The sequence below is a fragment of the Drosophila sechellia genome, chromosome 2L, assembly GCF_004382195.2.
Source record: "Drosophila sechellia strain sech25 chromosome 2L, ASM438219v1, whole genome shotgun sequence".
Taxonomy (NCBI): domain Eukaryota; kingdom Metazoa; phylum Arthropoda; class Insecta; order Diptera; family Drosophilidae; genus Drosophila; species Drosophila sechellia.
In genome coordinates, this window is record NC_045949.1 from 1,388,191 (window position 1) to 1,460,279 (window position 72,089).

General features: G+C 44.7%; 3 protein-coding genes across 3 annotated transcripts; 2 read left to right on the forward strand and 1 right to left on the reverse strand.

Moving 5' to 3' along the window:
• Positions 1-204: 204 nt before the first annotated feature.
• LOC6617377 (roundabout homolog 2) lies at positions 205-39,885 on the reverse strand. The gene is made up of 14 exons (XM_002041666.2): positions 39,624-39,885; positions 17,055-17,245; positions 15,908-16,010; positions 14,520-14,804; positions 14,234-14,374; positions 12,750-12,881; positions 11,647-12,584; positions 11,449-11,568; positions 10,959-11,358; positions 7,526-7,621; positions 7,202-7,448; positions 6,951-7,114; positions 5,000-5,285; positions 205-2,792 (listed from the first exon to the last, which is right to left on the reverse strand). The coding sequence occupies exons 1-14, from the start codon at positions 39,883-39,885 to the stop codon at positions 1,781-1,783; spliced, it is 4,377 nt and encodes a 1,458-aa protein (XP_002041702.2). The 3' UTR covers positions 205-1,780.
• An 8,632-nt stretch (positions 39,886-48,517) lies between these two features.
• On the forward strand, positions 48,518-48,697 carry LOC116800513. Its single transcript, XM_032715939.1, has one exon. The coding sequence runs from the start codon at positions 48,518-48,520 to the stop codon at positions 48,695-48,697; it is 180 nt and encodes a 59-aa protein (XP_032571830.1).
• A 13,709-nt stretch (positions 48,698-62,406) lies between these two features.
• On the forward strand, positions 62,407-63,012 carry LOC116803592. Its single transcript, XM_032727550.1, has one exon. It carries the CDS (start codon positions 62,481-62,483, stop codon positions 62,973-62,975), a length of 495 nt encoding a protein of 164 aa, XP_032583441.1. The 5' UTR covers positions 62,407-62,480; the 3' UTR covers positions 62,976-63,012.
• The last annotated feature ends 9,077 nt before the right edge of the window (positions 63,013-72,089 follow it).

A 72,089-nucleotide genomic window follows, 5' to 3' on the forward strand; every position in this document is an offset into this window, starting at 1 on the left:
CCGGGCATTCAATTGCCTACTTTAGGGGATCCAGATCCTTTTGACCGGCTTATTCAGCCATTTAAGAGCAAAAATAACTATAGGCAGCCGGGAGATATTATTAATAGACAACGCAAGTTTAATTCAATCATTTCGGCTGCTGATTATTTACCCAGCACAAAGTCAACAGAGAACCCAAACAGTAGACAACAGCTTTCGCTCACGTTTTGTTGGTTTTAATTTCATAATTATGGCATTTTTATTTTGCTTCTGTAATTGCTACATTGTAAATACGTATTCGATATCAATAATTACAATTACGCATAGACACACATACAAAACGCACTTAATTTCCATCATTTGGGGTGCGATAAACAACATGCTGAACGAACCTGTGCTTGCTGACGTTCTGAAATCGATGGATATATCTATATATAATTGCCTGCCTTTTCGCGCAGTTCATTAGTGCGAACCGAAGAAGGGAGTAAAAAGGATCTTGCTATTCTTGGCTCAAATTGAAGGATTTTTCATATATGCCTGGGTGGTATTTCTATTACTAAACGGGTTAGATAGGTGTGTATGTATGCGTACGGGTATTTAAACAACAACTAATTAGTGGGGCGTGTGGGCTGCGATGATTATGATTACGGTTTAAATTACTATATGCACAATTTATTCACTTGTCTGTAACTATTCATGTTAAATATTATTCGTTACGTCTACTCATTTGTGTTCACATTTGCATAATTATATTGAATAATTCATTTGATATTATAGAGATATATATGCGTACGTATAATTAACTACAGCTAGTGCATTACAATATGTACACTTACTGGATAAACATTCGTGGCTACTGAATTGATATCTGCCTGGACGCTTAGCCTAATTACGAACCCCTTAAGTAACAAACAAAATGCTGCCCATCGATCTATCTAAGTGGGTGTATACACTATATATGCATACTCTAAAGCTAACGCAGAGTTTTGGCTATCATCGTCTGCATACTTGGAGGAACTTATCATACGTTTTCTTTCATTTACAGTGATCTTTGCTATAGCTACCTTAGTCTAAAGTGTAACGAAAGCAGTTCTTAGTCGGAGATTAGCGCGAGTAGAGATAGATTGAGCCGGAGAGATGGAGAAAGAGTAATATGTCTATCACTAGCATAGGGCCGATGGCTCAGAGTTCAGAGCTCGGCTTTCTTCACATAGAAACGAAACCTTGTAATACTAATCAAACTAAATGTAATCCTCACACGAATCTCGCACTCTGTCAGTCTCAGTCTTGGTCACATTTCTTATTTGTGACAAACGCAGCAGGGAACAAGCAAAGCTCAAGGCAGTCAATTTTTAAGGGTCAAGAAACACATTGCATACAAATAAATCATGAGGGATAAATGATACAAAAAGCATGGTTGATTTACCAGTTGTTCAGATTCAAAATTTTAGATCAAATGTTTTCAAAAACACAAGTATTCAAGTTATTCTTTAAGCTCAACCCTTACAGAAATCAGACCACCACACCATTCGCTTCACCTGTTCCTTGATCCTGCCCAGCTGTTCAATGCGTACCCTTTCTTTCGCACAATCTTTCCTTCAGCACACCCCCCTCCAAATACCCCTCCTTCCTAACCAGGCTACTCAAAGTTCTCCACTCCTCCGTTGTTGAAGCGTTCGCACCAGGCGAGTAGTTCCCTCACTTCCCGAGCGTAGAGCTGTTCCTGGGACTGCAGATCACTCTGGGATTGCGACTGGGATTTGGACTGAGACTGGCCCAAGGATGAACCAGGGAGCAAAGGTCAGACATTGTGGCCAGCTGGCTGGCTGCTGATGCCGCTACCCGAGTTGCTGAGGAGGCTCCGTTCGCTGGCCACGCTTCCCGGAGCGTAGATCAACTCGCTGGGTTCCTTGATGCATTCCTGGCCGTTCTTCCGACTGCTCCGCGTGCTCTGATTCCGCCAGGACTGCAGGTGTCCTTCCGCCGGATGCTGTGGCACCAGGGGAATCAGCTGCTGCTGCTGCTGCGGAGGCTGCTGCTCATCCACCTTGACGTACAGTCGTTCCATGTCGTCCAGATCCCCATCCGCCGTGTGGTACAGCGCGTGCTCGTCCTCGTGCGACATCAGCATGGCCATCGGGGAGGGAGAGCCACCGCAGCCCGAGTCCGCCAGACCGTTGTAGCACATGGAGGAGCCGTCGAGGTCCAGAAGATTCTGCTGGTTCTTGCCCTGATCCGTGTTCAGCACCTTGAAGCGGGCGCTTTCCCTGCCGATGCTGCAGTTGGGCGGCAGCTGCTGCCGCCTCACGCTGGCGAATTGCGAGGATATCGGCGAGGACTGCTTGGCTCCAGGAGCCGCCTCGTAGGTGTGGCAGTTGCTCAGCTTGTTCTCGGTGATGTGGATGTGCCTCTGCTTGTCCTTGGGGTAGTAATACTGCTCGGAGTAGACGGAACGCGGAGGGCCCGTGTTTGTGGGGTATATCTCGCTGGTGGTGGACATCTGCTGGTAGATGTTGCTGGGTGGCAGTTGCTGGTGCTGCTGGAGAGCCTGGTGCTGCTGCTGCGCCTGTTGCTGTTGCTGCTGCTGCTGTTGGTAGTGTGGATGCATGTGGCGCTGGAGGCCATAGCCGGGCACTGGTCGCTGTTGATAACGCGGCTGCTGCTGCTGTTGCTGCTGGTGGGGGCTCAGGATCGAAGAGGTGGCATACGGGGCCGGGGAGGCGTTGCCATGCCGCCCATACTCGCTGGGTGCCTTGCCAAAACTGGACACCTCTGCGTAGTCGGTCGGTATGTTGGAGTACTCGCCCACGTACCTGCAATGAACAGATAAAAACAAACAGAGTTTAAACACAGAGTACTCGGTTATTACTTGGCTTGTTTATTACAATATTCCTCTGACCCACTGGCTCCATGGCCCTGCTTCCGACCACCTCGGTTATAAATTCGTGCAATTTATGGCACGGCGCAAATTTACATTTTCGGTCATGCTGCTGCGCGCTTTTCCGAGCGGGAAATATGAGAATTTAGTTGGATTTCCCATACAGACACTGAGGAACACACACTCACGGCAGAGATCAGGTGGCGAAATAGTGCTGGAGACGGCTATCCTTACATCCATTAAATAAATTACCAGCTTAAAACAAAGGTGAAAATGCCGGACTTCCCCAATGGCAGCCGCCCCAGTTTCCATCCCGCCATTCGACCGCTTCATTCTCGCATTTTTAGCATTATTTTCACATTTAAATACTGAAAGCGGATTAACCTGGCGGGGCCATCGCGAGCCCAGCCCCAAAAAGGGGAAAAACGATTTTAAAACTCTCTGAAAAGCTTGTAAAAATATACGGCGCATTGATGGAGTTGCCATGGCGAAGGGATAAAGCCAGGACTCCACATAGAAGGCTTTTAATGCCCTTAATGAGTGGCGCCGTGGAATGAAAGTTGGTTCTGTAGGCGGAGTAGTAATGAGCTTGTCAAATGTCTGGCTCAACGGGGCAAGAACATTTTAATAATTTTTAAGCGATTAATTATCACAAGGCTATTTGCGAGGGGAACTCAAGTCGAATAATCTCTTCAAAAACTGGTTTTCCTTTCTTCTGAGTAGAGAATTTTTCGCTCTTGGCAGCAGAAAACCACATTTCCCGGCACATATGACTCTCGTTTATTGTTCGATTACTTTTATTGTTATGGCTATCATTTTGTTGCAATTATTATTTTTAATATTTCGGTTAAATTGCACACGGCCACTTGTGAGAAGGTGATGGCCATTTTCAATTCGCGTTTTAATGGCTAATTAAGTGTGCAAAATAATTATAATTATCTGTGCTGCGTATTTATTTACAGTAGTCGCTTGGATAAACAGCCAGACATCGCGTTTTCAAATTAAACATTTTTTCTAGTGTGACTCTTTAGCTTTTGATGGCTGATTGGCATTTAATTGCCATTGCTGGCGCCAGCTGGGATGGCACAAAAAACGCACATTTTTAAACAAATCGGTTTTGAAGGCTAAAGCAAGTCAAATATTTTTTAATTTAGTTGTCTTAAAGTAGTGACTATTAGGTGGCTGATATTAAAGTTCTCCAAATCCGCAGTACTTAACTCATAAATATTCACCACTCGAAATAATTTTTGTTTAATTTGCGGCCAGCATAAAATCAGCCGCAAATAAATAACAATTACAATTCGATGCCAGGAACATTGCGCCAAAACACTTTCGAGTCGAAACAATATTTTCACTGCCCCATTTGATTATTTTCCTGCATTTGCCAGGGGCCAGACAAATAAATTAGATCGCCCTCGACCGAAAGACCGGCTACATGGATTCAACTTTGATTTGCCAGCTACCACAAAACTAATTGAAAATTCGCGGCCAAATTATGCATAGCATATTTTATTCCAGCCCCGAATCCTTATGCCAATTTTTTCGGTAAAGTTAAAGTCGCCTTAAAGCCGATCCTCACAGGCCTCAATAATTACATTGCTCTGTTTTTTCGGTGCGAACTCAACTGGGCTTTGTCGAAAAATCAACATAAATAGCGTGGCCAACATTTCTATTCCTAACTTGATTTTCCCCATGGCCCCGGGGGAACGAAAGAAAAACTCTACCAAAAAGTGAGTTTTTTCGATGGCCTCCCCTTTTTTGTGGATGCTCCTTTTTTCTGGTAGTCGCCGCGGCAGAAAAATGCAATTTCACAGTTTGGTGAATTTTTATTGTCGTCGCTTTGAGCTGCCAGGTCGACGAAACACTCTGCCTTGTAAAGGGTGTTTTTGACTGGACGTAAGGTTGGATCAGTATGCGCTGATTACTAATTTGCTAGATGTATTGCCAAATTTAGTAATTTGGCAACGACTCCTTTCAACCGAATGATCGAATTGCTTTAACCAAAATGGGGGTACACATCTCTTAGCTGATTGCTATCAAGATTTAATAAAGGGCATCCCTAAAACGTTATTGTTTTAACAAAACACCGCCTTTATCTGTCCCTCTTTATAGTCGGATTGGTTTTTTCGGGGTAAAACTTACCGCTGCTGATTGCGTTCGCTGCCGTGTCCTCCATGAATGTCATCGCCGCCGCTGCCACCGCTGCCCGCGCCACCGGAGCCACCGGAAGAGGCGCCACCGCCGGCCGGAGAACCGGGGGCACCGCAGACCGGAGCATAGTCGGCGATGTGATCCTTTTGCATCTCCAGCGAGTCGCCGCCGGGCGAGGGACGCCACACCATTCCGCCGGTGGAGGAGTCCAGCCAGTAGCCGTTTCCATTGCGCGTCGATAGACTCGGCATTTTGAGCACGTCGCTCGTGTGATTGCCTGCAGGTGAGAGGAGAGATGGAGAATGGGGGAAAGGGGCCGTCAGTCAGAGCAATTAAATGTGGTGCAACAAATTGTGAGCCGAATAAATTGCTTTCCGGAAATTAAACAAAAACATACAAAAGAGCCGCCTAGACAATTGGATGTTCCCGCAAAGGATTTCGATGGGATTCTACTGGGATTTTGGTAAACCTTTAGCAATGTTTTCGAAAAAGGTTAAGTTCACTTATTAAAGTTATTTTATACTCTAGCTGACAGCAAAAATCCATTTAAAATTACAAAAAGTTAAAAGTTTCCCGAGATTTAAAAAGCTGGAACGCTTAAAGCCGCGTCTATAAATTGAACACATTAAAATAATATTATCCCCATCCAGTTGGAAAGTTACCTCACACTGCCAGCTGCCAAATCAAATAAATTATTGTCAATTTTCCGCTTGCATTGCCCGCTCACAAAACACAACAAGTGCAACGCGGGTGCCGCATAAAAAATGCAACCAATTAAACTGTCCCCGGGTTATAACTGAGCATCAAGCGAGTGTTTTATAGCCCGCCACCTCTGGTCCGGAGTCCCTCATATTTTGCCTTTTTTCAGTTGGCTGCAGGTGAATATTGTGATCTCCCTCTCTGCAGCTTAGTTTATGGTAAATGGCGCCCATGAATATGCAACTTTTTGTGGCGCTCTGTTTCGGAGCATTTGGATTTTCTGGCTTTCACTTGTCTACGCTATTGTTGAGTGCTGAGTTTCGACTGAAATGCGTGGCGTCACTTCCAGCTTTAAAGATTAAATTTGCTAAAACTGAAATGGGTTTTTATATGTTTCATTACGAAGATCTTGGACCCTAGCCACAGTCGCGCTCTCAACTCATCCTAAACTCATCCAATTCCCCAGTCAACAGACCACTACCTTCCTAATTTCAATTAGACCACAAGTAGCGCCTCAACCCTCGCATTCCCATATCCATGGGATATATACATATGCACACATATATCGCGCTTCTTCCTGTTGGCCGCCTGACCAGCACACACACAACTTGTTGGTTAATAATGCACACAAAACTAAATGCATAATTGCAATGGCAGCCATTAGGGGGTTGAGTACAGGAATTCCCGACTGGTGAACTAGGGGAACTCGCCGTCACGTGCAAAATGTTAATTTCTATTATGTGTGGCATGTGAGTGCGCCGATGTGGCGATGTGGCGATGTGGCGATGTGGCGATGTGCCTGGTGCTCGGGGCTCCTATGCTCGGCCTGCTAAAATATTTATTCGCACCTATTTCGGTTTTTTGCCATGCCGCTCTAGTTGTTGTTGTTGTGTCCAACAATGGGAAATTAGCGTTATTTATATATGCAAATGTGTGTGTGGCGTGTCTGGCAAGGAAGGAAACGAAAACTAGCAGCTCGCAACGGATGCAGAGCCTGAGGGCCCGGAAGATCACAGGCGCCCTGCAACAGAGGCATATGGGTTTTGAAATAGTAGAGTCCTTACACAACAGAAAAAATTGTATTTTTTGTATTTTCAAATTAACGATATTCCAACAAAACTAGTAAGAGTAAACAATATTTTGATAAGGCAATTTTGGAAACAAACACTTGGCACCCATCGTAGGTTTCAATTCCACGCCCACGTTGGGCGCCACAAGTGCGGGTTTCTTTCAATGTACTCACCACGCATGGTATTTAGGGCCGACTGCTTCATCATCATGTGCTTGCGCTTCACAAAGACCATTGCGCCAAAGGACAGCATAAGGACGGCCAGGATGGCGCCCAGGAGTATTATGAACCACGGCTGCGTCAGCACATCGTTAACATTGTCCTGATTGATGGGATAGCTGGAAGCACCAAACCAAAAATATAAATAGAAATTATCCACTCACTGCTGAAACCAAAACCCAAATAGACAAAGGACTCAAACTTACCGCTGATTGATGAACGGATCGAGTCGCTTTGTGATGGGATCCAAACGCAAAGTTGCAGGCACACAATAGGGACCGATTCCAGCGTTATTTCCGGCCGCCACGCCCACGGTGTACATGACGCCTTCGGTGAGGTTGGCCAAAACCAGAGTAGGCGAAGCGGCATCGATGGTGACATTTGTCAAAATGCGCGAGAAATTGTGGGCAGTGTCAATACCTCGGACTATAACATGATAGTTCAAGAGAACGCCTGAAAATACCACAGAATAAGTTCAATTATTTAAAATGTGATACTTATGGGAATGACTTATTTTCTATTGAACTTACCATGCCGATCCTTGAGTTCTGGTGCCTTCCATTTCAGGAAGACCGCGGAGGAGTTGAGCAGCAGAGCCTCCATTCCATATGGCGCTTCAGAGGGAACTGGAAAGGAAACCAATGTCGGGCGGGTTAGATTTGAATTTTGGTTTGGGCTGAGATTGAGGAGCAAAGTTAAATGGCTTTTTGATTGTGGTGCGTGATGTCACCCAGCTGACGTCCGCTCTAATGAGATTTGGTGGCCGTAATTAATTAGCATTTAGTGTGTGGGTTACCAGGGGAAGTTGCTACTGCAACTAGTTCCGGGTGTTGGTTTCAAGGGTTTCCCGACCATTGCACTGCTCAGACACATCCTGCCTGCACATCGAGTGCGTACAGAGGAGGAAACGGTTGAAAAGCAGGAAAAGAATCCTTTCCGTTCTCCCATCTCACTTCACAAGCACACACAGCTCATCTTCATTTGTTTATTTGTTTCCTGCTGTCGCTTTTTACAAGTGGGTACACTGGGCAAAACGAGTTCAACATTTAGTGCGAAAAAGTCTTTGGCGCGCATCCAGGGACTTATATTCTATATTATGTTTTTGTTTGGAGAGAAGTGAAGGTGCAATGACTATATCTTGAAAATCATATTTTCCAGCTTTCCCGAGATAGAAAGATATATATTTACCAGAGTGCAACCCCTCGCGCAATTCTCCAACCCCCTTCGCAGGTTCTGTATCTTTTTGTGTGTGCGGCTGAGTGAAGCAATTTCTTTAAATAAACACACACGTGCAAAATTCTCAACGAGACAAATGTGGGAGCTCGGGAAAACAAAGCGGAGAAAGAGTGAAATCTCTAAATAGGCAACGTCTAGCGGAGTGTGAAGTGGAGTGCAGTCGTTCTTCTGTCTTTTTTGGCTTTGTTGTTACCCAGCTCGCTGAATTTGCCCCTTTCCCTTGGGGACATTGCGACATGCTAAAGTGCTTGTCGAGCTTTTGTCTATGCGGGCGTTTTTTGCTTTACCCCTTTGCTTTCTTCCTGGTGCTTTCTGCTTTTCTCCTTTTCTTCCGCTGATGAGGCACCGCGATGCTTAACACGTATCTGCCATTGTGTGGCATAAATGACCCCCGGGCACACGAGATTCGCCAATTGTCTCAGACTCTGGCAAGCAATTGAAAACTCCAAATTGGCACTGTGATCACTTCGAAATACTGCTGCAACCGAGGACAGCTTATCTAAATGAGGCAGTCCACAGCCTTTGCTCGATTGTCTGTGCGGAATTGTGACTCATCTGGTTTTGGGGGTTAAGTCGATAGTGCAAATGTGACTCAGATTGGGTTGCATGTGACTGATGGATACGTGGACACACCTATTCTCTCATATTCGGTGTCTAACATAACAGGCGAAAGCTCATGGGGCAATATAAACAGTACTTCATATAAAACAATGCTTAAAGCATAAAACATTTGCATGTTGTTGAGTGAAGATGATTTTTCTTTCCTCTATTCTAAAATAGTTTTAGTTTTAATTAAACGGTTTAAAGTTATTATCTAGTACGGCTTTGAAGAGTATTCCCTAGTCATTTTAACCAACTTTAAACACTCTTTAACCTGCCTTTGCTACGCTCTAACATTTACCAGGTGGAGCACACCTTTATTTGCCAACTTCCGACGTGGGTAAAAATGTTTCCTGTCGCGGGAAAAGGGAAATGTTGCCAGGACTCCCAGCCCTCTCTTCCCCCCCTCGCCTAAGCAAACGCACATCAAATTTGCATTGCCAGCACTGCACATTTTTGTGGCCCACTGTGAAAGACCGAGGATACTGGGTACTGAGTGCCTTATACAGCGTATAGCAATAATTGTTGTTTATCTTTACACAATTGCGTTGGCAATTTCTTTGAGTCGAGCCGTTGTTGTTGTCAGCAGGAGTCAGACGAGACGCTCAAGTGAAAATGTGATGCATGCGAAATGAGTTTTGATTTGATGACAGCAGGGAGCAGAAAGGGTTGAGGCTGAGCAGGTGCATCCGAGGACTTTCAGAGAGATTTTGGCTTTTCTGCGCGACGTTGGTGCATTTTATATTGCTGCGGTTTGTTGACTTATTTGCGGCACTGTAAGAGGTCTCCCAGTGTCTCTGGTTTCCACTTTATTTGACTGGCTTTTGTGTTTTAATTATTTTCTTTTCAATTTGTCCCCTCTATGAAGGATCCTTGGCTGACTAAGAACTGTTCACTTTTCGTTGCACTTTCGGTGCTGCCGGAAGTTTTTATATCAGAGCAGCTTTACGGGTGATGGAATGAAGTGATAAACCTGTCTGCAAAGTTTCCTTTTTTCCGTTGAGTTTGCATTTTTCTTGGCCAGCAAGTTTCTGCGCTTGGAACAATCTTATCTGACATATTCCCTGGCTGTCAAAGATATTTTTGGATAGCCTAATTCCCTGGATCAGCTGCAGGCAATCCTTTAACCAACCCCAAAACGTACTCCCCTGGATGTAACACATGTAAATCGCCAGCATCAAGTATTCTGCGCACAAACCGCATTTGATTTGAGACTCTTCTTGATTCCCCAACCGGAAATGTTGTGCTCCACCCTCTGGCAATTGTTTTCCGCGTGGATTTGACATCCCTACCTTGCTGGGATTTCGCCGCTTGGGCGCTTCTAACATTGTTTGGCATTTACGTACGCATGATTTGCTCTTGTCGGTGCTCCGTGATTGACATACTTTCATTATTCGCCCTATAACATGGCCCCCGATAAAAAAGTAACCAATAAACCTACCGAGCTGCCTACGCCCTTTTTTTTGGGCAGTGCGACCCCCGAAAAATAATTTGCGATTATGCGACCCGCATTGAGCGCAGCTGATGTTCGCCAAGGACAAAGGATATCCCCTTCTACGTGCGCAGAGCCGTTTTCCTTTTACCGCTCATATCCTTTTATTGAATTTGGGTAATTGTTGCAATGCAAAAAGTGCCCCGTAACCCGCCTTCTGCATTTGTCACATGAGGCTCAGAGTTTTGGGGTTGTAGTTGCCTTGGCTCAGAACCACGGGGGTTGTTTCTTGTAAAGGTATTTATACGGCTTGTTGGATTGCGCTGGATTCGATGCACATGCTTCATTAGATCGGGCGGGGAAATTCCCAAAAATACAATGCAGACCGTCGATTTCAAATCCTGATTGACAGAAGGAATAAGGAAAGCTGGTAGTGAAAGTATTGAAAGATAGCAATCGCTCAGCTACAATGACTTTTGGAAAGTACTATATCGATAAAGTTATTAATTTCAACAGAAAAAACTAATTGCAAGCTACTGGTTATTTAAGACATCGATTTTCTTCGACTATTTCGATAAATATTGATGACGTCATCCACCGAAAAACAGCGTACGCATTCTAAATATCCCACATCAAAGGAGCTAATAGCATTTGAAAGAACCCTCTGTGAACCCCTTAAAAGTTGCTTAACTCACCATCTTCAAGGGTGCGAGCGATGCGCGAATTCGACGGCTTGCCCTCGACGGATTTGTAAAATGGCACGATGAAAAATTCATACAGCGTGTACTGGACGAGCCCGGTGATGGTGCAGGATGAGGCGCCACCGCCATTGAGAATCGTTAGCATGCGATACTTGGTGTTCAGTGGGGCCGGAGCTCCTCCTCCACTCTGGTTGGTCTCCCCATCACGTTTACCGGCAGCGGCAATATTTGGCTTTGTCGAAATCAATGCCGATGCCGAGGCGGATGCGGATGTGGATGTGGAGCCCAGCAGCGGATTGGTATTGCTAGTAACGGGCGCCGGATTTTTGACTGTTGGATTTGGCAACTGTCGCGCATAGACATAGAAACCCTCGACGTATTTGCCATTGATGATCTGCATGAGAAAGGAGGCAGAGCGAATGAGGTGACGATGAGCAATGGGATGAGGAGCGGCAATGGAGCCGTCTGTGAGTCGATTACATACCTGCCAGGTGAGCTTCATGCTAGTGGAGTCCACCACACTGGCGTTGCTCAGCTCCACAACATCTCCGGACAGCAGACTGGCACGAGCCTCGCTCAGATCCAGACCACTATTGAAGTAGCGCTGGGGATGGAAGAGGGAATCGAAATAAAGTATTAATGATGGAAACATAAGGGTAAACGCATGATTTTCAGAACTCACCGTTCCCACCGTAATGGGTTCCGACATCGGACTGGGCAGTGATAAGCCGTGGGAGTTCTCGGCTCGAATTAGGAAGAAGTAATTCACACCCGGCAGCAGACCCGTTTGGGTAAACGTGGTATTTTGCACCCTGGTGCCCACAGCCACCCAGCCATCCGTTTCGTTTTTGCCAAACATCTCGATTACATAGCCCACCAGACTGGAGCCGCCCACTTTGTTGCTCCTCGTCCAGCTAAGAGTCACCGAATTTTCGCCCTTTTCCACCATTTGCGGTTTTCCTGGCGGCCCTGGGTAGGTGGAAAGCTCTGCGGCTCTGAAGAACTTGATATTCGGATTTGTCGGGGTGTCCAGACGAAGGTAACCACTCCAAGAGGATTTTCCGTTGCGATTGCTGGCCACGCAGGTGTACAAGCCTTCATCCTCGTGGCGCTGAAGATCCGAAATGGTTAAGGCTCCAGCGTCCGAGAGATTCCGCCGCTCGTGCTCCTGCACATCGATGGGTATGCCATCCAGGTACCAAGAGACCTGTGGCACTGGGGTGCCCAGAGTACGGCAAGGCAGAACCACAATTGATTTAACGGGTAATGTTTGATTCACGGGCCCCTGTTCGATAATCGGCGGTGGCAGCTCGAACTGCGTATCCACACTGACCACAGTCCGACTGCTGACGCTGCCCACGGCGTTCAGGGCGTTGCAAGTGACCACCTTTCCGGAATCCTCACGGGCAAATCGAGCTATCGAGAGCACCGAGCGCCCCTCGGGCGTCAGGGTCACTTCCATGCGGCCATCCCGGTAGCCGGGGAGCAGCAGGGAGCTGTTGCCCTCCACCGACCAGTAGAGCGTTGGTCGGGGATGTCCATTCGCTTGGCACTCGAACAGCACTTCATCACCGATCTCCACCAGCTGATTCTTGGGGCGTATCACAAATTTGGGGGGAGCTAAAATGATGAAGAAAAGAAGAATGTTATTACACTTAGAACAACGAGGCTAAGCATTTATTGTTGAATATATGGTGCCCAACGTTTAGGAAAATGAAACTGGCTCCCAATGTTTTTTCAAGTGTACTCGAGGAGCTGGCCGCAGCATTCGGGCAATTAACTTACCGTGAACGGTGAGGATGCCCGTGGCCGTGATGCCGCCCACCGCATTGTCCGCCTCGCAAGTGTACTCGCCCATGTCCTCCAGAGTAACGTCGTCCAGCTTCAGACTGCGGTCCTCAAGTACGTGCACACGACCTGTCGAAAGAATGGAGAAATCGGGGAAATGAATATCATGTGTGTGACGATGTGTGGAGTGGGTGGGCAGTGGGTCCGGCCCAGAACCATTCGAAAGAAAAACAAACTTTCTGGCTGTCTGTCTCTGCTTCTACTTCGTTAGTAGTTCAAGTGGCGGAAAAATGGCCAAGCCGTATCCTCCACAGCCGGAGAGCCAAATAACCGCAGCAAAGTAAGCCAAGACAAGATACGACATAGAATATAACTACCGCCCTCCCAGGAGAAGAGCACCTTTTGTGGTTTTTCCCCGTACAATAAACAGAAAGAAAAGACAAAGGTTTTGGGGCGAGCTGACTCTGCTTTCTTTTTGGTTGGTTGACTGCGAAATAGGTTTTAAATGTGGCTGCTCCTGCTCACAAGCTCACCAGCTCACCTTTTCGCTTTTCTATTTCTAGCCACTGTGCCAATTGTTTGCTTAACAAAAGTTTAGGACAACAACCGAGACAGCCAGAAGAGCTACCATTTCCCTTCCCCCACCTCAGACGGGAATCTTTTCTGCTACTATTTTCTTTGAGGTCTTTAAAGAAGCGTAAACTAGATGGAGAAAATTGCCGGCCAGGCGGAGGATGGGCGGATGGATGTCTCCCTCAGCGAGGGGTTAGTTGCACTGCCCTTCGGGTTGGCAAGCGACTCCGTCTGAAGGACAACATTGCAACAGTCGAGTGTTGTGCAAGCAAAATTGTTGATTGCTGCCAACAGAGATTGGCAATTAACGGAATTAAAAGTTACAGTTGTGTTTGCCCAGCTAGGGCGAAAGAGGGGCGTGGCTAGTAGTTCGAGGGTGGCTACCCTGGGCCAAAACCGCACCACCCAAACCGTGAACCCAAACTAACAACAGCAAAAGGAGTTGAATGGGGAGCAGTGTTGTTACAGAGGTGTTTTCCACACTGCGAAAAATACTGCATACACTGAACAAACACTACCAAGTAAAGCAAAATTTTATATAATCCCAGAGCATTAGGTTATGCTTAAGATCGAACTAGCTAATTTCAATTAATCAACTAGGAGGGGAAAACACCATCTTGGGAAATATCTTCCAGTGCACTCCGTAAACGCAGCCAATTTGCAACACGAAAAGCCACTGGCCAAGGCAACCGCATAAACTAACTTTTTGTTTTGTTTCCTATTTTTCTGTCCACAGTGCTGTGTGTAACGAACCCTCGACTCTACTTGAGCCATGGATAACAAAAAGCTTTAATTTCATTTGAAATTGCGGCCTGTGCATGTGTGAATAACTGCCCCAGTAAGAGAGCCAACATGGCTGCCCGGCCATTTCCGGTTAATTGAAGCTGAATGAAGCCAAAAAAACTTACGCAGTGGCATATTGCCGCCGGAGGCAGTGCGTCGCCACAGGACATCGGGCAGGGGATCGCCTCCGATGCGGCACTGGAAGACCACCGAGCTGCCCACCACCGCCGTCTGGTTCTGGGGTCCTCGGATGAGGAATGGACGTACTGAAACAGAAAAGAAAATAAATATAGTGCGGGAAGAGATATTAGTGAAACGGGCCATAGCAGATCTAGGGCATTCAGCAAGGGATGTAAGTTATTGTATAACCTTGCATATTAAAAAGGGACTCTTAGCCCACAGATTACTCACCATGCACTTTGAGAAAGGCGGTGGCCGACTCCCGGGTGCCAACCACATTCTTGACCACGCACTGGTAGCGTCCGTCGTCCGATTGGCGCGCTTCCTGGATGGCCAGATTGCCGCCGTCGACAATGCGAATCCGCTTGTTCCCGACGAGATTCAGGGTCTGGCCGTTCTTGCGCCACGAGATTTGCGGCTCCGGAGATCCTCGGGGGGCACCGCATTCCATCAGGGCCACCTCGCCTTGGGCCACGCGGGTATTTGCCGGCTCCAAACGGAATTCGTCGCGTAGAACTGGTGGGGAAAGATGGGGAAAATGTCAGTGAGATTGACAAGTGGTACGGGAAAGCGCCCGGAGTAAGAGCTTTGATTGATTCAATATTAATAACTGTCAGGTGTACGAGAGGCGCCGTCCACTTTGCCGGGCTACAGCTATGCTCCTCCATATTTTATAAGCCCGACCCTCCAGACCCGCCTGGCCCACCTGACCCTCCGGCTCCCCCCCGCGATCCTGCTGCTGCTACTACCTCAATATGCCAATAAAAGCTTGGTAATGATAGCCGGACTCAGGGTTTACGGCTTTGAACGAACCCAACTCTCTTTCGCAAACAGCCAACGGAAATATTAATAAGCTATGGCATTTGCAATGCTTATTTTTATTTATTCGCCGGCCAGCCACTTGCATCTTCTGTGCTCGCATTTTTATCGAGCGAAAATGCAAACGGGTTGGAGTATACAAAATGTAAAATGCGAAATGCAAAATGCACTTCAATAAACGCATAATGCGCTCCACTGAGCGCCAAAGGCACTGCAATAAAAACACAGCAGCGCTGGCTTTCCGTTGTGAACTCGGTTATCAGGGAAACGTTAGTAGGGATGGCGCCTGATCAAGTTTATATGGCTTTAAGCCCAGCTGAAATCGGAATCCTTTATGGCTTACCGGATTAATTAATCTTTGCTTCTTCAACAACCTGCAATCCCCGCAGTTCTCATAAGCTTGCTATCGATTACGGGGCAAGAAGATTTCTTCTTATATAAATGCATTTGCTTTTGTTTTACAAGTAAAGTAAAGGGGAATAGAATACTCGTAAAAAGGGGAGGGTAATTTTCAGAAAATTCAACCCTCCAATTAGCTGGATATGTTGGCTTGCTCTAAGGCTCAATCAATCAAGTCGCATTTGATTCGCTTTTGATATGGTTAACTATATTGGCTAAGCACTGTACGAAATACCTGGATAAAAGAAACTCTAGCTACCCAAGTTATTTAAATTAATACGGTAAAGCCATTATTAATTTCAATGAAAAACTCAAAACTGATGTGTATTATCATGTAAATCGTACTCCTGTTAAAACATTCAACCAATTAGTGTTGCCAAAACAGCAGCGCATTTACTTACATGCCACTTGCAACGTTGCATTCCTGGACCGCGCCACTCCAAACTCGTTTTTGGCCTCGCACCAGTAAGTGCCCGCATCGCTCTCTCTACGTGAGTGGATAACCTGCGGGGAATTGAGGGGAAAGAGATTATTAGACACACGAGTTAAGAGATTTAAGTAGTTTTTCGGGCGGCTTAGGCCGGTCCGGGTCACGTGTCAGATCAAAAAGTCTCAAAATCGCTCATCCGAAATCAAATAAAAGGGAAACGTGCCATGGGCCCATTGTCCAGTCTGCGTATACGCAATTTAATTTAATTAAAAAATACATTCAGGCCAGCCCAAGGGGTAGCATCCTTCTCTGGCCTGGCTGGGCCTTAATCACTCGGCCACTTCAATTTTAATTGGCAACAAACCGAGTCTCGTCGGGGGTCGGGGTGACTTACCCCCAAAAAAATACAAATTGTTATGGACAATAATAAAAGTGAATTGCTGAACTTGAGCTTCGCCTCGCGGTTCAACATGAGCATTTGCGCCGAATTACTCGAGTGCTTCTAGGAGGTTGTTGTTTTTTTAAATTTAAATTTAAAATTTAACACAAATTCAAGACCCACTGAGGCATTATTAATCTGCAGAAAAACAATAACAAAAGCTCAGTGAATTTGTTGCATTTAATGAAAATAGCGGCGAAAGAAAGAAAAACGAGTAGGAATTTAATATAAACAGAGTCCGAGGAAATTGCAATGGCAGATGGAGAGACAGACAGACGACACCCCTTTGCCATCGGAGTTTGGGGACTTCGAGGAGTCTCGTTAGCTGAAATGGCGCAATGTGCACGCACGAAATGATATAGGGGTTGCTCGGCTTCTAACCCCAACGAGATCTCTGTTTGTTCATCAGGTTGTTTTCCCTATCAACTAAAGTGCAACCAGACGGAAGCCCATAAAATAATATGGGCAGGCCGAAAAAAGCAGAAACGGCAGAAGACACACGAACTGCTTATGCACAAATGTTGCGTTTCACATGGGACTCGAGGAGTAGGACTCGGCCTGGGAACCCAAATAAAGGAATTCCACGCCTCATCCGCCTCCTTCGCCACCGCCTTCGACAGCTGTAAGGGCCATAATGATAGAGCCGATACGGAATGAGTTGATTGGTTATGATGCGTACCTTCAGAAAGAATAGACCCCCGGCGGGCAGCATTATGCGATGCGAGCCCGTATCCGTCTTCAGTTCGCGACCGTCCTTAAACCACTGAATGGTTGGTGTTGGATTGCCCTCGGCCTGGCAATTAAACGTAAATGGATCATTTTTTGGCACAGTCGTGTCCATGGGATGCTCGATGATGCGTGGATTTTCACCTGGAATGGAAGAGGTGGAAGCGTTCATTAATATCGCATCTTTTATTCCCTGCTCGCGAGATGGATGTGTGCACGGAAACCCTACGCTGAGCAGGCCACTTGAGTGCGTGTTGGATTTCCAAAGGAGCACATGTGGGGGATCATCTCTGGGGATTTCCCGTTCCCTAAACGAAACTCATCTTTGACGGCTAAACAGGTTTTGTCACTTAATGCAGCGGCAATTAAGAGGCCATTAAGTAGACGGTCCAGAGGACCCCTTGGCCCTAAAATCCAGCCAGAAATTATGTTAAGCAGCAACGAAATTTCACTTGAGGCGACTGCTCCTCTCAAATTCAATTAACTTCATGAAAATATTTGCCCGCCCTCGGATTCGCGCACAAAGGACCCGTCCGCCGACTAAACATAAATTTGTGCATGTCGATAAGGACGAAACAAAGAACTCCGCTAGATAAACTTTATTAAAAGCAGCAGAAAGTAACGATAGACGGCGAGAGCAGTTGGATCCGAACCAACATCTGAACAGCTGAAATGTAATTACAAAAGCGCTTAAAGGTGAAAAATGTGTGTGTTAGCCCGGCGGAGGAGGAGTGCGATGAAAATCCCCGGACAGAGGTGGAATGCCTTTGGTTAGTAACATCATTCAGCCGGAAATTAAGTTTTCCAGATTTATTGAAAGCGGATAGTAATGAGAGCTTGCAGCGCAGGAGAGGCACGAGAAACCAGAGCAAACAGGAATAGAGATGGCGAGTATCACTGTTTGCAAAAAGGGAATAAATCACGCACTTTCAGGGTACCATGTGGGTACATTAGTTGGAAGAGGGTTTAAAGCTGGTTAATATTTGCTTGCTAACTAATTCCGAAGACTATTTATTAACCTATCTCTTGTTTCGCTAAGCCCTTCCTTAAGCAGTAACTAGATCTGCTCGCAATTCGACACCCGAGGCGTGACCTTTGAGCCCTGGCACTGCCAGTATGCAAGTCAAATCGCATCGTGACACTGTTATCACTATGGGAAATCACTGAATCAGCACCCAGTGATTCTATTTCAAGCCAGCAGCAGACGAACGATGACATTTGTCAAATGTGTTTCACCGAAAAAAGGGGAAGAGGCTTGGGGAAATGAAAGGACTGCACCTTGAACATTTGTCAATTGCTGTTGTACTTGGCTTTTGATGTTGCTGCCGTTGCGAACGTTGTTGTTGTGATTGCCACCCGGACAGCAGCCTTTTGTTGTACTTTCGCAGTGGCAGGGGGAAGTGGGGAGGTGGTGAGCTTTGAGCCATTGTCTGATTTTGGCCATGTCCAAAAGGGATTGTGCTGCCCCTTTTGTTTGCACGAGCTCGTTGTCATGGCTACATTCTTGTGTGCTAATTTAAATGATGAAATATACTCAAATAGTTCTGTCATGCCAACAACAACGCTCAGCTTATTAAAACGCGCCACACAAAGTATATATGCACGAATTTTTGCAGTTTTTGCTACCAACACCTGCCAGAACTTTCTTCGCGGGCAAACAAAATATTTAATTAAGCAAAAATCTGCTGCTGGTTGAATAAATATTTCAGCATTTTTTTGTTATCCCACCAGAAGCAGACGAAACCACACAGAAAAGCAAAACGAAAGGGAGACAGGACTTCGATAAGCTAGCCAAAAGGAAATGCAAAAATAAAATCAGGTAAAATGTGTAAACTTTCCAGCAAGAATTTTCCACACGCACAGTCTCTGCGGCAGTTGTTAAATAAAGAGTTGAAGTTTTTCATAATAGCATGTAAAAATGCAGAGACTGGGAGAAAATTCGAGCAGCAAAGCTTGGAGCACTACTGCAGAACAATGACAGGCAGATGCACTTGGAGTTTTCCACGAGGACATGACACCAAAAATTCGGAAATATAAAAGATCTTTGCTCGAACAAAAATATGTATTTAAGCATATGTAGATAGACAATCATTAAATTTCAATTAAAAATAAAATTAGTAGTAAGCCAAATTTCCAGCTCGTACCACACAATTACCCATTTTTCCTCAGCACTTAATTACGCTCATTTGGCGTATATGCTCTTCATTTGTTCTGCATCTGTGTGCGTATGTGGGTGAAAGTACAGCAAGTATATGCACATGTGTGTGGGTGGCACGGAAATTTATGCATGCATACACCGTAAGCAAAGAACTCCGGAGAATGTAAAAGAAGTTTTGAGTAAATAAACAGCAACAGAACAGGAACAGAGGCAAAAAGTGCTGCCGGCGATGAAATCATGCAAGCATGCACCTAAGCAAACAATCGCGCTCACATTTGGGGGCCAGAAAGAGACAGGCGCTGTGGCGGGGAGAGAGATGGCGAGATGGGGCGCAGAGAGAGAGAGAGAGAGGGGGATAGGGGTCTGTGTCTGCTGAACTCATAATGCGCCACTAACGTGTTGGGGAGTTTTGCGGGTTGCAGCAGCAAACACCAACCAACAATAACAACAGGAAATGCATTTCGTATATGGGCGCTGTTAAGAAATCGCCTGGCTGCTGTCTGTTATCTTAGCTTATATTGTTGTTGTTGTTGTTTGCTGCCGTTTTTGTCTGTTTGTCCAGCATAAGCATAAAAGAAATGTGTAGCCCGGGAGCAACATGAGAACATAAATTGCGTGTCCCTCGACTTGGAGCTACCCAGAGGTGGGTCATGATTTTGCGGTAATGCCTTGACGAATGGTTACGAATGTTGGTATGTGGGTAGAGTGTGATATTAGAAGCATGCATCCCAAAAATGTTGACTATATCATTTACAGTACCAAATTTATACTACTTCTACGAACTTGTAGCTGATATACCCCAAGAGAGGGTACCAAAGACAAGAAGCATTCACAACTGCAACTACAACTACAACTTGGGCTGCTGTTTGATGCTGTTGCATTTCTGCTAATTTGCTGTTGCCCCGTTGTTTGACTTTGGGCCACTAGGTGCTAAAAGAGACTCCAGACTCCGGGAGTTCTCAAGCATCTTGTGCCAATATGCATAATTATTAGCATGTCAACAACATATACGCAAGCACACCATGAACAAAAATCACAACTTTCCCAACTGACGGCAACATTAAACGTGTAAGCAAGCAGCTGGTCGAAATGCATATGCAAATAACCTGGCCAGTTGCTCCTCACCCACAAGACTTGTAATCAAACAACGAATAGCCGCAATTTAGGGGGTGGGGGGTGATTTGGCCGGCAAACAGGTGGAGTTGTTGGGAGCAACCTGCCGGAAAACCATCATACAAGCTACATGTGTTCAGGTAATTGAAGATGCACAAACGTGTACGTATATTATTGTAAATGCATTTATTGTTTTCCCAGTTAAAGAGCTTTGTAGGAAAACATGTTCTCGACAGGGCAACAATGGATTCTTATATTCCTCTCAAAGACCTGTAAATTCTTTATGATAAATATTATAATGAAACACAAAATGCCACTGAAATGTTGAACGAAGTTTCCAGACTGCTTCATTAATATGCATTTGATGTTCAAAAATCCATTATTGAAACTATTTAAATGTTCTTTAAATACAAGTAAACTTTTGTTCATCCCTCGTCAGAAAGTAAGAGTTTTTTCGCTATTCGGCCCCACAGAATGTCAAACTGTGGCAGCTTGAGTACTGCTGCAACCATTTTCCTTTTTGCGCTTGCCGCTTCTATTTTGCCACATTTTTAAAAATGGGGAAAGCGACAGGTTGGAAAGTCCTTATTGTGAACTGCGACGTCAGGCGAGGAGGGTCTGTTAAAAAATTAACTGAGCGCCAGCTAGTCCTGCTCCTGTTTTAGTGCCATTTTCATTTTCGGTGCTCCCTTTCGACCGTTCACCGAAAAAAATTAGCTTGAAGTCTAACTAAGTTTTCGTAATTTAAAATCTTAGGCCATTTGTACATCTATATATCCACCTACATATCACTTTGAACAGAAAGCTTTTACCAATATATGTAGATACTTATTTTCCTTTTTGAAAAAAGTTGTTTGTGGCATTGTTTTTTTCAGTGTTCCTTCTTTCCCCGATATTGTTGTCGTTGTTCTTATTGTTTTTGCATTGGCTCAACAACAAACTGAACAATAATTTATAAGCTTTTAGTGCAGCGCGACTTCTCGGGCAACAGTAACAACAAAATAGCAACAGCAAAGTTTTTGATTTCCCGCCAGCTGATGGAGGTTGTTGTGTAGCTGCTATTTCAACTTTCTGCTAGCATTTATTTATTTATGCTGAAATGCTTAATTTTTAATGGGCATGCAACTCGCCCAGGCAGCCAACTCGGAAAATGGGGTATCCTTTCCAAAAGCTGAGGAGTTCGTAAGCCTTTTGCACAACTTTGCCACTTAAGCTGTTGTACAAGAAAATGGGAAAACGAGTGGGTGTTGTTTATTTCCGTACATGGGTATTTCGGATTTGTGTTTACCGACTTGCTTTTGTGAAGACTAAAGACGCTTATTATTTTTCCCTCACTTTTACTGCCAAATATTGATGGGGGAAGTCATAAAGTCGGTGTAAAATGGTTTCGGTCTTACCTGGAGATTAAAAAAAACATTAATTTTTAAGTCTTTCTATGTACATATTCATACATTAATTATAAAGTAATTACTTGAACTTTTTTTGTTACAATACGAGTTTAGGGAATTTCCGAGTCGCCACATTTCGCGTTGCGTTCAAATGTCAATGTTTCAGGAAAATTTGTTACTCATTGTTTTCTGTTTACATTTGTTTGCTTTTGTATTTGCGCGCCTTGCGTTTGCTTTTCTGCGTCTTCACCTCCTGGTTATTGTTGTTTTTTGTTTGCTTAGACGGTCGGGAGGGAAAACAGGAGGGAAAACAAGCCGGGGGTTTCAGAAGAACAACAACATCCTGCAGCGGAAGCTGCCCGGTTGCCAATTATTTAAATGCTGGTATTTACCTACCAACACGGCGGATGTGGGCCAACTCGGGAAAGAAAGAAAGAAAGCAGAGTGGGTCGTGGAGGGAGGGCGGACTTCGGCAGCATAAATCATTATCACATTTATGTAATATTCACATCGGGCCAAGAACACTCGAAGGAACGAGATTCTGGTTGGTTCCTGGGCGTGCAAGGAAACCCAGCACCGACGGCCAGAGGAGCAGCCCAATATTTGCCCAAATGGAACCCGGGGCAGCAATAAAAACCGCAATAAACCAACAGGGATTACGGTCCATAATGTGAGGATTTTCAACAAGCTCCGGGAAACTCATACGCTTATGTCCTTGCTCCCTGCTTTTCCCCTCAATGACTTCGACTTCGGCTTTTATTGTTTTCGTTATTACGGCGACAGCAAAAAAGGAACGCTCGAGAAATCAAAAAATCAAATAAATTATTCAAAATGTTGTTTGGGCTATACACGCATATTAATACGCAGAAGGGGAACATATGGCTCAATCCCTGCACCCAGATGAACCCTCAAGGACCTCTGCTCCTCTCCCATCTGGAGTCAATCCCGTTGGGCGCAGCATTTGATTAGGCAAAACAAGAGACGGAAAACCGCAGGCGACTCCCTGCTGAGGACTCTAGACTTGAGATGGCTACAGTGGTTTGAAGACGTTGTAAATGCTTTGAAAGCATATTGAAAATATTATTCAACTCCTCTTGTAAACTGAGAAAACCTTTACAAATGTCAAATTTCCTCAGGCAACTTTCCTGGTTCCTCAGAACCACCGATACTAACCACTGTTCCAGGAGCCATTTGTCTAGTCTGCAGCGTTTTCATCTCCCATTTTCAATGTCAAATTTATGCCAGAGCACGCGGAGTCGAGTCTGGCGGAGTCGCTAATGAGCCAAATCGCCCGAAGGTGCCAGGGAAAATGCTCCAGACCAGACAGTCGTCGGTCTCTCAGATGCTCCATCTTGGCTTTGGTTTTGGTTTGGTCTTGGCGCAGCAGATTGTACGCATATTGTTAATTTGGCGCCACAGGGTACGAATTCCCAGACCTCCGACCCCCCTTCCCGCATCCGAAGGAGCAACTTTTCCATTGTCTGAAGGGGTTTTCCTGGGGTTCTCTGCTTGCTCCATTTTTGTGCGACTTTTGCGCTGTTAATTAAATTCGACATTCGAGTCCCATGTGAGTGTGTGCGTTTTTTCCTGTCGGCGGGAGGGGAAAACCACTTTCCGCCAAGGGGAATTTGGGATACAAGTTTCCTGGCACTCTCTTCGCTTATCAGCAAAATATGCATTTCAGCTAAAAAAGAAACCGCCGCAAAAAGCTCTCCAGTGCGCCGCGGCTCTTATCAATAATTTCATAAATGAAAAACACTGAAATCCTTTTAAAGGTTCCAGCCAGCGTATTTACAATCCAGTCCCAGTCATAAAAATATATGAGAGGTGCTCGCAAAAAGGGACCCATATGGCTGGGAAAGGGGACTATCAATGTCATATTTTTTGCACAGCTTTTTATCAACTCTTTCATATAGTTTATATCTTCGTTTTCTATCTCGGCATCCTTTTTGGCTCCAGTTGTGTGAATGGAAAAGGCTTTCTGAGTGGGCCGCAGTTTGCTTTATTGGGAAACTGCATTGGCCAAGAGAACGTTTAACTGGCTTATGATGTAACCGAAAAAATAAAACTCAACCTTATCCTACCCATACCCATTCATTGTGGAGCCAGCTAAGAGCTATGCTAATCCGAAATCTGCATTATAATATGAGATCATTTGTCAAAAGATGAAGTGATAAAGATGATGTATGGTGAATACTACGCATAATGAAGGTGAGATTGTTGGGATGTTGGGAGATCGCGATTGAGTTACTCTACAGATACAGACTTGAACTTCAAATATGTACTTTATTTACACATATGGAGCTCACTCTAATAAGTCACTCCCTCAAGTTCCGCACTTTTAACCCTGAAAAATATGGAATACAACCCCAGAAAACTACAAGTCATCGCACCCTCGAAAGAATTAACTATAATGCCATCAAGTCTGTCATTATCACCTGTCAAAGTTCATATGATTTCATATCGAAACCAATGTGCCCGACCCATATAGAGTATGTATTGTGACAACTAAATAATAGATGGAAAAACGGCTGCGCAAAACAAAAAAGTTTGAGCCAAAATCCAATTAATCATTTGGCCTAATCTCTTAATTGTATTTTATTTAGATTTTAATTTGCCTATTTCATAAGCCGATTTGAACAATTTCACAGTTCGCATTGTGCGGTAAACGAAACCTGAAACCGAGTTAAAAACCAGAATAAATTCATTTGGGTGATGTAAAAGCACCAAAGTTCATAATTTGTCCAATTTTTCTCGTGGCTTCAAATTAATTACATTTGTCATGCCCATTGACATTTCGACAAGTTTTCTATTAATTATTTTTGATAGATGTTGGAACTGTTAAAAATACAACCCGAAAGCTCTAGGAAATGTGTCAATGGCTTGTCTGATTTATGGCTGCGACACAGTTTCCAAAACCGAAATGCTCCACATTTGATATTGGAATTCCCATCTATCGGTGGCCAGTCAGATAGATCTCTCCAGCAGATCGTTATGAGTTTGTTTTTGCTTACCTAGAAAGAGAAGAAGGAAGGGAAATTTATTAGTGAATCATGAGGTGCATGGAAAATGTTGGAAATGTAGCCCTGTTGATTTCGTGGAAATCTTGAGCCGCAGAGAGGCAAACAGAAACAGAAGCTCCCGAATCCGAAAACCAGTCTCAAACCAGAGCCATAAAACAATTGCACATAAACCTCGTTTATGGGACGGACTGTCGCATGTGCAGCATAAATTATGTTTTGTCGTTTTGACATCCCTGACAGATATGCATCTATGTTATAACCCCCGGATCCGTACCGCCAGCTGCCTGCCTCTCAGTCCTCCTGCTTCCAGTCCAACAAAGAGATCATTATCGAGCAGGGTAAGAGTGAGGGTCGGGTCGACTTGGGGCAGCACAAAAACCAGCAAAAGGCAAGGCAGTCGGAAAAAATGCTCACAGATGTCGTTTATTGAATATCGATTTACGCCGACTTCGTTAGAGAAAAACGCATGTTAAATGTAAATATGAATAAATGAGCTGAAAAACGGCAGCGAATACTCGCATCCGTCCGACTATGATCATAAATAAGCCAGCGATCTGGGGCGAGGGTTCCGACCTTCCGACTCTCCGCCGACTGGAGTGGCCACTAACAAAGCGGACTGGGGCTCTCAATGTCACATGTTGCATGTCCTGCGGCCAGACGAAGGAATCGGGAATCCACAATTCAGGGCCACTCGAAGCGCGAAACTCAACACTGACCAAGGGGCGAGATGGAGGGATGATTAAGACACGAGGTCGAAGAGGAAATACCCTTAGAATGGTATTCCAGTGAAATTTCTAATGGATGGTGTATTGTGATTTCCAGCCCAACGATTTCGTGGTACTTTCTGAACAAAAGGCCTCGATTTCACATACTTGCAGAACCAATAAGTTAATGCTCTGTTCAATAGATGTAAACATACGTGCTTTTGTTTAGAAAAACACTTTCAGCTTTTGGACAATGATCCATAACAATTTAATTGAATTAACAACTTCTATATCTTTTAATGTTGTTCCACTCCTAGGAGATCATATTGTTAATGAATACCCTTTGGTTAGGGTATTCACTTAGCGATGAAATAAAAAGCGAAAAAATAAACAGCCTCATCGGCCCTGGGCGAGATTTCCAAGTCGGATAAGCGGATGGCAGGACAACGGCGAGACTTGAACCAAAAAATGGGAATATATATATATAGCAGGAGAAGAAAGAAGGGTTGCCGTCTCTTGCGATGATTGATTTCATGCCAAAGTTGATTTCAATCAGCAATGTTTATGCAGTTTTTTTGCCCCTCGTCGCTTTTTCTGTCGTCGTCTGCGGACTTCAGTCGCTTGGGGGTTGGCTTTTGACAAGAATTATGACACTAGCCATATTTGGAGACAGCCATTCCGAGGGAGCCAGTGGAAGGGGGCGGTGGGCGGGGCCGATGTCGTTTAATTGCCAAAAGCGCATAATTAAAAGGCGTACGGAGCAGAGCGACAAGAGCGTTCACTGAACCTCCTCCGCCGAATCGGAGGCCCATGCCCCGAGAAAGAGGAAATCAAAAAGCTAATAGGCTTTTTGGCACTGGTCCATTGTCCGAAAACTGAAGTACCAGCAGCTTAAGCGACACAAAACGAAGCCGAAACAACGTTAATCAAGAGCCATGAAATCGCATCGAAAGAGAAAACAACCAGGGACCAAGAAAATGAACAGATTCTAAGCGTTATTATTGGAGTCGTGAAAACAGACTTGATGATGATACAAATTGCTGTTATTAAAGCGCGAGCGAAAGAGATACAAATTGGTTCGGAAGAGGGGGAAGCTGCAAAGATACTTTTTAAATGAAATGAGATGCGTCGCGGGCAGATGCGTGGTTGAGGCGGAACGAAGCGCTGCTTCCATTCCATTCAAGAAGGTATTTCCCCAATTTAAGACTACATTTTAAAAATACATCAACTAAGCCCCAGAAAGTGGCAACTAAAACGAGAAAATTCGCAAACATTTCTCCTCCCGGGGACTAGAATACTCTGCAACCCTTGAGCTAATTTCGGGGCGCAAAAAGCCATTAAAACGAACCCTTATTATCCTCATCTAACGTCCAGCCGAGGGCCGTTGCCCCTGCCCCGGACAAACTGATTTAAGCTTCATTGGCACTGGCACACACAACATTTAATAAGCGTTAAAAGTAAATGTCATTAGAGACCATCCTCTGCTGCTGCTGCTGCTGCTCCTTTGGCGCTGGCAGCGTTCTGCGCTGACACTTGATGAGCTGTCATAACATTAGATCATGAAGGTCTACCGCCCCCATTTTCCCACTCGGCCCCTCATTAGTCTTGGGAGCAACTGTTTACTCAGCTTATTATGATAAACATTAAGAGTGCGGCGCTGGACGGCCGAAACTTTAACGCGCTTTAACATGGCTTTTCCCAAAGAAAAGCGCTCTAATTGATTGATTTATGGGCGCATTGGGTGATTGACTGGCCTTATGCCGAAGTCAAAGGTGTCAGAGAAAGTTTTCTTCTTAAATAAACAGATGAAATATTTATTTGACTTGCTGAAATATTTCCAGCATTTTAGGTCTATTTTTGTTTAATATTCGGAGCAGCTGTCATCGCGCGGGAAATTCGATGCGCTCAATGAAAAGCGACACTTAAGATTGGCTGGGAAATGCATATGCGGGGATAACTCTAGGCTCTGGCCTGACTAATCATGGAATTATGAGCCGATTTGTTACAGAAAACTATTGAGTCTAATGAGTGAGATTGTGGTGGGCTGGAAAAATCTTCCGAGAATGGGAACTTGATTAAGATGTGGGCTCTCATGAGGCCTAAGAAGCGCGGATGATTTCGGAACGGAATAAGCAGTATATATCCCCATATCTAAACGGCTTGCCACTGCAGCTTAAGTCTCTGATTGCCAGTTTGTGTTGCAGTTTTTTCCGCCTCACAATTGACTTCCGCCATAGACACAAATTATAATGTAAATCGATGCAACATGAACATGAAATATAATTGAATTGAAAATGTTGCCACACACGGGAGCAGCAACAACAACTGACAGGCGACAGCGGCAGCAAAGGGCAAAATGCTAATAAATGCAAACAAAAACTCTGCGACTTGCAGCAGCAGCAACTCTAAGCACAAAGCAGCAACATCAGCGGAGACAACGGCAACATGAGGCACGGAGACAACGACAACGTCATGTAACTTGTAACTTGTAGCCGGGCATCAAATATGGCCAATCGAAGGGGAAGAATGTTACCTGGGCGGCAATATATCATCAAAGTGGATTCTGGATACTAGGTACTGGGTACTGGATGGCCTACGGATCATTGGCGATGGGAGGCAGGCATGGACAGAGATACAACCCGCTGCTGCTGCAACATCAAATCAATGCAATTTCCATTTGTAAATGACCAAAATGAGCTGCACAGAGACGAATGTTTGGCTCGTTGGCGGGTTCCCGGGTTGGCAGCATGTTTGCAACATGGACCACCTGGAGGAGCCTCCACTGATAGAGTTCTTAGAGCCCGCCCCTCCCCAAGATCTGACATTCCATTTTCGCTATAATTAATAAACACATGGCAAAACAATTTATCAGTTGCTGCTGGCGCCCGAGTCATAGCAAATCGATTAAGCAATCTCCGGCTAAGCAAAGCAAAAAACCGAAAGGAAAATGAATTAAAAATTGCAAAAAAGAGCAGCAAACTGGCGACTCATGTGAGCGCAGAAATATGAAAAACGACGTCGACTTCGGTGATGCATGTTGCCAAAGGGCAGCAGTAACTCCAAGACTTGCCCCCCCGGCAACTGGGGGGCAGGATGAAAACCGCCAAGAAACCGAGAAAACTTGTCTGCTCTTTCGGGCAGATTTGTTTGCTTTTGCTTTACTTCGGCGGCAGCAGAGGGAAAAGCAAAAAATTCAATTTAAAATTATTGCTGCACTTTGCTTGTTGCTTGTTGCACGGCAGCAACATGTGCCTCCTCTTCTGCCTCTGCCGCTGCCCCTGCTGCTGCTGCAGTTGCGGCCCCAAAAACATGTTGATTATTTTAAAAGGCAGCAGGAGAAATGGATTCGCGAGGAGCATGATAATTTGTTGCCAGCAACATGTCCAAAGTTCTGGTACTCCTCTCGCGAGTGGCAGCCTAAAAGTTTAATTTCGCATTTGGCATTGGGCATTTGGCTCATTTGCATTTTACTGTCAAATTAATCCAATTTAACACAAGAACCGCGACTCCACTCCACTCCACTGGGGAATTTCAATCCATTTCAGAGGGCTACGCAAAATGCGGCCTGCCAAAACGAACAACATAATTACCGTTAAGAATTGCGAGTTGCAACATCAGCAGCAGCGGCAGCAGCAACAATAAGAGACATGGCTCGGACAGGCAGCAGAACACAGAACGTTTTGGGCTCCTTAATTGCCATTGGGAGACTCCATTTGGCATGGCCGCGCAGTCCAAGGAGTCCAGCTGCCCAAGTGGCCAAGTGGCCAAGAGCACGACTTTGCGGCCCGAGCTCCGCGCATTAGCAATATGGGAAACGAATCGGGCTGAGTCGCTGTTGCTCTTGACCACCACAGGTAAACGAAGCAGCACAGCAGCGGCAGCAACATTGCGGCATGTGCAACATGTTGCTGCCTGCTCCCTGTTGCACGTATCGATCGCATTCCGCGTTCCTAATTCGCTAGCATTTTACCAAAGCTTATATACCATATTCAGCCGCACCGAGGTGCGGCAAGGGGGGGCCCAAAGGAGCCAAGGCAGCAGATAGCGCGACTTGACTTGACTGTCGCAAATCAGATACAAGAAAAGTGCTCGCGATGGGCGAGGAGTTGCGCCGAGGAGAAGGAAGAAACAATGCCGGACCCTGTGTTTAGCATATGCAGATGGGTACGGGTCTGGCTCTGGATCTCCATCTCAGCACTGAGGAAAATAGTCTACTTTTGCCAACATCTAGGGGATCTAGAGCAGATATAGAATGATTATACAGAGACTAGACGATATAAGATGGACTATAAGATAAGTTGACTTATCTATGGACTGACTATGGATAAGTTGACTAAATTTCTGCGTAAAGCTTTCGCGCAGTGTATAGTTTTGTTGTCTCTTCCCGGTTACGCACGCTGGATTTGCAGCTTAAAATATTTGCATACATTGACCCCCCGAACATACCCTCCTTTCCTTTTCCGCAGGTACGAAATATATTAAATTTAAAACGGACCTCGAAACGAAACGAAAATATGTTAAACGCGTGACTAATGTGAGAACGTTCCACGAGATACATTTGGTTCGTTAGCCTTGGCACTCCGACGCTGATCAATGATCAAAGACCGACTTGAGCAACGGCCACTGCGGAGCCGAAGTTGGCTAATTAGCTATGCAACTATGAGATACACAACACAAGATACCATGTATCTCAAAATGCCCCGGGCTTCATGCGTGCAATTCGCGGCGTTTTGGTTTTTCGGCTTAGCGAAAGAAAGTTTAACTCGATTTACTTCCAATTAGCTGCCATTTTCGGCTATTTGAGTGTGTATCTGTGTGGGCGCCAAATTTGTAGCTAGAAATTGCACAGATACGGATACGAGACCCCAGGAACGAACCCCAAAGAGTCTGTAATTTGACTAAAGACTGAAATTTGAATGATCGCTTTGTCTAAGTGGAGTCTGCGGTCTGGAGTTTGCAGTTTAGCGTTTCATGCTCGGAATCTCGAGGAGGAAGTATCTCTTAGAGAGCATGCGAATAATGCGATTTGGGGCTGGCCGAATGCGTTCGTTTAGCGATCACTTAAGTGCCTGCATACAGAGTTTATGTATCAGCAGCGGTCCGTCTGAACGGCACATTTTCATGAAAACCCAGAGAGAGGAAGTATGTGTTGATCAGTAAGGCTGGCTAAGATGGGAGCTCGTATAATACAGCTAGCATGCCTAGTTTTTATCAAGACAGGTTTCTGAGCTGCCTTTACAAAGCATAGTATTCCATCTGCACAAAAGATCTTAGGACTCTGTCAGCAGGAGTTCCTCAAATATCTTATCCTAAAACAGTTTCCTTTCCAATTTCCTCGGCATATGGTTTTCCCTTCGCCTTTCCAGCCAATCTTCGAGTGAACACTGTGCCCTGGGCCAAATGACACCTGCATCCATGGCTTCACTACCTAAGGCGAAACCTACTTAAGATACTTTAGATACTTGGCCAGCCCACGAGTGCAGTTATCTATCCATCGACTGGATGGGTCGCCTACCTACTCTGCGGATTGGGATTCGAGTTCGGATTCTGTCGCCGTGGAGAACCTTTTCAGCCTCTTTTCTGGGACTATTTGCTTTTCAATGCTGCTTTGATTCGTGTTCTCCTTTTGTTGGGTTCGTTTTTATTGTTTTCCTCTATTTTTTCGGGGAAAATTTATGACTTGCTCATGCGGGGAATGCGTTCCTTGTTTTTCCACCATTGTTTGACTTGGCTCGGCTGGGTTTTCTTTTCTTCGAGCTGTGAGACGACGATGCCGCTGCACCATTGGAATTCTCTACCTACGCAGCAGAGCCCACAGATTTCCACTCCTTGAGCGGCTCGAATTGCCTTTGACCTTGCTTTGCGGACATTTTCCAGGCGAGCGGACAGTGAAATAGATTTTCCCGCCACAATTAGGCAACTTCTTGGTCTCGCATTAAACGAAATTGTAGATGGAAATTGTTGCCGCAGCACTCCAAAAGCGGCGGAGATAATCGTACAAATTGTAGACGGGGAATTGTTAAATTTTATTGCCAAAACTTTTGGCCAACAAAATTTAATTTGCTCAACAGAAGAAACAACATCAAAAGCAGCTGGTTTTGGCCAAGACGAAGGAACAGCCAGAAATATATAATCATAAATACTTTTCGTGGGGGGACTTAGGTGTGCGTTTTGTGTGTGGGTTTCTCTACCTGGTGGGATTAGACCTGCCAATGCGAAATTATACAACTTTTATGTCTGGTCTTTGTTTTCCCTTACTTATTGCTTTTCCAAGTCCTCCTTTTCGTGTGTGCGTTCCTTGTGTGTGGGAGAGCGTGAAAATTCGCTAAGCCAGGTTAAGGCAACTTCTGTTATTGCTTCCCCTACGCATTCCGTGGGTCTTGACCCACCTTGTAGCTGCATCTGTATCCGAATCGGAGCTGTATCTGCACGGCTAATAGAGATATGTCCGGCCTTGTGAGTGCAAAAATGTAATTTATACATTAACCCTTTGGGGCATCGTGTCACACGATTTGCATTGCATGTTGTCACGTCATGCTGTAAACAGTCGGCCAACAGCAACAACTGCAGCAGCCACATCGACAGCAGCAACACAGAATGTCGCGCGCAAGTTTGCACCTTGAATGAGATACTCCCGACTGTCATTCCCCCTTGCAGATACGTGAAGAATGGGGCAAAAAGAAAAGATATTTTCCTGGCCTCTGGCTACTGTGAGTAATTAAGCCGCATGCCTTTTCCCAGTCGACGTCCCTTTGGGGCAGCTTCAAAAAGGGCCAGCCGCCGAGGTCCTCGCCCAATTAAAGCCCTATAAAAATCACTTAAGGGCCGCATTTGACAATCAACTTTAATAATAACACGAAAAGCCGTGCGTGCCCCCTTTACTCACTCAACCTTGACCCGAACCGACGGCAGATATTTTTACAAAACATGGCCAAAGTCAGTGGCGTGGAGTTGGGAGGGGTCAGCGGGGCTGGCGAACAAGTTGCGATAACAACAACAGCAGAAAGGGCGCAAAAAAATTATGAAAAATTAATTTCTGCCCGACGGCAGATTTTCGCTTTTTTCGTGTTTTCTCTGTCGTTTTTACTGTGCGTGTGGGGCAGACAGACAGAAAATTGATGGGGGTTCGAGGGGATCAGGGAGATACATATTGCAATGGGGTTTATGCGTTATGCGCTGGCTGATAAAGGATTTGCTAATAAAAACGAATGGCATAGAGATAAATAAGCGGATGAGTAGGATTCGCTGACGATATGGGAGAATATACATATATATAGAGAGGAAATTATGAATCAATTGATGCTAACTGCATGTGAGTTACCAAAAACGTGCTAAATTGATTCTACATTTTGGCCGCCCTATTATGACTTTAGGATTATGACGTATTCTCGATTTCCCGCCACGCATAAACAAGATTGTCACACATTCCGCAAACGCAAATTCTCCCATCATTGAAAGGGGCATCGTTTTTTACCCCCACTAAGTTGCAACTGCTGCTGCCCATGGACCTAAGCCCTTTTGTGCGGATGTTTTACAATGTGCTCCACTGTGTTGTGTTGTGGTAACGATGACGATTGCTGTCGATTGTGAAACCGACAAGGAGCAGCGGCAGCAGCAGCAGGAGGAGCAACATCACCACCACCAACAACATACAACAGTGGCAACTTTGGCCTGCAGCATGCAGCCTGCGAAACCTTCGATTTGTTGGTCTGTCATCATGCCTCATCATTGTCAGCCGACTCATCCCGGCAGCCCGGCATGTGCAACGTTTTCATCATCATTATTTTATGTTGCAGAGTCCCGAAGGCAGCCCAAAGGCTCCTTCGTTCCCATGTACCCCAGTCCTTCCTCCTTTTTTGTTATGCATTATTGAATTTTTGTTTATAAGACAACGACGTGTTTGGATGTCTGCTGTCGGGCAATTATTATGACTTTTAGCCCCGGCCTGAGAATGTTTACAAAATGCGGTGCAATGCAATGATGTTTATGAACCGACGGGGCTCCCGCAACGATTTCCGTTGAGATCGATCAAATAAAGTTATCACCCGGCCAGCAGCAATTGGCAATTGTCACAGGAACCGAATCACAGCCAATCCGAGTGCCAAACACTGTCAGTCCGGCTGATCCTCGTGTTGATTTCAGCCAGTTTTCCCCACACTCCCCCCAGAGATCGCGGATCCCGAATTCCAGATTGCAGATCGCGGATCGCTGGACGCTGATGCCTATTGACAGCTCACAGCGGTTTATTAATGATCATGCTTCGGCTGCCCAGAGATCGAGATATAGTCTCCGTGGATCTGCTGGATGGCTGGATGTCTGGATGGCTGGATGGCTGGCCCTGCACGCGATGTGCATCAATCTCAGATAAAGAAAGATCACTCAGCTGTCGGGCGATCACTTTAAGATCGCCGATCAGCGATCTGTGCTATGCAAATTCCCAGATCCCTTGGCCTCCCTTCGCTCGCTTGATTAATTGCCGCTGCACTTTTAATTATTTTCAAAAGCCGGATTCCTCGGCTCCCCTCAGGGGTTAATAATTGTACGCAGAACTGCACCAAGGCTGCCTTCCCAGAAATTCAAAACCCATTTCCCACAAGGTGCGTCAGCTAGCCAAATATTTGCTCCCCCGGAGACGAACACACCCGCCGTCTAACCCAGTTCCAAATTCTGATTGCAATGTTTGCCAGTTCTCTGGCATTTACCAAAGCGTAAACAATACCACCAACAAATGTCGGAGAGTTCTGTAACTCGAAACGATCCCAGAGCCCCAGACGACTGTCTGTCTTTCGAGAGTCTTCAAATGTGAATACTGCTAAAATAAAAACAAAGGCGAATCGGAACGGAATCGGCCAGTTGAAGTCGGAATGCCGAGAGGCGACAAGTGAGGCCTTATCTTAAATGCATGCCCCTCAGAAGAAGCGAGGAGTTGGGAAAGTGTCGCCGCACTGGGTGATTGGCATATCGCATTTCCCCATTTGCCGTCGTCGCAAAAGTGCAATAAATTAAGTCGGTGAAAAAGCACAAAATAAAGGAAAACCAAAGCCACGGAGTGCGGAGGGAAAACCAGTAAAATCTTGCGCCGCAGAGCAGGTTGACTGCCCGGTGGACCGTCCTCATCATCAAGTAACCAACTAAAAACCAAATTAATTTTATGACAAACTCGTTGAATGGCAAAAGCTACCAAATCTCCAGACGGACGTGGGCAGGTTACTCGGCCCACTCTGGGTTTATTTTTCAGTTGGCTGCGGAGAACAAAAAAAGGAATTATAAAACACAATCCGATGCGGCGATACCTGAATTAAAAGTGCTTAACTCTGGTGACCAGGCTCTGGTTACCCGAGAAAATTCATGGGAAATTTATGCGTGATTTGTTTGAGAGGTTTACGAGTAGTGGTGCAGAGAAATGAAGATGTTGAATATTTTAAACGTAGTAATCTTGAGTGCCCCATATGTTGTATTTAAATAAATTCAAAATTCAAAACAGGAAAGTATTAAGATCATGTTGTTATCTAACCAAAAGCAATTAGAACCGCTACATAATAACAATAAAATGTTAAAATAATATCTTAGCACTTACTAAGAGAGCTATCTACACATTTAGCTGACCATTTCAATTAGTTGGTGCAATATGGTGTCTCCGTCTATTGCCGCATAATAGACACCAAAGACATGGCCAATAGTAGGACCCCCTTTTCCAGGTAGTATGAATTCCATCTGGTGCATGATCCCTAACTAAATGCTTTCTGCTTTATGGCACTGGCAATGCCACCGCAATATCAATATCAAGTTTATTTTAGCTTTTTAGCATATTTTAGTGTCTTATCAGCGGCCGCCGATGGCAGCAAATGAGCGTGAGTTGGGAGTGAGTAAGTGGTGAGGTGGGGGACTGGCAACATGTTGCTGCTGCAAGAACAAGGCTCCATTGTAGGTTTCGCCTGGGTTGACAGTCATTTAGATTTATGGCTGATTGTCTGCAACGGCAGCGCCTTTTTATAGCCAACTTGCTTTGGCTTTAACTTCACCTTGTTGTTGCCTTATTTGCACGCAGAGTCGGCAATCCAATTTTTGCATGTTTGTTGTCGTGGCCGCTGCTGTTGTTGCAACTTGCTCTTGCTGTTGTTGCTGTAGCCGTTGTCGTCGTACGCAGGTGAGTACAAGCCGCAAATGCAACAACCGCGAAACTTGTTTAGCAACATTGGCCAATTTGCATGTGTCGCACTCGCTGGCAAGACTTTAGACACGGCTCTTGGACTTGGAGTTCCCATTGGAGTCGGAGTCGCAGTCGCCGTCGTAGTAACCGCCAGATATTAGATATTCGCAATGCGATAAACGTCCAGCGATGTTCAATCGAGTCGAGTCCAGTCGCAGTGAATCGAATCGAATCGAGAGTCCCGGCCTCATTGATTTAAATGCCGCGCATCTTAGGTGATTCGAGGATCGCACAGCAAGTCGCCGATTGAGATTAAGCCGTTTGTCAACTTGTCATAATTGCCGGCATTGCGGACTCCACGGCGCCGATCTCCTTGGGCTTGTTAACAAATTATAAAAACTTTTCAAACCCACTCAGAAAGAGGCAAAAATAGAGAGAGAAAAACCCAAACGCCAACGTTGTGGCAACTGACTGCAAACGATGACTCAAGGCGATTCTTTGAAAATTTTTCATAATTTCCTCGCCGCGCGTAGGCAGCTGAAACTTAAGCCCCAGCCCGAACTCCAACCGAACCCCAAATGGCGATTGCTGGCGGCCATGTCTGCCACAGCAGCAACTTGCAACTTGCGACTTGCAGCAGCAGCAGCAACATCATCAAGTGCAAATATGCAAATCTCTGGCGACGACGACTTGCTTAAGGATAAATGACAAAGACAAAGACAAACCTCTTTTCGGGGCAGCAGGAAATTTCAGATTTGTGTAATTAAATACGTATTAGCCGAGCGAAACTTGTTGATCCACCCAGTTAACTCATTTCGCCTAGCTGTAAACGGTTTTTCCTGCAGGCAAAAGATAATAATGGTTGGCTTTTGGCGTTAGCATGAATTTATTATTAAGGATAGTTCTGAAGCTAAGATTTCAATGAATCTCCCAGAGATATGCCTCTCTCCAGTTGGTTTCCCGCACTGCTTTTCCCATAACTTGTGAATCAAATTTCCATGTTGATTGACCCCACCAGAATTGCATATCCTCCTCCAGTTACAGCCCTCCCCGAGCTCCTTTCTCCATAAAAAAACTCCTTTGCACAAAGCATTTCCAATGCAATTTGCGAACCTTTTTCTCACCAAGCTCGACTCAGATTTGCTCCGAGCTAAGCACCACGAACGAATATAAACGGGCTGAAAAAACTTTTCGGAAAATCCAGCAGTAACGCCTTCTCGAAAAACGAATAACCATTTTCCAGGCACTGCATTGCATTGCATGCAAAAATGTGGCCAACAGCAACGGCTTTAAACGCCAACTGGCATAACTGCAACATTTCGGATGCAAGTTTGCATTTTACGCGGCTGCCAGGCTTAATTTTCCTTTATTTTTAATATCGCAGCCGAGCTACCGCAACAAAATGTACATAAAACCCACGGCTATATCAAGTACGGCCAGCACCCAGATATACCCACATATACACACTGTTCGCTGGACTGGACTGGCTGTCAGCCTGGGTCTCCAGATCTCCAGGAAGCAAGAAATAACAAAAATCTTTGCGTAGGCAAAACTTGGCTCCGACTACCCAGCTGACCATGTCCAAGTCGCCTTTCAGACTTCCAGAGTTCCAGACCGATGTCTCTGGGCTCTGCGTTCTGGGTTCTGGCCGTCGTCGTAAGCCTGTTGTTTTAAATAATTAATTATTGTTTGGCTGGCAAATAGTCGACTGGAGATCGAATGCTCTTAGGAAAGGCGTACTGAAGCCACGGTTGGTTGCAATTAGAAGTAAATGCTTTTCCCCAAGGAGTGGCTATGTGTTTTCTAAGGAATTCGATCCAAATTGATTTTATTATTAGAAGTAAAACTACATATTACTGAAAACCTATCACTCCTGAGCCAGTCGGAATTTTCGAATATTCCTAGAAGTACGTCGCTATCCGCAAGACCTTTCGCCAGCCGACTTGCAACACCTCCACCCACATTGGCCCGACTTTCAATCACATTCCTGCCCCAAACTGTGTGCCAACGTATCGGTGCAAGCTATGGCATGGATGGACTATCCCATAAGACCCCTCATTATCTAGCCTGCAGCTGGGAGCAAATGGGAGATCTCGTTGAGTGCCGGGCGATTGGTAGGGCAATCATGTGATTGAACAAATAACATGCTACGGAGCTGCCACAGCACTTGACTCCATTTCTTCGCCCGGGAAAGTAGGAAAACTAAGCCAGAGACCGCTACTTAGCCCAATTTTCGCATAATGCACATGAGAAAATTGCACAAAAGCCGAAAGGCTTTTCCAGGCACCCAAAAAAAACACAAAAAAATGCCAACATAAACGGCCAAGACAAAGGAAAGGATAGACTGCCACCCCCGGAGTCAAAAAAAGAAAAAAAACAGAAAGGGAAAGAGAAGTGCAGTCAGTCCAGTTAGCTGGAAAAACGCTCCCCAGAGTGGCATTAGAAGGTTGCCAAGGCTGTCAACCCTGCAACTTTGTGTTGAGGGCGATCATTTTTATGACCCCGGCAGATTCTCAAGCCGACTGCGATTGACCCACCACCCAAAAGCTGGGCTGCTAACTGGATCTCGCTGGTCACACACCACCAGAAGTGAGGAACAAAATCCTGTCGTGTGCCGGTGCAGATAATTTTATACAATTTATTATATCAAACGGGCGACGTCGCGTGCAACACTTGCCACGTCACATCGGGCTTTTCGGGATGGGGACACTGAGATACTGATACTTGGTGCTGCAACACACAGCCTCAGGTTGCGTGTTCAAGTGTTTACTGAAATCCGAATTCAAAAATCCCAATCCCAATCCGAATCCGAGTTGCGTGTGTCCATGGACGATATCAGTGGACTGAGCGTCGTTGGTTTGGCATTAAAAAGCGTTTAATAAGCATTAGATTACAACATTCTCAGCGTTGCAAGGGGTGTGACGACTTAAGCTCATTTAGATATATGTTTTATCGGCGGAGCTATAGAGCCATGAAATCGCCAAAGGGTATAATTTAAAAGCGTTGCTTAACTCCCGCCAACCTCAAACCATTTTGCTTTAGTTTTCTTATTGAACTTGCCATCTCGACCACAAAAGCCACAAACTCGATTCTTTGTTTGATTTTCCTGTAATCAGTTGCGAGATTGGAGCGGGAAACTACACTCGGTTGATTAGTCTTTCGAACTCATTACTCATTTATCTAAAGTTCGGTTTTGGTTTTGATGAGTGATCTTTCCCGAGATCCTCCCTTAGGGGTTTTTTTGTGTTTCGATTTACCCTCATCCAACTGAGTTTCCACATATGCATTTTGTTCACTTTGGTTTTCGTGTTCGATGTGTAATACGATCTGTGTATTCTTTGGAAGTTGTATTTAGTTTTCCCAAATGTGATCCCTAAGTGGGTTCAGTGGGTTAGCCTTTGTTTTTTGGTGTTCGTAATAAGCAGCATTGTTCTTAAAAGTATCCATACTAATAGATACTTCTTAACCTTCCCTAACCTGCAGATAACTTCTGAGAGATGTCTGGAATTATGATACCGATTGCGATGCCCCGCCAAAGCCCAAACCATCCAGCTATGCCCATCCAAAAGTCGCCCCATTATGTGCATCTCTAATGAGAATCGGGAGAGAGAGGCATGAATAATGGGTCTATGGGCAGAGTCGATGTCGCGTTGTCTATAAAGCGGCCTTAAAATCCATTAGCGAACGTTGCAGGCATAAATAAACCGCAGTGCCTTAATTTCACTTTGTTGTTCGGTCGGGCCGCGTGTGTTGCAACCAAAAATAGCCAAAAGACGGAGTCGACCAACAAAAAAACGTAAATGGAAACAAATGACGCTAATAAATAAATGGGGAGTGCAGCGACATGAGGAGGCAACTCATATGCGGCCGCGAAGGATTTCCCTGGCTCCGGGAGGAAATAGTTTGTCATATTGCCCTTCAAACTAATACAGAGATTCCACAATGCAACTCTGGAGGTGGCGCGTCTTGCATCTGTTGACACTTACCCTTGAGCGCTCCGACTTGAGTTAATCCGTTTAATCCCGCGAGGAGCAGCAGCAGTGGGAATACTGCGCGTCGACTCCGATCGACTGGCATTATTTTTAGCCGCTCCCCATGAAAATCTCGATTGTTTCTGTGTCGGCGTTTGATCTCGCTGGCAGTTTTATTTTTGATTTTGCTTTTGATTTTAATTTGAATTTCGCTTTCGTTGGTCAAACACTGAGGTTGCAACCGCTGCGGCATGCCACGCATCTCGCACAAATGCATTTTGTCAAGTATTCTCGTTTCGCCTCCTTAATTGCACACCATTTAAAATAGATTTGCACTCATTTCTCGATACGCGCAATCTTTCGGATCTTCTTGTTTTGGCACACACAGTATTTCTATTCCTCCGAGTTAGTTATTCGCTAGAATCTGAATCCATGGCGGCGCCACTAAGTCCGTTTCCCGGAACGACGACGCGCGGAACCCAACGGATCGAACGGATACGGATATATGGACTGTATCTGTATCCGCGGCACATGCGAACCGGCTGACAATCGAAATGCGACTGAGGAACGAATTCTCGTTTCGCCTCGGAGCCGCCACCCGAAGTCCACTTCGGCTACTGCTTCGTGTCTGTGTATCCGAGTACCATCTTGTATGTGTTTCGCTTCGTGCGCTGTTCCGCGTTCCAGTTCGTCCCGCTTGTTGCATGCTGTGGAACGCGTTGGACCTTTGTTTACTTTTACTGCATGCAGTGCGAAGACGGTTTGTTTTGTTCCGTCTTCACTCGTTCCCATCCACGTGCCCTAGGTTTCTCGTCTAGTCGGGCAACATTTCGGGTGGTGGTGCATCATCATGTTGCTATTGAGTGGGTGTGAATGTGGAATAGGTATCTGACTTCCAGGACTCCTTACTCCTTCAGTATTTCCGAAAGGGATAACGAACAAAGTTGATTTGTGTACATTAGATGGGGATTTTTTTGCAGCACAGCACATAGTTGTGCTACTCATAAGTTATGGTATGAATAATCTGCTTCATTGCTAATACAAAAAAATCTACATTCAAACGGACTTTAAAACCCCACCTCCATTCCAAGTCCAACTTGTTTATCTCCAGCTCTTTTCCATTTTTATTCGATCATTCAAGCTCTTTTTCACGTTGTCAAGCCAACAAATTGCCAACCTTTGTGCCGCTCAGCCTCGATAGTTTCCATCCGAATCCGAAAACATTTCGAGCTCGGATAATCCCTACTTGTTGCGCTTTATTGCCCTCCAGCTCCATCGTGTCCGCTTAACCCTTCGCCGGCACAGAGCGTCGAAAGAGCCCCTCCAAAGGGGCGACCATTTCCTATCTAATCTGCTCGAGTGCCCCACTCACTCTCCAGCTGTTAGCTCATCTATTTCCAAACTGCAATAAAGCCAGACACAGTTCTAGACGATCCGTTTCACAATGCGATGAATAGAAATCAAAGTGGAGACCCGTTCTTGGACACTGTCCCAATATCTAGACGCCTCTGCGCGCTAATGAATTTCGAAATCAATTGAATGGCCAGCTAGGCGATATTGTATTAATTTATCAAAGTGCATATCCGAAAGGGCTTTCCTCTATAAATCGCTGCCTAATTTCCCAGCGTTTGTTAAATAATCAATAACTTTTCCTCCAGGTAGAGTCTCTCGGCCGAGTGTGAAGTCGGTTCATTAATGCCGTTGCTCAGAAAATACAGATACAGATACATTCAGAGAAGAGAAGTGTAAAATAGAGGTGTGTACCTTTCCTATAAAGGAACTGTGCGTGCATTTAGGAGCGGGCAGGTGTGGATTCCCTTCCCCCCTCCCCTTCTCAGAGTGCATCACAATGTGCATTGTCTCTGCGAGAAAGAAAGGTCAAAGTGCGTACGGCGTATGTGAGTTTGTTGCCTTCTCAAGTCCCTCGATTCTCCGATCCCGACTCTCGAATCCCGATTCCCACTGCCGCTCACCTTTTATAGAGGCGAAGAATCCAGGTAGAGGAAAGAGAGAATTTGTGGCAGGTAAACCATATTTCAAATGCTGATAATTGGCCAATTTACAGCCAGGGCGAGTTGCTCTGCTTGAAAGACGAGATATCTGAGCCCGGTTGCCACGCTTCATTAGCACTCGAGTGAAGTTGGGCAACGCTGCAAGTATATCCGATAGATGTATTACTATATATTCTTTCCTTTACCTTACTAAAGTAAATACAATCCCATTTGCAAACTATCCGATGGATTCCAGCATGGATTTCTGATCTCCGCCCGCAACACCCAAAATATTTACATCTTAAGCTGGCCCGATTACGCCTGCCAACCCATGACCTTACCAAAAACAGAGGGCCAAGAAGTTTGGCAACACTGCACTGCACCCTGAGTTATCTAGGCTGAAATGTTGACACTGCCTTTGTCATGTTTGGGCCTATCGCCCTCTCTTTCCAACCGGCTCGTCCGTCTCTCTCCCACAGTCTACTGACTGACTGTTTGTCTGTCATGTCGGTTGGTTTAAGCCTTGTTAATGACATGTAAGTTGCGTCTCAATTGCGGATTTGCGAGCTTCCAAACGAAATGAAATGACATTTTGATTGTCAAGCCAAAGCCGAAAAAGATGAGAGGCAGGCGAAACTCACGAAACTTATAAATGCACTTTAATGTACGTGTTTAAGTTTATTGGAAGGATGCGCTGCCTTCTTTTCATTTCTCGGGCCATTTGTGCGCTCAAAAGTAAACAAATTACGTATACGTGCACACTCAAGATAATTGAAATTAGCGACTGTGACAGCATGATTACCTTCCCCAACATCTCCAGGGATCCGCCCATCCACAAATCCCGTGGACAAACAGCACACGAGCGAGGATGGAGGATGCGGGGACTCAGATACGAAATACGTCCGAAAGATACAGATACACACGCACCACGTATCCGAAGACGCCGAACGCCCACTCGAGTGCCAAACCCCTATTGAGTGGGTTTTTTGGACAGGCCACGAGTGTGGATGCTTCTGCCTTCCCATTTCCCATGCTATACACTCGAAAAAATTACACATGTCGAACAGAAATGCGCAATAACTTACGCAATGAGAATCACAGACCTATAGAATATTCAATTCCCAAATGGTTGTCAGTACTTTTTATGACAATGCTGTAAAAGTATCGTGATCGTTATCTAGTTTTGCTCAGTGTACCAATACGATTGAGCCCCCCCGAAAACAGAAAACTGAAAGCCCAACCCAGAACGCATTGAGATTGCGTCTGAGGTTTGTACAATTGCTGGATATATGATAATGAGCAGGAAATGAGTTGAGTGTGAAATTTATGGGCAGGAGTGCTGTTCTATGATTTCCACAATGACTTATGATCGTAATTAAAAAGTTTCCCGAGAGTGTCAATAAAATATTACGCCTTTTAGAGGTGGCTTGTTGGCAGGGTAAGTCCATGCCTTTAACACATCATCTATCATCTAATCCCGCTGGTCCGCTGGTATTCGTGAAAATGCAGCAGCTTGCACATAAAATGGTAATCCCATTAGCATAAACTAAATGCAACAAATGAAATTAAAAGTCAATAAAAGTTTAACTAGCTCGAACAATAAAAATCAGCGACTGTATTCGGTTGGCTGTGAAATAAATCAAATGACAAAAAACAAAAATGTTTGCAAAATAATAACTTTTGAGTAAATTATAGGGATATGGCGAGCATAATGCAACCAAATAACGATTGTTTTTATAGTTAATTACCAAATTATACAAGTAAAATCGGCGTATTGTAATGAGGAATAAATCGTATTTAGGGAGTTTCTAATACCAATGGGTAGTAATTAAAAATAAATAATTTTAAAGGTCTGTATTTAGTATAGCCCCATATCGAATTGCTTTCTTCAAGCTAGAAGTGTAATGCATACGTCATTATTTTTAATTTGAAAGTCATTAAACCAACAAACTACCAAATAAACGACCCCTAATACCCTATATTATTCGTAATTAGAGCACATTTATTTGCAAATGCTTTTTGTTGAATTTGCATTCGCTTTAATTTTCGTTTGAAATGAATTTGGACTTCGATGTGCAGGCGGTGATAGCTGCTTATTAACATTTGTTGCTTTTATGGCTTTTAATTAATATTTTCAGTAGTTCGCCGCCGAAAAGACCACCAGGCGAGACGGCAATAGCGGAGAAAGAGACGGCGATGGCGATAACTCTTCATGCATTCAGTCGTGCATTCAGCTTTTTGTTTGAGTGGGCGGGAGTATTTCATTTGAATTGTTTATTTGTGTGGCGCTTTTTCGGTTTGGGGAACAGTTTCGTAATCAAGATAATCATAGAGTGGATTCATTAAAATCGAAATATGAGCAGCAACAAAAACAAAAAGCCAGCGACGCTTTTGAAGCTGCTGGCGGTCCCTCCGAAAACCCAACAATCCAGCAATCCAACAATCTAACAATCCAAAAGTCCCAAACCCCCGACGTTTTTCAATGTGTGGCAAATAGTTTTGTAGATTTCTATCGAAAAAAATGTTTGTTGTTTTTCGGTTTCCATTTTAGTTGTTTTCTGGTAGCAGAAAATAAACAGCAGGCGACCACCGCCTATGGGCATAATTAATTACAATTTCAATTGTGCGACACTGGGGGATTACGAAATGTTCAAATTGTCATTTGTTTGTTTAATGCCTGCCCTTTTCATATGAGTATGAGCAGCCTTTCATTTCGATTTTTTCGAGTACCATTGAATTGCGATTGAAAGTTTATCGGGCTTTAGCCGTGGCTAATCCCAAAACAAACCCCCGATCCCCGCTCCCCTCATCTAATCACTTAATACCGCCAACAACCCATTGTTAGCCATCCAGACGGCCAGTCAATTTAAGAACCATCTATCATTAAATAATTTGTTAAATTTCTGCCAAACTAACAGCGCCACGAAGACCCTCGGGAACCGCAGTTTGGCCCCTTCTTCGTTCTTTTTCACTTTTAATTAGCTGTGCAGCCGATAAAAATGCGCTGAAAATGAAGCGGATCGGCTCCGCCAACAACAAATCCAAAGGCATCCGCTCCGGGACGGCGAAGGGGATTCAGATATAGATATGGGAAGCGGGATCCCATCGGCCAGTCGGCTGGAGATTCGCACGCAGGCTTCTGGGAGAAAGAGGGTCGTTGAGAGGCTTGAAGAGGAGCGAAAATAGAATTACAGTGATCACTCTAACAAAGTAATTTGTAAAGATTTGGCCATAATTTGATGGGCTTCAATCACAAGGCTTGGTTTATATATGTCCGTATGGCTTTTATTTCGTGTTTGAGAAACTCCATAAGAACCAGATTCGTTGTAGCCATCAACCACTGTACCCATCCGGAAAAAAGGGACAGATTTTAGCAGTGCCGTTGGCAATGGCAAAGGCGCTGGCGAAATGATCGCGTCTGAATGGTTAGTACGTGATCGGTTCATAAAACTAAAAGCAGCCATAAACTGATAATTTGAGAATTTATAAAAAAGCGGAGATGCAGACATCGGGGTCTTATGGGTTTCGGGCGATTGATCAACTTGAGTAGCCCAAACACAGACAGGAAGCACCGACCATCATTGATTTTGATGATACTGACGATAACGATGATGGCGATGATAATAATGATGATGGTGATCCCTATGTTTTCTTGGAAGGATTGCTCATAGCCCCTCATCTAAGACACCCACTATAAAGAAAAGAATTGGCTATCTCAATCAATTAAGTAGGCTAAACTCAAATAAGTAATAATGTACTTTTATCTTAGTGCTGGAATAAGTTAAGACCCCCTAGAAAATATCTGACTTTTACGACGGACGAAAGTCCTCGTGAGGCGAGAATACCTTACAGAAAGCTGTAAACTGCCAAAGTTTGTTGACTAATCCCCTTGTGGCCCAAAGAATGTGTTTCGAATTTCATTGCCAGGCTTGATCCGTGATCCCTGTTTATGTTCCAGTTAGCCGAGTGGGTTTCATGATTAAGTTTTAGTGCGTTTTCGTTTCGAGGCGATCTATTGTGCCAACTCTTTCGACACGAGAACTCAGCTCACTGAGTGCCGGGCTGTTGCTTCTGGCGGATCGTAAAACGCTCAGTTTTCCCCGCCCGAGTTTAACGACCGTCGGAGCTAATTAAAATATTTAGCTGGGGACGGTGCAGCGGAACTGGGCGGGCTGCACACACAAATGAAATTCGTGTTAATTTTTTTACGGCCTCGATTTGCAATTTGCCATAATTAAGCATTAGCCATTGTGGTGTGTCATAAATCGGGGACGGAGAAGTAAAGTGAGGCGTTGCAGGGATAGAACGAATCTTATCTGCAGGTCAAGAGCGTCGGGGACCCAAGATGCCTATAAAAATTGAAAATTACCAACGCAACGAGATAGAGTCACAGCTACATATACAGATGCAGATGCAGATACAGATACACATTCTGTTACAGGGTTGAGGGCATCCCGAATCGCAGCCATGAATGAAATGCGTACTGAATGAAATGGGTCTGGTCTGGGAAACAGACTCCCCAGAGCCAAATCCAGATCTCGAACTCGTCTCATCGCCATGGCAAATTCGAGCTAAAAGACACAAAAAACAATGTTCTTCTTCTCCCATTATGATTATTATAGTTTTTGTTCGGCTGTGTGACAATGTCGGATTCGATTCCCGTGTCTTTCGCTCGCATTTCAATCGTCGGATGAACGCAGCACCGATCCGAATCCGAATCCGAATCAGGGTTCTGCTGTCGCAGAGGCGTCGATAAAACCGCAGGGGGTCATAAATTTTTCGAGCTTCTTGCGTTTTGTTTGCCTGGAAATATCAATTGAAGTAGCCGCCGGCAGTCCAGCCAAAGTTATCGCCAAAAAATAAAGAATGTTCCTCGGGGAGATACAAGTTCTGTTTCTTCCTGCAATATAACTTTTATTTTTGTTTTTAGTCACTGCAACCCTTTTCTCTCGTCTCTCGTTGTTTTTTCATACTGGGAATGTGTCATGTAAGATAGGCATTATCGTCGATGGGTATTTTCGAAGGGGTAATGACATGGCAACTTCAACTGAAGAAGAATGAATTAAATAAGAGAGGATCCCTGGAATCTCAGTCACAGGTGTATGTCATACCACCATAATAAATTATTTTTATGTCTTATATATATGTGTTTACTTAACCAAACTAGTGGCTTTCTGAACCTTACAGCCCCTGCAATTCATAAAAAATATTTAATATACGTATTTAGTTACAGGTAATGTGTGCGTCTACCCTTTCTCGAAATACGCATCTTCTCGCTGCTATCGCACACGATTTAGTGTCGTCTTTGTTGCTTATCTGCGGCTGCTTTCTTCCAGTCAGCAGAAGACGCGTCTTCGGAGCGATCCACCTCTCCGGTATCCCCGTCTCGTTCTCCGATTAGCCCCCTCTGTCGCACTTGGAAGACGTCTGGGGAGCGTGTGTCATCGCAGTTAAGTGGCGCGGCAAAGAGTTAATCTCGTCGATAATTATAATTTATGGCTCGCTGTGTGTTCACCTTCTTCAAAAATACTGCAACTTAGCGTGGATGCAGTTCACTTTTTCAGTTATTTCTTTTATTTATTTAAGTTTGTTTTGTTGCCTGTCTTTGGGGCTACAGTGCTCCATCATAATCTCAATTTTAATTGGAGTTTCGGCATAAAGGAAAATCAATGCATCGAGTTGTTTTCCTTATTTTTACTTTTCGCTGCCGTCAAACTGACAATATTTATGATTCAGATTGCTCATTGTAATTGATCATTGTCTGTGGCGATCATAAACCATGGGCCCCACTGTACTGCTGCGTTTATGGCGCGCCCAATTATGTCAATCACAGTTAGGGGCTACTACACTTTTCCGTTGACCACATTTCACTCGTGGCCGGGACACCTACCCCCACACTCACCTACATAGATACCGGAGCTCCATTGTATCTATATCGTAATTTATCAAATTGATAAGGCCGGGAGGCGATGTCTGGAGGTGGAATGATCAATGGTGCCCTGTGATCGCAGCTAGTCCTTAATCTCGGCCACATTAACTCAATTTGCGTGATAAATAATAAGCGCGGCTCAGCATTCGAGCAAATCGTCTGCTCACTCTGCTCAGCCACAATCATAATTTATCATCGCACAGTGGGACGAAAGTGGCAAACAATGTCTATAAGGTATTATGTATATGAACAATTCTGATTCACCTAACCTGTCTTATTTATATGTCAAGATTACTGGCTTTACTTGGATGATGGATTTAAAATCCTTGTCGATTTCCATTTCCACATGGGATTTTAGTGGAATTAGAGGGCATACCACAGTGAACTCGAGGCCTGGTCAGAACGAATCTATTTAAAGACCCACTCTGAGCGGCAACCACCTCCCGTTTAACTCGCCCACCTCCATTCCGATTCGGAATTCCCATCCACTTCCACCTCGACCCCAACACCAACCCCAACCGAAGTCTCCACCTCCTCCCGAGTGCGAACAGGCCCAGAGCACTTAATCATGCGAGTCTTGTTGCAGATTAACTCATTACTTAACACTTTTCCACCGCCGAAGATACTGACGGATGTTGATGAGCATAATTGTGTGGCCACAGTGTAAATCGGAAAGGCCAGCTAAACTGGCGAGATGAAGACGACAACAGCTACAAATCAGCAAGGCCTCAGATACGGAACGATACACTGAAAAAAGTGTAAATGAAATTTCAAGCAAATATTGAGCTATGTTTCTTGGACCTTTTATGAAGGCAATAGCTGCCTTTTTAATCAAATAAAATATGAAAGGTACAATTGCTCTATAAATCCGTTTTACAAGATAATACCTTGAATATAAAAATATTTCTTGGAGTGATATCCCCTGTGGGGCGTGCCCATCGACATCGATTTGGACTGTTTCGTGCGCTGGGGAAAATGTTTCAAAATTGATGTTCACCTTCTGCCATGTTTGCCAACCCTCCTTGGAAGTCGGGGGACTCCTCCTAATGACTCGGAATATGTTTTTCTGTATTCGTAGCATTAACATTCCTTCGCAGCCAAAAATGTCTTCAGAACATATAGTGGATGTTGCGCAAACAGGCTTAAGTAGAACTCACCCGAGTAAGTAGCTCATGGATGTCACTGGAAACTGTTGTGCTGATGGCTTTCTGGGATTGGCTGGGCTTCGAGTGCATCGGCGGTTAATTATACTTACAAAGATTTTGTGTGGCATATTCGGAATTGAAATTAATGATCTCCGATGAAAATCATTTGCATAAGGAAGTGCATGGCCGTCAATTGGGTGAAATTGACAAAAAGGAAGTGTGGAGATGATTAAAGTGAAGGGGGCATGATTCCCCATTCCATGAAATGTATTGTTTCTTCAGAAAACTTGTAAGTATATAAACAATAACTTATCAAGTGCACTCCCACATCAGAATCATTGTAAATGACGACTTCACAATCAATAAACTTTTCGGTAATAGAGCCATAACAAAATTGTTATTCAGCACCATAGGTTTCCTACAGTTCTTAACAATTAAACTATTCAAAGCCCAAAAATTTGTTATAATTATTTATTGCACCTTATTTTTCAACAAATTTATTCTGGGCAAACGAGGCTCCCTGGAATATTTTCATTTATTATTTATTGAATTCATAACTCAGGCGAGTTTCCATTTCACCAGCAGGATTTATGTGATTTCTAGGCAAATTTACAAGCATTAATTGAACAAAACTCTCACGCACACGCATCGGGCCATATAAAATGCGGCTGACAGACGTCAGAATGGAGAAATGCGTAGATAACTACTGAGGAATCAAAGCGAACCACTCCCGAAAATCCCCCTCCACCGATGGAGTATTTCATTTCATTTGTTTTCGGATTTTTCCGGCATGGCCTGCATATTGTCTGTCGTCCGGAGAGCCATAACCAATTATTTACCAACACTCTCGTGTCCTCGAACAATCGGAAATGCAGTCGAGAATGCGAGTGCAACCCTCTGTCGCAGTTTCCATGGTCATTGCCGTAATTACAGACATTTTTGCCACAATTGTGCTACAAATTTAATGGTCTCCCTACCTGGATTGCGTATGCAAAGGGCAAATTTATGGCTCTGTGAAATCTTTTTCCGATTTTGTGGTTTCGCCCGACTCGGTGATCATTCAAGCAAACGATTCCGATCTTTCCCACTCTCCATCTCCCATCCCAGCGCACAATAATCCCCCGGATAAACTTGGGCTATATGGTAAACGAGGAGATTGAAGAACTTTGGCCAGAAAAGCGCTCAGCGTTTGTAATCCTTTAATGGCCAACTATAAATGCACAAAGCACAAAGCTTAGGGGCCAACTGATAAATTTCCCTCATTACTTCCTCTCTATGCTTAATCCATTGTGTTTTCCGATGACTAAGAACTCCTATTTGTTATGGCAGCCAAATAGGGAACGAAAATAAATCCATGTTTTATTGGGCGATATATTCACCTCAAACGAAGACTCAGGCTTAGATGGAGTTTATCCAGCTCTTTGATTGCATTTAGATTTCCTACAATTATTACAAAAAAATAAGTTTATAATGTTTGCATAAGTTTATAAGTTTATAATACTTTCCTTCCCACTCATCATCCCAAGGCATTGTTTAACCTATTTCCCATATCCGAGTGGCTTTTTGTTCGATAAGCCATCACTGCATCTGTAAGATGCGCTGAAGAGTATCTTTTCTTGTTGACTTGCTAATGAAAGCAAATGCATATGATTAATTACAAGGGAGTCTACGCCTGTGACAGCAACAACAAATGAGCATTTTTATGTTGTCTCAACCCCTCGACTTCCCCGACTTTCCCGATTTCCCGACTATGCCGCCTTTTTAAAAATAACATCAAAGCAAACAAAGGCCAGTGAAAATATGAACTGCAAACTGCAGCGATTTGGGGAGGCACAAGTCGCAGCAGGGAAAAATCTGGAAGTGGCGAGTGGAAAACCCAAGACTCAGATGAAAATCTTGGCGACAGTTGAGCAGTCGAACAGTTGTTGTTGTTGTTGTCCCGCTTGTTGTTCCTGTTATTATTGCCTTTGGGGAGACCGTCTCATTGGCATGGGCCAACTTCTTCCAGCCACATCTCGGCTGGTGCTCCTCGTCCGCGTCTCCATCTTCATTTTCATCTGACGAGTGTCTGGCTGACAGGCGACTCCGCGTTTGACGTTTGACAGTCGACACTGGCCAGGAAACCTCGGGGGAAGAGCCAAGGGGCAGGAATTTCCAGGCGATGGTAACGTGATACTCGAATTGATTAAACATTTTAAAAAATGTCTCGAAAAGTACCAGCTAATTGTCTTAAAAATTCCAAAAGTAATTTATAAGTAACTTTGCTCATATAGATTAAGTTATAGATGTTATTGTTAATCATTTAAATTCGAATTGGATTTTTGGGAGGCCCAGGTGATACCCTGTCCACCCTATCCCTCCATATGCCAATCAATCTGCGGCGTGAGTCACGCTGCCATTCCCATTTCCAAACAGACGACACTTTGCATCCTCTTCAAATTTTCCTTTTTTTTCAGCGGCTGCCAAATTCCGATGGCGAGATGTCGGGAGATGCTATGGTGAGATGGTGAGATGGCAGCATGCAAATTGCGAATGGCGAGTTGCAAGTTGCAAGTTGCAAGGGGGCCAACGCACAAATCGAGTTGTCGTAAAATTAGCACTTAATGCTTTAATTAATTACTGAGACGTGCGATGCGGGAATCGAGCCGAAGTTGTCCCCATGTCCGATGATTGTTGTTGGATGTTGGTTGTTCGTTGTTGTGTGCGCGGCATTTAATGCATTTCGCATTTATTTATGGCCATTGGATGCGCGTAACTCAGCGACTCCCCACCCTTCCCCTTCCGCACGGTGCCTCATGTTCGGCCACGTCAAGTGTCAGGCCATTTCACCAGAAAGCCAGAAAGCCATGCGAATCCGTATCCGAAAATACAAAAGACGAAAATATACCCGCACTGCGAAAGATATTCATTGGGCATCTCGCGCAAATATTTCACACTTTCACAAAAGGGCAACCTCACTTCTGGCACCTCATTCTTTCGATTTGCGATGTTTGCCTTTATGAATGGATTGTGTTTTCTGGGATCACAGAGTACACAAAAGATATTGCGGTTGCAGTTTTTGCATGTCTTCTTATCTGGTGACTTGAACAAGCTGCAATTTGGCTAACTGAAGGGATTGCAATGACCCACATTTGTGGTACATTGTTTTGCCAAAGAAGGTTGAAGGAATTCAGCTGAAAATATATGTATTTCTCATGTAAAAAACTGAAAGAACTTAAGTTACTAAGAAGTTTTTGGGATGCCTCTTTCAACATCTGAGTTTGTGTTAATTTGAATCGATCAATTAAAGGGCGATTCAGGCTGCCCATCCTTTGATGGAAAACGCATCTCATTTCGCCTATCGGCGCAATTGTCACATGATTAATGCCAACATGAGATATAATATACCTTTGTGAGCCATGTCATGCCCCTTTTGGTCGTGACTTAATGAATAGTCGCCCGAATGAATGAATGAATTGATAAAGGCAAATGGCGAAATTGTGTATTTGTTGGTGGCCATTGTGCGGTCCACTCATCTGCGATATGGAAAGCAGGTTGGGCCTTATCTTAGCCCGTCTTGACCCCGACTTATTGTCAACATATTGTTACTGAGGCTGTGCGGATGCCTCGGATGTGATTCATTCATTTGCCACAGTAATGCCCTCGAGAACACAATTTATCTGGCTTGGGGGATTTAGACATTGGCAGGGGTTCTCGGCCAGACAGTGAGATACGGAGATACAGAGATACAACCGCATCGGCATCCGCACCCACCGAAAATCCTTTCGGCCACTTGACTCATTAGGCGCGCATTGATACCGGACCCACTGCATCATCATCATCGACGGAATCATCCTTCTCACTGGACGGTTGGATCTTCTGGTGTTTGCATGATTTGCATTAATTTGGCAAATGTTGTCGATACCGGACGCCGACGATAAGCGCTGACATGACCAGATCCATTTGGTCATTAATTAGCCCACAGCTCTCCATTCCTCCGTCTTCCTCCTCTGGGTTTCTGGTGTTCTGCTGCTCTGGCCCACATGAAAGCCATGACGTTGCATAATAAATTACCAATTCATTTCGGATTTCGCACGTTCTTCGGCTGCGGCTGCCGTTTCCCCTGTTTTGGTTACACATTCGAGCTGCTTTCACAAAATCGGGAAAAAACTGACACAGAAATCCGTTAAAGGTATGCCACTCAACAAGTAAAAGGCTTTCCAGCGATGTTCTATTAAAAATTCATCTATTAATGGCTATTTCGGTTGGCAACCATGTGTGGGAAAATAAAATAAATACCAATTTTTAGCAATCACAGTTGCATGTCCTTCTAATGTGGCAACAGTTTCAGTTAATGCAACTTTGTTCAATTTATTTAAAGTGAATAAAGTTTAATAATAGATTCTAATGCATATGATCAATTACAGCTGCAACTTATTCACATATTTCCCAGTTCAACGATGTTAATTAAATAAAACGGTGAGGGTGACGCTTCCATTCAACTTTCCATAAAAAAACAGTATTTTCCCACCCACAAAAAACGAACTTCCCGCTGGCAATGAATATAAACGATCTGATCTGACTGGAGCAATGAAAAAAACGCTGGCCAATCGAATAAATCAAATTGTGATTCATTAGAATACCAGGAGGAAGTGGTCGCGTACTATGTCAAGTTAATCGGGGCACAGAATATACATAAAATGAAGCCACAAGAAACGAAATATTCGCTAATTAAAGTTAATATTGACAAATGATGGGGCGTTGGCGAATGGACAATGCCAAGATGTCATGTGGAGCCCACTATTTCGCCCTCTTTCGCTGTTCCAGACCCGATGCGCCAAGTGTTGAGAGATCTATGGGCTCGGATGCAGGGGAGAGTTGGGGATTATGCACAGGGAGAAAAGGAGGTAGTGAATCCATGCAACATGTGCTTAAACTATAGGTTTCGCTGGGTATGTTTCCATTCCGTTTTGCTTTGCATATTGGTTGCATAGCAATCCTAACATGCAGGCCTTCAAAGGATTACCATTTCCTCTCAGTGTATGTGGGGAGGGCCGCTCGTGTCGCTGTTGCCGCCTCCGCTGTCGCCGGCGAATGCTGAACGTCGAATCATGTCGATGTCGCTCGCGTTCAGATGCGAACGTAAATGATGCATGTTTAATTGCCCGCGCATAAATTAAATTTTTGGACACTGGGAGCGAGTGGGTGAGACCAGTGCCTGTGCCACATTTACATTGTTTAAGCTAAGGGGGTGATCGGGGGGTTCCAGTTCCTACAGCAACTTGATGTGCGCAATCAGTTGCTTGGGGCACAGATCTGGCGGCTTTATAATCTGACACACCAAGGTTTTGGCGGCAACATCACTAAATTGGAAGTACGCACAGTTCACACTGGGAGTTCTTGGGATTCAATAAAACATTGAAATAGAATGTTCAACCCATTTGTTTAAGTAACTCACACATTTCATTGCGGGTCGCTGATAAAAATAGTTCTAAACTTAAGTAGCGTTCATATTTCAAGCTATAAGTGCAAATCAATGGACTTACAAACTCATTTTAATATTTAAAAATATTTTCCAACATATCGAATGATCGATAATGCAACGTAATGCAACCCAAAGATGCCATTAAGCCTTTCGGCACGTCATCATAAATTTCACATATTCGTGCCGATGGTTTCTGCCCCCCAAAAGGCAGATGCAAGGCAGAATGTGTTTTTAATTGTTTGCTTTATTATTTTGCCAAATTAGCACGTCGTTCGGCGGATGAAAAGCGGGGGGAAAATGCCAGGAGCAGCAGCACTTCAAAGGGGCTTTCTCTGGGGCTGAGCCAGGCTAATGGGCCGCTAAGGGCGATCGGTCTGGCTAGATATGTGGCATAAATCATAAGATAGGAATTCCCGCAAAGTAAAAACCATTTTCACTCCGCAGCGAATGCAAATAGAAACGAAGTTTTCCGAAATGTAAAAGAAAACATTTTTGGGAAGCGCGCCAAGCAAGCGAGCAACCAAGTGGGTGGCAACTGAATTAATTTCTGTTTTTCTCTGGCGCTGCTTTCATCAATTTTATTATTTTTGCTCTCTCTCCTCGTTTTTATGTTTGCGTGTCGAGCAGAGGGACGCAAAATAAATAAAAACTTTAAGTACTTTTCGAAATTTTGTTGTTGTGTAATCTTAAGTAGTGCGGCGTGCACACTCATAAACACTCACACTGATTCACGAAAACACTCGCACTCGCACTCACGCCGCATCCGAGTCTCAGCCATAAACAGTCAGTCGCGTTTGTATATTGACATATTAATGCAATTAGTTGCTGGGGTCGGGCCGTGTGCTAATTTTACACCACTCCCCCACTTTACTGACTCAAATGCATTTTAAGGGGAGTGGCATATGTAGATGGAATAAAAGAAGAGCACCAAGCAGCATCAAGTATGAAGGTAAATACTACTACTTACTGCCTTAAGATCAATCCTTTACGACTGAAAGTCCTTGGAATGTACTGCTATCACGCATCAAATGTTTCTGACCCATTCCAAACTCACCCTGCCTATGAAAAGCCTGTATTTTGTATCAAATTATGAGCGGCAGTGTGGGGATCACCCACTGGAAAAATCAACCTTTGCCCGTTGTTTGCGAGCAAACACATTTACACAACTCCTCGAATGCAATTATCCTGCGCAGTTTGTTATTCCCTGATTATGAACCCCCGACGGCGGCCGTGCCAAAACCAAATTACACGGATCGCAACAAAGGACGGACCCAATTCGGAGCCGTAATTTATGGGATGTACGATGGGATGTGTGTGCTCTATAAAAAATGGAGGGCATAGAAATGGTACATTTCCGCTGTGCGCAGAAGGCTAATCAACATGGAACAACCCCCGGATGAGGAATGCTAAAAAATGGAAGAGCCCCGTGGCGATTTCGGAACCCAGCATCCCAGTTGTAATCCCAGCTGTAGTTTTGACGCTGATCCCGCAACTCTTAAATCACGTTCGTATTTATGTTGTCGCAGGAGATTTGCGTGTTGCTCAACCTCCGGATGTGACTGCTATGAATTTGGCCGTAAGAAAGGCGAATAGTTTTGATCGGGGCTTGGAGAGGTGTTGGTAAGTCGGCTTAAGGATAATACCAGGCGTTACTTTCGTCACCATCTTAGCGCGGAGCTGGTTCTCAAGGGCTGTTTTTTTAATGGCACCCTCCCCGTTGCCTCCGCGATCGATCATCCGTTTTAATTAGCAACAGCGTGTCGATGGCATTCACCAACTATCAATTTCACTCACCCTTCAGCGTCTTCGTCTATTTACATAAGCTCGCATCACACGTGACGAATCCTGAAGTGCCCTTCGCAGTCCTGCGCCTCGAAAAGGGGGCGTGGCGAAGGTTTCGATATGGTTTCGACACTATGCTCGCCTTCCAATCACTCGAGATCCTGCGACAGCTGCTCGAGTAGGTGGTCTGCATTTGACAAATGTGAAAAGTGGTACATATGGTTTATCCAGAACGGAACGGTTCCACTGGGAATAAGTATCCACTCGATGATGGTTCTCGGTGATTAAGTAACTGTGGGAAACTGCAGCAATCTGAAGTACTTATAGCCGGGAACGCCCCTAACACCGAATTGTACTTAGATTATTATGTTTTAAATAGGTGCGCATCTCTCCTGCGGCTCTCCATTCAGCGGACTAACTATTACCCAAATCAAGCCATTTTCTCAACTTGAGTACTGAGTAACATGACTTACTGTAAAACTGATTTGATTTTCATTACCAGCTGCATCGTGAACTGAGCCAAGCTACCCATTTCAATTTAGGCCCCCTATTACCCGAAATATGGCCACTTAAGAGCATTTTGTACTATTTCACCGATCACGTCTCCCGCAGATCATGCGACCAGGTTCGTTAGGAGTGTTCCCGGTAATGTTTCCCATTTCGGACAATAAGCCAAATGGTAACAAATACCCCCCAACCGCCCGAGAACCCATCTTTCAATCATCCGCTGCGGCTCCATTGATTATGATTCATCGCTCGCCGCTGGATGCACTTGAAAAGCCCAGACAGGCACTCCACAGGATTAACCTCTTCCATGACATCACGTCGGTGATGTTCCCGGTGATGAGTTTCAGTTTCGAGCGGGTTTTTGAAGATCGATTCCGAATAATTATTGATCACATTGTTATCCACTCAAATGAGCCCGCTAAGGGCGTCCAGTTAATGGGCGAGGTTCGGCTCTGCTTTCCGAGGCTGACCAAATGCTGTTTTGTTTATCATGGTCTTGGCCCCCTTCCACCGCAGTTGCATTTGCTGTCTCTGTTATTGCATTTTGTAAAGTAAACATTAAACATGGCAAGTGCTGCTGCCGCCCGATTGCCACCCACAAATTACACACGCATGCATGTAGATACAGTTTAAAAGGGGGCGGTGGTAGGTGGGTGGCTGTGGCACACACAGCTGCACATTATGCAAATATTTACTTTGCGTTGATGAGGCTGATGAACAGGACACCGATGACGACGGTCCATTGATGAAGCCACTCGTAGCCCCTTGGCGCAAGCGACGAAAAAAGGCAGAAATAAAAGGCAGAAAGCGAACGGAGACATATCGAGGGTGTACTGTACAGGCGGCGGTGGTGAATGGCAAAAAGTGCTGCACAAATAATGTCATACGGCTGCCTCATTTGCCTTAACCCACCCACTCCTTTCGGCCTTTCGCCACCACCCCACAAGGACAACCCCTTGGCAACCTGCTGCTTTGCCAGCGATGTTGCTAGTGCAAGCGGTTTATCCTGCCGCAAGTGTCCTTAAAGTGATGGGGTTATCAGTTCCAGACTCAGTTTGGATTACAGGGAATATCAAAATATATATCCCGACCCAAGCTTCACAGTTTTCATCGTTTATTTAAAGGGTATTTCTGGGTCTAGACGGGGCTTCACTTTCCACTCGTTTCCCCGCTGTCTGCGGCAGTTTCTCAAACTGCTGTTAGCATAAATTTCAAAATTAAAATCGCAGCGAGGCGACATATGTATGCAGGCGGAAAAGGGGTGGTGGTCCTGTTTTTCCAGGAGGGGGTGGATGAAGAGGAGGCGGGGATGCTGGGTCCGCTTTCGAAAAGTAATTATTTCAAGCAAATGCAAGGCGCCAGGGGTTTAGTTACCCCTTCATTTCTGAATGTATCTGTTTTTTTCAGCAGCTGTCGCTTTGGCTCGACATTTCGCTAGAAGTCTTTCTACTGCTCAGTTCTCACCTTTTTCAGTTGCTTGTTTACATGGACAATAATTACAGAATTTACGTTGCATTGTAATTGTTAGAATAAATCAATGTCAACTGGAATTCATCTCGCTACAACCCCCTGTCACTGACTTTTCTGACTGCAACCCCTTGAAAATCGCCTCCTGCCGGCGTTTGTTTCGATTTAATTGCTTGTTAAAGTTGAATTGTGCTGCGATTGCACGTTGCACTTTGCCATTTGCAGGACTTAATGATGCAGGAATTTGCTGACTTTGCCGGGCCAAAAAGATTGGAGTAGAGTGAAAGCCGGATTTCTTCCACAAAATCAACTTTGACTTCGCCCGGCGCTCTTGCAGCAGACAATTGCTGGCGGCATATGAGTGCAACAAATTACAGAAATCATCGAAGAAAATCCCCATTTTGGGGAAAACATTTTGCATTACGCTCGGACAAAAGCCGCCCAAATGGGGCTTCATTAAATGTTGGACTCGAGCCGAGAGCAAACCCAAATTGCACTCAGAGAAATGACGATGCCCCATTCTGCCAACTCAGCCCAATTGCAAAATGTTTGCCATCATTTGTCCAGGCAAAAAGAGACGAAATAAAAAGAGTGGAATCCAGGGACAGACATTTGAAGTATTAAATAATTTGGCGCCATTGTGTTCACACCACACGACCAGAACGGGAAATCCATGGAAATCCTGCCATGTTTATATGTGCATTCTGTGCTGCTGAATTTTCAAATTATTTCTTCATTTTCTGTGCATATTTGTGCACAAATAAAAAACCAGCAGCTGACACAGAAGAAGAAAAAGGCGGAGTAGCAAGTGGAAAATGGCACAAGGCATTGTCGTTCTGACTTCCGTGGCATCCTTAGATAAGGATGTCCTTAAATATCGAAAGGGTATTCCAGTTTTAACGTGAGATACATATAAACCATTATCCCACTAAGATGGCCCAATAAGACTTACACTTCTTTAAAATCACTATAAATATACAATGTGTGCATACCTTTAGACAACTTTTTCATTATTTCAAGTGACTCGTCCTTTCAAGAGAAAGACCATCTAGACTTCGCCAATGACTTTTGACTTCTGGTTAGTGCTTCTTAGTTTTGTGTTTTCCGTTGTCATTATGTAGTTGTCTGCATTATTTGCCGTTTGATTCTTACAATTTGAGAGCCATGTCGGGATGTTTGCATGCGATGACAAAAGGATGATGATAATAATGATGCTGCTGCCGAGCTCCTTTGGCATGTTTTTATTTCTAGCATGCATTCAGCCCTTGTCGCCGAGAATAAACATCGTAATTGCGAGTTTGTGTGGGCGACACAGCATCAACATGAACTGGAACACCACTGAACTGAAATACCAGATGAACCAGCACAACTGCCCCACCACAGGAAGATGAAAAATGCATCTAAGTCGGCGACAAATAGTCCCAAATGGCGCAGAATTCTCGGCCATCGAAGCCCCGGAATGCCCACACCAGAAAAGAGGCCCATTTAACCAGGCGGTCTATCCCATCCGCTGCATCCATATCTGCGTACATGGATATCCATCATAAATGTCAGCTGCTTTACGATCGGTTGCCCTTTGACTGCTCCGCTCCGCCGTTTCTGCTCTCTGGATGTGGTGAGGCGCTTCAAAGAAGGCCGGAAAGGCAAAGGCCTGGTGCATGCAACTTATACAAACACTGGGAACTTGGGATCTCTGAGCACTGAACACCGAATCCGGGAACTACGGCAGAACACGCACACAACAATAAAATTTATAGCATACCGTGTATTAAACGGCACGCGGCTCATTCCCGGAACACATGTTGCATCTCTCCATTCAGCCATCTCATGTTTGCAGGGGGGACCAAAAGCAGGGCGCACAGTGGGTTGAAATCATATGAAAAGGGAGTGCCACATAGTTGAGATACTAATGTATCTTTCGAGCTATAATCGTTAGATATACTCGATTCAATCTAAAACTGTTATTGATTGAGGTGATAAGGAGGATTATTCAAAGTAGACCCACCTTCAAATGCCCATCCACATCCAATCTGCCAACGCTAGCCTGCCATTAAGGATAATGACTGTTGTGGGTTGTAGCTCATACAACACCACATAGCTGAATTGCTGCAATCTCGACTCTTTTTCAGCATGTAAACTAATTAATTGCCTGTTAGTCGGGGGACACTGTAACGAGGGGCCTTGTATGGCGACATGTAGCGGGCTTTGTTTACTTCATAATTTGTTTTTGCGTTGTTGTATTCATCTTTTCAGTGTTCAGTTTTTCGACCGCAGAAAAACCTTTCGTTTTTATTTTCCAGCTTATTTTTTGTCTTTTAGTTGGCACCGCTCGTTTTACGAGCCTATCTGCCAGATTGTTTGGGTCACATTTTATTTTTGCTATTCTTCTTCCGCCGGCATCGCCTGTCATTTCCACCAACCAACTGCACTGGAGGAAAAATAAACACTGTTTTTGCTCCGCCTCGGCTGGGCAATTAAACTGCAGTTTGGTTGTTAAACATTTATGCCGTGCTCTCGACTCTTTGACTTGACTTGAGTTGGCTTTCGGGCTGAGTGATTTGTAGCTACATAGGTGTAGGGGCGGACTGCGGTTTGGGGGCGTGGCCGGGAGAAGAATGCCACAACTTTGTTGTTCGGACAACCGGCCAGTGATCAAGTTGTCAAACATTTTTACCCCCGCCAATTTGCACGGCACTCCAAAGATTGAAAATTGCATGTACCAATTCCATTCGCATTGTTTGCGAATATCCTTCGGCTTCTGAGGGGGTGGAAAATCAGGATACGTGGCCAGAGACAGCTGGCCACCATAGCGGACATCCGGCTAATGCGATCCCGTTCCATTTCTGGTTCCGGTCCTCACGCTTGCGCACCACTTGAGGCGCGATGCCTCAAAAGTGTTCCCAAAGTGAACTGCAGTCGCATGTCCAGAGCCCCTATTTCACATGGATTACACGAAATAATGGCGCATAAATCCGGCAACGGCAATGCAATTCAATGGCCACTGATTGCCGGCTTTCCACATTTTCGCTGGCCAAGGGTCCTCGGGAAAAGTGCCCGCTGGGAGGAGGGGGAAATGGGGGTGGAAATCGAGTGGCCAGGGGATGACAATGACAATGGACGTCCGCATAGGTGATCATGGATGCGTAATTGTGTATTGGTTTTGCGTTAAGAATTTGTTTTGAAGAAACTGTGATTGTTTTCCACAATATGGGTTGGGGTAGATACTTTCGGCTGGATGAAAATTCAGGGTGAAAAAGGTGGCTGAACATTAATGTTGCAATTGTTTCCAGTTGCTATTACTAATTGCAAATATTAACGTTATGCCTTTAACCGAATCCGTACAAAGTCTGAAGTATAAATCATAGAAAAGCATAAGTTTGCCGACTGAGTGCCACTGCAGCAGGCTAATTTGTGAATTTAATTTGGTTTATTGCCGCATAGACAGTGCAGGATGCCAAATAAAAAAGCTGAAAAGCCGGGAAAAATGGGGAAAGCAGCCGCAGACAGGCGAAAGGATTTGCGAGACTGTGGCGTTTTTTCGCTTGCCAGGAAAATGCTGCAGCTGCTTTGAAGAGCCGCCAAACCCAGAGTCGAACCCTCCGTTCCCCGGACTTCTCCCCTTCGAGCATGCGACACTTTTCACTGAAATTCAAGAGGTTGCCGCATGTTGCAGAAAATGTCGCAGAAATAAAGCCAAGGTCGCGTGTGGCACGTGATGGGAAAACTGAGCGCACACGTCGATCGGATCACAACATAATCCGGCCCAGAACCAAGGTTATCACTTTGGTAAATATCTAGTACGCTCCCTCCTCGGCTCGAATATCAATCAATTGGCTGGCAGTGACATTCGAGTCCCGGTGTCGGGCTCTAATCACCCGAAAGATTCTCAACACATTTTGCAAATTGCCTCCAGTTCTCGAGTTGTGGGAATCGAACGAGGGACGGGATTCATCCGGAGGGTTACTTGAAGTGCGGGCCTCGAAATCGAAATCGGAATGGGGAAATATTACAATTTCACTCTCTATTATTCTTTGTTCTGCGCCCAGACTTGTGAAGGTTATCAGGCTGCGAGATAAGCAACTGCACTTTGAAATTATAAAAAAAAGAAAATTAAACCTCATATTCTTTCGAAATGCTTAGCGGCTCATGTTTCAACTTTCGGCGTACATCTAGCATCAAATTCCAATTGAAATGAACCATTAAAAACCCGAAGCAAAATTGAAGTATAAACAAAGAGTGATTAATGCTGATAAGCAACTAAGGTTGCCTATCATTTGGGAAAGAACTGAGGAGCTCCATAAAAATTATTACAGCTTACATATGGAAGATAGGCAAATGCTGAAGATGTTTACAATTTCTTGACAACTGAACCCGCCAATCCCTTGGAAATTAAGTCACACAACTTATAATTAGATCTTATAATCATTTCATTTACATATGTGTAGTCAATAGTCAATAGTCCACATTGATTGTGAAGAACATTGAGCAGTGCAAAAATTAAGTAAAGATTGCGTACAATTTAGTTCAGTTCGCAGAGCCGTAAACAGCAGATCAATTCTGATTTCAGCGCAAAATTAGAATACCATAATGAGGAAATATATAGAACTTTTCGCATTTTTGTTAATTCTAAAAACGAGTTTGTGTTCCAATGAAAGACTGGAAAGTATTATCGATGGTTATGGTCAACTGATTGAATCGAAGGAACAGGAACTGCTATTGCTGGAGTCGCAGATCAACGATTTGTTAAAGAAGTTGGATGAAATTAAGATCAATAGTGGTAACATCTTGGAGTTGGACCAACTAAGAAAAAGTCTAATAGAAAAAGACGAAAAACTCAAGGACTGTGAGAGCAACTTCAATAATCAACAGAGCTCTCCAGGATTCTGGAACACAATGAAGGAAGTCATAAAGCCAAAACTAGAGGAAAAACTAAAATCTATGAGTACAAAAACTGTGGAAGGCAATGCAAATTCTATAGGTGCCAAAACTGTGGAATCCAATGAAACCAGCACATGGGATACCATTATGAATAATTGGAAAGATATTCCCCGCCAGATAATCGTTTATTTTTCAGAGAACTGATACCTATTTAAATAAAAGACCACACTCAAATACTCTATTCCTTATTTATGAATTTTATTAAATTGATCCCAAAAAATATTTTAATAATGGAACACCTATGTACCTACCAGTTGATGAATTGACCGATTTCCCTGCCGAAGAGCAAGACAAACGATTGCTTATCTAATGTACGGCTAGTTTATGGACCGAATCGCATCATCGTAAACGTTATTTCCAGATTTCGACCAGCAGCAATCAAAACAAAGCCATCCGAGAGCCAAACGAGAAGATGCCCATATATCGTCTAAAGGAACGGGCGGTCGCAGTTCTATGCAATTAGAGACAGCGCCCTTATAGATAAAAACTGGAGGAAAAGTCCCAGAGATGCGCTCGAACTGTAACAAATATAAATAACAAAGAAAGAACGTATTTTGTCGGTTTTTTTCAGTTTTTTATGGGCTGGCCCATAAAAACCACACACATATCGCGGCGACCAGCGCCCCTGGATTCAATCGAGATGATACCATCATATCCAGCCAGGGAGACACTTGGCGACTCTGACGACGTGTGGTCCAGGCCAAGTGAGGAATTGGAGCTGCGTCTGGGCGGGGGAAATGGAAATGGGAATACGAATCCGAATTGGAGTCAAGCCCCGGCTCCGAATTATGAAACACTTTCCGCATTTAGGTGGTAGGGGGGAGGGAAACTCCGGCGAGGGGAAAAAGTCGTGCAATAAATAAAACACTTCAAAAGTGCACTTAAGATAACAACGGAAAAAGCCAAGAGGCTGGGGAAAATGAGACCGAAGACAAAAGAAGAGCCCCCAGAAGTGTGAGATGAGATGGGATACGACTCCAAGTCTGGGTAATATGTGGGTCATCTCAGAGTCGACAATTTCGCCTGCGGCTTGCATTTGAGTCTATATGGACAGAATATTCTATGGGCTCAAAAAACTTCAAGTTCCTATATGGGTTGGTTATTAAAAAGCGGGCAAAATTCAATTTGGTCTACATGGGTTTGCATGCAAACTACCGCCATTGCGTCATGCGTTTTATCATTTCAATTGCCTTCTGACTTGGCCAGTCCAGAATCGCTACTAAACATTAATCAAACTCCCGCTTAGATCTCCCCATGACGACCCGAGCAAATGCAGACATCAGCAGCCCCAGTTTCAATGTCAGACAGAATCAATAAATTGCAGAAAGGCTGTCATTGTTTTCGGGAGATACCACCGATGGCATTACTTCCAGGTGATTTGCTGTGTGTGTCCATGCCTTACACTCCACTGAACTCCACTCGATCCTTTTGCATGCCGGTCGGGCCCGAAACAGGAGCATATTTTCCACGTGCACTGAACCCAGAGTGCCATTCCCAATCGAACCTGAACCCAGTCCCTATCCCAAAAATTATGCCGTGCGCACTTACGCCTGACTGGATTTTTCACACGTTCTCGGACATCCTGGGTCCTGGATTTGGCAATCGGCCCGGCGAAGCCAGGTCGTGGCTTCGGGTACATATGGTCCGCTTTCGGGTGCGCACAGCTGGAGGAGAAGGGCGTCCGGATCCCCAAAATAGCTGTCAATTGGGCAATGCCAAAAGTTCCTGCACTCCACCTCCACCCCCGCCCTCCTCCTCCTATGGGTTCACACAAATCGAGGCAGGCATAATTTATAATTCAATGAGTTAAAGTTGAATGCAGCACGGCATTTAACCCACCATCATTAGCAGGGGCGCGGAGGACGGCGGGGCTCAAATGGGTTAAGGAAGAGGCCCAAACACGTCGGGCTCTTGGCCCTCGGGCGCATGCCATACAACTCACCTTGAAGCCAAACTCAGAAGCGAAGATTAATTGCCGTTGCCTTTTGTTCGGCGACTTCGTATCTTGGGCTCTCGGTGCTTCCACCTCTGTTGTTCATGTATCTGAGCTGTGCATCTCGAAGTTAGAGATGGTACACAGTCACGATGAAAAGTACATTACGTATTACGTATTACATAGTTATTATATTAAGCCATGCGAATGAAAAGTGAACAATGAATCTGAAAATATTTCTTCTATGGATCACATCTCACTCCCCCATCCCGAGAATATCCCTGTTCGGTACTACTTGCATGGCGATAAGGAATTTTATTCAGGGCTGCTAACCCCGAACATGGTCCACCTACTACTATACGAGTGCGAGTTTATGTAACTCAAGGGGCAGGCAGCACACGTAATTGCTTTTTGTTTGGCGTCTCATTTTAGTTACGGTCTGCCAACTGATGATGCTCATACGCACGGATGTGAGTGCGACTTGGGGTCCCAAATCGAGTGGATAGTGGTCGGTGGAGGGGCATGGGCATGGGCGGGGTGTCGCGCCTACGAAAATAGGTGTCGCCAAGGCGATTAGGCCTGGCCAAGAGATGATGATGCGGAGGAGGGGCAGCGGGCCAGTGGCCAACGACCATGAATCAAAACCAAGGGAAGAAGCCGGGTTCCATTCGTTAGCTCCGCCGACTGTCAGCCGCACACACAACTCGCTTTGAGTAATGCTGCTCCCATTTGAATTATAGCTGTCGCCATGACCCCGCATTCCCCAACCTCACTCTTAGTTTTTTAGGCCAGTTGGCTAAAAAAGGGTTCTTATTTACCCAGAATTCATGTGTCCTAACACACCATTCGACCCCGGGAAATGATGATGGTGATGCTGATATGAGAAGTGATGTGTGTAGTGATCTATTCGAAGACCCAGAGGTTTGATAAGGAGTTGGATTAACATTCAGTTAGGCTGATGGTTGATAGAGTATAAGTTGTAGTTTATTCCGTACTAATGGGACTGTAAGATCGGTAATGATGTATCCTTGGATTGATGGGGTTGTTAATTCCTGCATATAATTAGATTTCTTAAATAATTACTTTAAGTTAAAATACCTCTAAATTTATATCCAGTCAGATAGATCGCTCACTTCATTAACGGCCGAATTCCAATTGAATCAGCCGCTCGTAAAAGTATAAAAGTCGTGTAATTCTGTGTGTGCCGGGGATTATGAAATCCACTTTGTGCATCATTGTGACATGTTTTATGGTCACACTTTAATTGACAAACAAGATCCATTTGTTTCAACATTTTGCATTACATTTCCGCCTCATTGCGCATTCCAATCCAATTACAATTTCACACCACTTCCCCCAACTCCCAACTCAGAACACCATATACATATACTTAAAGGGCCCAACCCGGAGAACCGAGTCTTTTGTTGTCTTCGCCGTCTAGCCGGCTCATTAGGCGTAATTTATGGATGCGTAGTAGCCAATAAAGTATCCGAGTGCGGAGAACTGGGAAGGTGGGGCCAATTCGGGGAGGGGACAACTTTCTAAAATTTCAAAATCTTAGCTTCCTAGGCATGCGCACAAATTTATAATGCGATAAATCAGCTCGGAATGGCTTTTACCACGAACGAGAATCGAAGAATCGTCGCTGGCCAATTATTTTAATCGCCTTTGTCAAGCCACTGCGTCTCGACCACACCAAGAATGCGACTATGCGATATATGCCCGATATATATGCGATATTCATGTGATATGCACACAAGAGAACCACTCGGATTAAGCAATTCGGTGTGAAGTGCCCGGGGCGACGGACAAAAGAGCTTTCAACACTCCAGCCGGCGAAGAGATGGAATGCAACATTAATGGCATCTGTCTCCAGCCCAATGGATCCCATAAAAATACCGAAAATTTACTTTCACTTAGCCCCAATAACCTGATGGCTCTCCGATTTGAGTGGCGCTTTTCGTTGCATTCGTCAAGAGGTCGTAGCGATCCGCTAGCGACACAACAAATTGTTAAATGTATCTCTTTTATGGATCTCATTTTGGGCAACAGCTGAGTTTAACATAAACAGAGGCGCCATTGGAAATGGAAATGGAAATGTTGAATGTAAAACAAGCTCGGAATAAGATGGATTTTATTGAAAACCAGCATTGATGGGTAATAAAATAAGCTGCAGATAGTGGGATCTTACTTGATCACAACTTTCGGATTGGCTAATTGCAGCGTGGTTATCGTATCTGAAAACCCACTTTCTAATGGTTTTATTCCGCTTCAGATAACCCCGATAGCCGTCAAATTTTCCATCTGTTCCGGGAATTATTTTTTCCGACACGTTCGTTTGCTTAGCATATCTTACCCCTATAAAGGTACAAAACTGATATCATCGGCTGCTCATTGTACAATTGGCAGGCAAACACGAACAATTCTTTACTGGGGTAAACAAATTTTCTCCGTTTCTTCTCTGATAACTCCCCGGTGAATTACCAAATCTTCAGATGGCTCTCCCCTGAGCTACATTTTGAGTTCCGCATTTTGCAAATATTTACTGAAAATAAAGGGAGGGAGAAACAACATAAAAGTGCTGATCAAAAGACAAGGACCGACGCGTGCTCCTGCGTTCTGGTTATTAATCAAAACAATTTTTAATGATGTTGGCGTGCGACAATCGCAATTGTTGCCACATCCACCCGTTTCCCCCTTTTGTTGGCGATAATATTTGGATTAGTTCAAGTCAATTGCATCGGAGCTACGCAAAAGTTGCCCGAAAGCACAGCAAATGCGCCGCGTGCTCGGCGACGAATCTAATGTGCCACACGTGGCCTTGCAAATGGTGCACTCCCGGTGGGTGGTTAAAAGTGGGTGGTGGGTGGTGGCTGATGCGTGGGCGGCTGCCCCTGGTCGCCAGAAGATAGCCACAAGGCTGAGTTAAATGTTGTGTTAAGATTAACAACACAGTCGGCCACAGAAAGCAGCTTATCGAGTTTTAGTCGCGGTTGGGGGGACAACTAAAGTTTTGGGGGAGAAGGGTTTTCCACACCATCGACGTGCCAGGCATGAATAATACAGGGGATACATATCCCCCATATATCCCTAATGCGGGCGACAAAAAATGTCGATTTTTTTCGGTTTTCGGTTGGATTTCTCCATTTCTCGCATGCCTGTTGACTGCTAATGATGGCCAGGAAGTTGGAGAGCAGGTGCTCCTGGCATCCAGTCGCCTGGCGGAGGACATCAAATATGCTCACACTCTGCATAATTTATGGCACATAAGACCAAACAGAAAAATCGAGGGAAGGGAGTGTTAAATGCTATGTAAACTTGGCTGGAAAAACAGCCAGTCAACTTATCAGCGTTTTTTTATTTTTTGTACTCTCTGCTGGGCAAACGAACTCGAAGGAAATGGCCGGGAAATTCAGGGCTTGTTTAACACCTTGATGGCCGTGTGGGTGGTCGACGTGGATCACAGATAACGAGCAAGGTAAAGAGGTCACTGGGTACACTTCAATGCATTTGACGGACTGCTGAAAAATTAAAAAGTCTTTGCAGTATGGATATGTAAATTATAATATATACCACATATATATATGTACCACCTGATCATTGATTATTTTTTGCTGTGATGCTGTACGTTTTAAACGTCGTAACCCGTACATGATTTCCAATTTGTTTCACATCCATTTAAACTGTAACAGAAACAATTAACTTGAAAATCAGACGCATTCCTCTGAAATTTATGGCAGCCAGCATGCATCACACTCGCAACCAAACCAAGTTGCACCTGAGCACGTTCAGTGGGACCACACAGGCGCAGGCACAGGCATCTGGCCCCACCTTAACCCCTTGGTCCCCTTGGTCGCCTTAACCCCATCGAACATCCCATATCCTGGACGACCCCCTTCGTGTCCAGCGGGCAAATTGAATGGCAAATTTGTCTGCACGCAGCAGCAGAAGCAGCAGTAACATAAACTTTTTAATTGAAAAACAATTTTTTCCCTGGCAGCTTTTTCCCCTGATTTTCTTTTTGGGAATTTCTCTTTTTCGGAACACATGGGCGGGATGGGGTGGAAAGGGGCTTTGGTCGGAGAAGTTCGCCTCGCTCAAGTTTCATAAATGTTATTGAGTTTTTCCAGCAATTTGTGTAACTAGTTTTGAGCCGCTGAGGGGATGGAAACACGGAAGGGGGTGCGGCAGCTGGGAAAGCTTCGCCATTTATTGACTTGACTTCCGTGCGTATGTCGCAATTTCCGGTTTACGGCAAACGAAATAAAAACGTAATTTAATGTCACATGGAATTGTGATGGACTATGACCTTTCCACCTCCATCCCATGCCATTCCATCGCATCCCATCAGCACCCACAAATCGAATCGAACGTTAATTGAAATCGTAAGACTTGCCACTTTATGCAGGAAGGGAAAAAATGTGGACAGAGTGGGAGCCAGGCAATTAGGAAAAATCAAATGCCATCACACGACAACTTTATTGAATTCAATTATAATTTTCACACCTGAGTGTGAGATGTGCAAATACTGAGTTGAGCAACTGGCTTTCGAATGGCAGATATATGTATGAGCCACGCAAATGCATCTGGTCATATTAGCTGATTTTATGGCCGTGTTTCATGGCCAGAACCAGCGAAAGATGAGTGGTCTGAAGAGCAATCGAGTGATGCGCATTCACACAGCGAGGGGCGTTCAAGAACTCAGCGAAATCCTTGGACAACTAGTAAAATTCCAATATGCAAGATAGGTTATACCTTAACATAGTTCAGATATTTATATCACAAAAAAGGCTATTAATATTTGCAAATATATCGCAAGATGCCTGCTGCTTTTGCCAATGAAATATCTGAGTTGGCCAACCCATGAGCCTCACCCTTGAGCATCCATAACACTTTAGATATGCCTTTTTAGCGAGTCAAATCACGAAATGTCCACTCACGAGATTCGACTCTAAATGCTCCCATAACCATAACTCATCGATCGCACGGCGCTGAACTTATCGCATTTGTGGGCCAGCACACCTGAGCCATTTCCTCACCCGCTGCGAGGACGACTACCAACTGTCCGCTGGAAACTAAAGCTGAAAACTGAAAACAGCAAAGTGCCAACTGCTCCGAGCCAGTAAAGTCACCTTCTTTATGGCGCCCTGGAGCTGCGGGTGCTCTTCTTTCTCAATGGAGAGTGTGGAGTTCAGATGCGGGCTGGATTAGCGCTGAGCGCTAAGGCGGATCGGATCAATCGGGGCAGATTCCTCCGACGAGTTCAACAAACTAAACACAATGCAACCAGGTCTTAATTGAATTACCATTGGCCGCAGTAGTAGTTGCAGTCGCAGAATGGAATTGAATTGAATGCCAATCGACGGGAAAGTGCGCCGTGGGGAAAAGTGTGTGTATGCCGACACATTAGTGCATAATTTTGGTACGCCCCCGATTCCAATTCCGAATCCGAATCCGAATCCATATCCGACTCCCGATGTCTGCTCACTTAATTAACCGCCTCGCTTAGAACAGAAATTAACTCGATTGCGCCTTAATTAGCCGCTCGGCGTTTAATGAACTCGAAAGCAACACGAGGCAGCCGGGAAATTTGTGTGGGAGTTGCAAGAGATGCTTCTTAAACGGTCAGTTTGGAGGGGGAAAAATAGAGAAGAGGTTGCAAGGTCAAACTGGCATATCACTGGAGGTCAGATCTTGGCCTGAAAGCCAAGAGAGAGACCCCTTGATTTATGCTTAGAACATTTTCATTAGCGTATTAATGTGTTATGAACATGATATGAGCAAAAGTTTGTAAAATTGATATCTAACTTTAATCAATGCTTAGCCAGCTTTAATAGGCCGAACATCAAGTCCATAGATGGCCAAATCGGCACGCGTTCTCCGAACCACCATGCCGAAGGGAATGGAATCGCAGCCACTTTGGCGCAGAACATACACGCACTCATCGAACGGCCCATTGAGTGTGCAAATAAATGCGCTTAATTAATTGCATTTCTGCACTTTCAAGTGCTGGAACGACCCTCGCAGTTTCCGCCCACAATCGAGAGCGGAATCGAAGTCGAATGCAGGAGGGGCAACTTCAAATATGCATCAATAAACTCAATTAAACGTAAACGAGAGTGCGATTCGGGCGAAAAGCACAACCTGGCGAGCTGGGAAAGGGAAATGCATTGTGGTTCCAAGTGGGAGTTTGATCATGATGAGCATCATATTTATCTTCATTTTCTATATTTTTGTCTGCACATCTGCAGACATTAGCAGACATTGGACGGAGGAAGCTGGGGATTTGCCAAGTGTGAAGCGGCTTAGGTTCCCCACTTTTTTGTACTTATTCCCTTTTATTTTGCCACCGCAGAAGGCGTCTTGTTTGGGCTGATCTGCCACTTCCTGTCAAAGGGAATCCTCAGTCCACGCCGACATCTCTCAGCGGGCCAGCAACTTCATTTGTTTTGGAGTTAAACAACATTTGGACACTGAATCAGTCTCAATCATTGAGGGCGATGATTGAGGAACTGGGCATCCAACAAGAGGAGGAGAGCCAAAAACAAACAAATCAAATTTAGGGCATCATTCGTGAAAGAAATATCCGACTCCCCTCAAAAGTTTATTTACTACATGGTTAATACACTCAGAAAGGCTTACATAATATTGTAATATACTTTTCTCTTTACTAAGTAAGATTATATCCCCTCACGATCAGTCCTTCCTTTCTCACGCTGCCATTCCTAACCCAAACTACTTTTCCCATTTTTCCAAGTATTTCATTTACTTGAATTTCACTTTGAAATGCAAACCAGACAAAAGCGTGGCGCATCCGCTAATTATCCACCACCAAACGATCCCCACCCATTTTCCATTCTCATTTCCCGCCGCCCACTCCCGAAAGTAAAAAATCAGACACCCGTGGAAAGTGTAAACAAATTTGGGAACATTTCCCAAACAGAAACTTAAGCGGCAAGTTGGCAACCCTTTTTAGCCCGAAAGTTTTCACTTGCTGACTGATGCGCTGGGCAGCTGGAAAACCGTGGAGCGGGTGGAAAATGGGGGTGGTGATTGGGGCAGCTCACAGATCAAAGTGATATTTTTTGTGGCTGCAGCTCGGAGCTTCTCGCTGCTTCTTGCTGCTTTGACGGAACCAACAAACATGTTCGCCACTTTATTTACATTGGCTTCCGGTTGAATTCGGTTTTGGTTTTCCCCGCCCCATTGGCTCAACATATTTTCCATTTTCCCATTCAATTGGTATTTTCAGCATTTATTTGTTGTTCTAGCGAAATAAAAAGCAAAAAATATGCTTTAGCTTCGTTTGTAAACAAACATTGGGA

Excerpts from the sequence above, each read along its gene's own strand:
- LOC6617377 (XM_002041666.2), bottom strand. The coding sequence starts at position 39,885 with ATGCATTTGTGCGAGATGCGTGGCATGCCGCAGCGGTTGCAACCTCAG. Across the intron at positions 14,375-14,519 it reads CGCCTTTCTCAAAGTGCATG|TACGTCCATTCCTCATCCGA; the intron begins GTGAGTAATCTG and ends TTTCTGTTTCAG. Across the intron at positions 5,286-6,950 it reads GGCCCTAAATACCATGCGTG|GCAATCACACGAGCGACGTG; the intron begins GTGAGTACATTG and ends TCTCACCTGCAG.
- LOC116800513 (XM_032715939.1), top strand. The coding sequence starts at position 48,518 with ATGTTCACCTTCTGCCATGTTTGCCAACCCTCCTTGGAAGTCGGGGGA.
- LOC116803592 (XM_032727550.1), top strand. The coding sequence starts at position 62,481 with ATGAGGAAATATATAGAACTTTTCGCATTTTTGTTAATTCTAAAAACG.